General features: G+C 48.0%; 1 protein-coding gene across 1 annotated transcript; it reads left to right on the plus strand.

The window, feature by feature from the left end:
• Nucleotides 1-21,216: 21,216 nt before the first annotated feature.
• LOC119374400 (dehydrogenase/reductase SDR family member 7) lies at nucleotides 21,217-54,398 on the plus strand. The gene is made up of 7 exons (XM_037644485.2): nucleotides 21,217-21,415; nucleotides 28,370-28,519; nucleotides 32,564-32,736; nucleotides 41,067-41,193; nucleotides 44,824-44,870; nucleotides 49,117-49,409; nucleotides 54,315-54,398. Exons 1-7 carry the CDS (start codon nucleotides 21,283-21,285, stop codon nucleotides 54,370-54,372), a joined length of 981 nt encoding a protein of 326 aa, XP_037500413.1. The 5' UTR covers nucleotides 21,217-21,282; the 3' UTR covers nucleotides 54,373-54,398.
• Nucleotides 54,399-72,089: the final 17,691 nt, after the last annotated feature.

Raw genomic sequence — 72,089 nt, forward strand, 5'->3', positions numbered from 1 at the left:
CGGCAATTAGCCATCAGCTACGAGTCTTGTGTGCAACAAGCATTTCCGCGACGAAGACTTTCGTTATACTGCGTCGGGCCTGCGATGTTCGGTGAGTAGCAGACAGCGCGCACTGAGACGATGGCTCGCGCGCGCTTCTCGCCGGCAAATGATGCTTATCTGCCACAGAATGGAAAAGGCGCTACCTTTTACCACGTGCGATACCATCTCAGAACCCTCCCGTGCGACCTCTTGATCGTCGGCCCCGTGTTCAGCGTCCACAAAATCGGCTGCAGATGCGCAAGTAATTGTTTAGATACGTTGAATTAAAAAACGCGCAGGGTCCCTTCTGCATTCGCTAAAGATGACTAGAAGGCGAAAGCCATCTTTTTCTTCTTGTCAGTAGTTGTACTTATTCTCCCGCGCCCCCCTCCAAAAGCGTTCTGCACCTAACGCGGTTTTGCACGGCCTCCGTGACCGATCACGGAGGCAATGCAAAGCGACCATGACGTGTGAATACGTCATCATGACGTCATGTTATGTGACGTCATAATGACGCTACATATTTTGGCATCTGTGACGTAATGATGACGTCATATGGTGACACCATCACGTGACAATTATTTTTTGCATCACTCGTGTTGACGCCGCCGACGCAGGACGCCGACGGGCAATCTTCCCATTTGATGAGGCATCTAGGGCTTTCGCCTTCATAAGCTACATAAGTTTTGCATTGCTTCATAAGCTACATAGTTTTGCATTGCCTCCGTGATCAGTGGGCCGATCACGGAGGCAATGCAAACGGACCATGTCGTGTGAATACGTCATCATGTGACATCACGTTATGTCACGTCATGGTGATGTCATAATGAAGTTACAAATTTAGGAGATCTGTGACGTCATCACGTGACGATTATTTTTTGCGTCACTCGTCTTGACTAAATAAAGAAACAGAAGCAGCGGCATTTGCCCGCTGAGAAGACCGATCAATACGCAGTGCGAGACAACTTGTCAAATGACATTGAAACGCACACGAATTTAGACAAAAACACATCACATCAGCACATCACAAAGTTGCCATGCGCACCGAAGCCGTAGTTGTAACGAAATTGTTTTTGAACTGCTCTGATAGCGTCCGCGCAACAGTTGTTGTTTGTGTACCAGGGGCGTAGCCAGAAATTTTTTTCGGGGGGGGGGGGGTTCAACCATACTTTATGTATGTTCGTGCGTGTGTTTGTATAGGCCTCCAACGCTCAAGTTTGCGCAGCGCCGTCCGCCGCCCCAGCGGAGAGAGGGGAAAACTCCGGTAGCTGGGACGGGTCGCTCTTGCTTGGTTTTCCCATCGCGCGCGCGGAGAACGTGCTCCCCGGGGCTTTTATCTCGCATTTTTCACGCTATGGGTGCCGTTCCTTCGTCGTACTCGAAAGCAGGCACGCAGTCCTGCTGCATTGTGAACTGTCACAAAAGTTTAAAAATGTCGAAGACCCGAAAACTTCCTGTCATGTTCTACCGTTTCCAATGCAAGCAGTCCGAGGAGCAGAGGCGTCAAGAGTGGATTATGGCAGTTCGCCGCGATGCTTTCGCGGTCTTGTCACCTTGAAGCAGTTTTTGTCGTACACAGTATTACGAACTATTAACGGGGAGAAACGCGATGATCGTGCTCATTTGAAAGGGAAGTGCGTTTGTGAACCGAAGTTACAACAAATAGACAGCCGCTTACGTTTCGAGATTGCGCGCTGGCTTTCCGAGTCAACCATTTGTAATGTTACAGCAGCGGAGCATTTGGGCTTATTACACCACAGTTTAAATAACGTACCGTGAGTACTAAGTGTTTAATTCAGCTGATTGCGGTACATTTCCCGTCGCGGCTCCCTGTAAACAGAATTAAGCTGCATGTTTGCACTGAGCGTTTATATTGGTCTTGCATGCGACGCGCCGTGATTGCTTAGAAGGCTGAAGTGTTGCGCTGCTAAAATCGTGGTCATGGGTTCGATTCACGCATACAGCAGCTGCATTTCGATGGGAGCGAAATGCACTAACACCGGCGTACTTAGATTTACGTACACGTTAAAGAAACCCAGGTGGCCGAAATTAATCCGAATTAATCCACCACGGCATGCCTCGTATTAATGTCATGCGTTCGGCACGTAATAAAAAGTCTTGCATGCCGCTTTGGAAACGAGCTGAAAAAAGAACCAAGGTGGCAATTAAATTTTCGATGGCTTCGCGAATTCAGATGCGCTTATTATTGGGCACAAATCTCGGCATAATCATAAACATGCGCGATCCCTGTGGGTATTGTATAGTATCAGGGGCGTAGCCAAAAATTTTTTCGGGGGGGGGGGGGCGGGGGCGGGGGTCCAACCATACTTTATGTATGTTTGTGCGTGCGTTTGTATGTGTGCGTGTACATATACGCAAGCAAAATTGAAAATTTTCGGGGAGGGTTTGAACCCCCCCCCCCTTGGCTGCGCCCCTGTATAGTATGATGCTGACCAAGCGAGCTGTCGAAACAACCAAAGCGACATTCGAATAAGCGAACACGGCGCGTGATCAGGCGTCGATATTATTCGAAATGAAACACGCCTCTGCAAGAAACATGCATCGTCGAAGTGGGCATGAAATATTTATTTATTTTTTGTTTGCGTATATCATTATGCTGTCAAAACCAGCAGTGGCCGATGGCCGTACATTGGACACATCTTGGATTCCCATCGGCTTCCGTTTTCATTGGCCAATGCCCTGACAGCGTGATAGAAAAGGGCATGGCCTACATGCAAAATATGGATAAGATGGCAGCGAAAGTGGCCAATTTATTTTTTAAGTGCGTGTTTCCCGTAGTTGTTGGCTCTTACCACTTATTAGAATGAAACAAAAGGTTTGAAAGATATCTGCCACATTTAAGATGGAGGCCAAGGGCTTTTCTGTAACGTGCCATGGTTGCTGGCCAATGTTCTCGGAATGTGCTTGGCCATCAAGCATACTCACTTCTTTGTATTATTCTTCTCCATGGAAATTCGTGACGCACGAAGACGTACAAGCGGTTAAAAAAATGAGACGGAAGAGCGGTTGTGTCCGTTTCTCTAGCACAGTTTGTCGTGAAGTCTTACAAACAGCTACCGAATAGCCACGTGCTAATATTTTTTCCGGTCATTAATTCAGTTCGCTCTGATTGCTCTACGGAATACTTCATTTTTCATTTCTTTTTATCCAGAGGACCAGACCTGTACATGCGCTCGCGCGCAGTGCGACGTTTCAATTTCGCACCTTTTCCCGCGCGCGGCACGGTTCGGCCTGTGCACAACCTTAGTGCGCTAAACAAAATAGTTCACCAATGCATCCAAACACGCAATTTTCACGAATTTACAAACTGCAGCGGCCGTTATGCGCTTGTGTAATAGTGCACAAGTCATCAAAAATATTGCAGTTAATGTGGCTTTAAGCATGTATTCGCATGTACCGAATACACTCTCCAACCACGCGTGTATGACTGCGCGGCGCGGCCGGCGGCGGCGCCTTGTTCCTTGTTCGCATGGCGTTGGTTGAAGGTGGAGGTGTGCTGTGCAGGGTGGCGACGAGCTTCTAATTCAAGTTGAAATAGAAGGTGAGTAAATTTCAGCAGTCTCTCTATTTGCCCCTGTTCCCTCTATGCAATATGGGATTCGATGACGAGGTTCACTGAGGCGAAAATCGCGGATGCTGCGTACGTAGTGCATGTGTATAGTCCTAACTCTTTTCAATGTGTGTGATTGCACATGCCGTAGTTTTCCCATGTTACCAGCGAAAACCGGGCACATGTCAAACGTTCTTCTGTACGGTGTTCGAGCATCGCTTCAATTCGCCTTAATTTTTCATGAGCGATCCACGGTTTTCTGTGAAAACTATTCGCGATATGACAAACTGAACGGACTGCCACCTGAGGTGTTGCCCCCTGCATGGTCCGAAAGACAGTTGCCGAGCCGCTGACGCAGTCTGTAGCTGCTACATCTCGGTAAATGCAAGGTTCCACTTGGTATGCAGTATGACCGTACTTTGTATCAAGCAGCGTCGAGCTTCGTATACTATGCCCTTTAACACGTAGCAGCGAGTGGCGTGTGGTCGGCGTGCGCGGCTATTTCTCGTTCGCTTCTGGAGGAGCGCCTCGCGTTGCCACATTGCCATGCTGAATTCTTACTGGGTTTTATTACTTTTAATCACAATTTTACACCATGAAGGCATAGATTTTGTCAGTCCGCACAAGTACTGCGTAGAATGTATGAATATTTCAAGTGATGAAATAATGCTGTTTTATCACTGCAAGGTTATCTTTCTGTTGGCACCACAACCTCTGAATATAATATAGACTTCTTTCCAAGCTTTTAAACATGTGTAACATTTCTTTGATAAACTTAATAATTTATTTATTGCTTTTTTTTATTACAGATCAGCTATTTCTCCCTAGAAGATGGCAGCAGTGCTAAAGATGCCATGCACAGAGAGCTCCAGCACATTGTATCTAAAATGGTCGTACAGAAGTACAGCTGGGTTTCTGAGAACAAATTAGCATTTAAAAGCCTGGCAAATGTGCTGCTGTTTCTCCTTGGTAAGTGTCAATAAAAAACAAATTCTAGTTTTCTCTCCTGCTCTGCAGGACAACATCCTCATTATGAGGTTCAGTATTATGTAGACTTCTCCATGTTGTGATATTTCGGTCGTAGTTGTTTAGAAGATGCTTCACCACGACCAGTATATTTGCACATACTGCATTACTGATGTTTGTTTGGAAACTTGTCCAACTGATAAAAATTTTTCAGAGTTTATATATGCTGCCTTCATGAATACTGCCAACTTGTGCAATCAGGAGCAAGAATCAGCATTGAAACAAACAGTTTCACTACTACCAAGATGCTTCTCCAGTGCAGTGTTCGATCATCTTATTTTCTGTTTTATGGAGTTCCTATTCTTAGGAGCCGAGAACCAGAGCACATAACCAATTTCTTTGTTTAACAGTCAGCAGCACTGCTAAGCAGCAGGACTCAACAGAAGCTCCCCGGACTACAACATCTTGGTACATCGACTATCCCAGCAACGTTCATAAATCTCAAAGGACATACGTACAGGAAGAAAACAAGGACATAATAGAGCGCTCGTGCGCCAATGCTCCTTCCATAGTGCTATCAGCAAAAAAAGTATGATCTTTTATAATTTGAAAGAATATATGTTGTTCTGGAAGAGGGTGCCAGAATAGAAGATTAAGTGGGACATTTTTTGTTGTATTTCTTCATCTTTTGTTTCATATTGATGGGGTTCTCACAAAACTATGCAAGCTACTCCATTAATAAACTTGTAGTTGAAAGTGAAAAAAAATATGTATCATGCTGTCCAATCAACTCTTCCTGTCCGTGCATGTGTTATGATCTTCATAATCATGCATAACCGATTAGCCTTCCAACAAATGTTCCCGCTATGTGTTGAAAACTGTTGAAAGCCTGAGAAATGACTTTTTAAAGAGAAGCTCATGATTTTTTGTCTCCTTGTATTTCACAGGTGCCAGACGTACCCTGTTCAACACAACCGACGCAGCTGTTTCGGACATAACAAAAAAATTGGGGGACGCTTAAGATTCGCCTTTAAGAGTTGAACGCGCTAGCAATATCCTGCCCTTAGTGCGCACTTCGAACACTACGAGTGTTTAACAGAATTCGCGCAATAAGGTGTGTGCCTTATGTAATGGGTAGCATGCTTTAAACCAGGAGCAATTATGCGCGAGAACCTTTTTCGAAGCTGCGATGCACCCACTACGTGGTCTTAAGAGAACACGCGCAGTAATGTGTGTGCCTTTTGTAATGGGTGGCTTTCTTTAAACCACCAAGTCGTTATGATATTGACGTGGTGTGACGCCCGATGGCAATGTACGCTTGTACCACGCAATATTACTGCCATATTACATCTCGTACTGTGACACCTGTATACAGGACGCATATTTTTGGGAAGCATCAAAGTTACTTTCAATGCAGCTCCAAGCAGAGGCGTGGCTGTGTGGTAGAACACCTGCTTGCCACGCAGACGGCCTGGGTTCGATTCTCATTCGGACCCAACATTTTTATTATTTACTTTATTTGCAGCTTTTTCGATTTTTCGGTCACGGACAAGATGATGATTTTTCGCTCACAACCAACGGTGCCGACGCCGACGGCGGAATTTCTGCGATACGAGCTCTTTAACGCTATCGCGTTAAAAGGTGGCTCATGTTCGCTGTGGATCAAGAAGGTGCACTTATGCAAAGACGGCGTGCCACCTTGATGAAAGACTCCAACAGAAGCCCAAGCAACACTTTATAATCGCAAGAGTTCAGGAAGGAATATAAAAATGGCGTATTGCCTTGTATATATTCAGTGTAAAATAAACCTGAAGCACCAGAAATATTTGCCTTGTGACTTGTTTGGGGAGTAGGGGGGGGTACAGACAAAAATGTAGAAAAAAGTAGCCGGGCACCAAATTTTATCCAAGACAAAAAACTACAAAAAATGTGCCAGAAATTACATTGGCCAAAATGCTTGGCCTCCATATCTAGAACATGCTTGGTTATTGCAAGGTGTTCCACTACAGTGTCAACCATGGCAAGAGGTGTTTCCAATGATTTGCCAAGCACGGCCTTCCTTTGCTTGGCCAATGGTAGGCTTGTTACAAGTGCCAAGCTCATATTTTGCTTGGCCTCCAATAACTTTCCATTCATGGACAGCTTGGCCACTGATGATTTACCATGCTTGGGCCAAGCAAATTTTGCTGGTAGGGGGAGCTCTAAAAAAAATCCAAGGCGACATTAAACTTGCGATCCGACGTTGTTATCATTCGATGCAAACCTCGGCAAAAGTGAAACTCCCACGAAACTGAACACTGCGCATTGCGATGCAGCCAGTGACTCAACAGGGCAGATGTAAATTTATGCTCTTCACACTGAGCTCATAATAAATTTAAAGCCACACGACAAACTTGGCATCCAAGCAATTGAAAAGTTATCAATAGAAAACGCACGCGAAAGCGTGCTGGGTGGTTGCTGACAGCTCCGAGTATACACGACTGCCGCAACGAATGTGCGTTTTACCGGTAACATAATTACAGAACTCGCGCAGTCACCTCCCTACTCATGTCAAAGAAATGTGCCCGTTCAGCATCTGCACGCACGTAGCGCTCGCACAAACAGCATCGCCCTTGACGACCTGCTCGGTCCCGAAAAGGTGGTCGATCAACCGTCGTCCTCTGGTAAGATTCCCACCGTTAAAACGTTTTTTTCGATCTCTGGGATCTTTCTAAACCTTCAGAGCAAGCGACACGTGAAGCTGCACGTGCACGGCGACCAGAGAACAGCGCGTGCAGGGTGCCTGAACGTGCGGAGACAGCGCAGTCAAAAGGCTGGTGTGGGGACAGGAGCGACCGGTTTTCGCAAGAAAGGCGGCGAAACGCGTGCGACGCAGCGCCCCCTGGCCGAGCTTGGGAGGCCTATAGGCCTCCAACGCTCAAGTTTGCGCAGCGCCGTCCGCCGCCCCAGCGGAGAGAGGGGAAAACTCCGGTAGCTGGGACGGGTCGCTCTTGCTTGGTTTTCATATCGCGCGCGCGGAGAACGTGCTCCCCGGGGCTTTTATCTCGCATTTTTCACGCTATGGGTGCCGTTCCTTCGTCGTACTCGAAAGCAAGCACGCAGTCCTGCTGCATTGTGAACTGTCACAAAAGTTTAAAAATGTCGAAGAGCCGAAAACTTCCTGTCATGTTCTACCGTTTCCAATGCAAGCAGTCCGAGGAGCAGAGGCGTCAAGAGTGGATTATGGCAGTTCGCCGCGATGCTTTCGCGGTCTTGTCACCTTGAAGCAGTTTTTGTCGTACACAGTATTACGAACTATTAACGGGGAGAAACGCGATGATCGTGCTCATTTGAAAGGGAAGTGCGTTTGTGAACCGAAGTTACAACAAATAGACAGCCGCTGCACGTTTCGAGATTGCGCGCTGGCTTTCCGAGTCAACCATTTGTAATGTTGCAGCAGCGGAGCATTTGGGCTTATTACACCACAGTTTAAATAACGTACCGTGAGTACTAAGTGTTTAATTCAGCTGATTGCGGTACACTTCCCGTCGCGGTTCCCTGTAAACAGAATTAAGCTGCATGTTTGCACTGAGCGCTTATAATGGCCTTGCATGCGACACGCCGTGATTGCTTAGCAGGCTGAAGTGTTGCGCTGCTAAAATCGTGGTCATGGGTTCGATTCACGCATACAGCAGCTGCATTTCGATGGGAGCGAAATGCACTAACACCGGCGTACTTAGATTTACGTACACGTTAAAGAAACCCAGGTGGCCGAAATTAATCCGAATTAATCCACCACGGCGTGCCTCGTATTAATGTCATGCGTTCGGCACGTAATAAAAAGCCTTGCATGCCGCTTTGGAAACGAGCTGAAAAAAGAACCAAGGTGGCAATTAAATTTTCGATGGCTTCGCGAATTCAGATGCGCTTATTATTGGGCACAAATCTCGGCATAATCATAAACATGCGCGATCCCAGTGGGTATTGTACAGTATCAGGGGCGTAGCCAGAAATTTTTTCGGGGGGGGGGGGGGGAGGGGTCTAACCATACTTTATGTATGTTTGTGCGTGCGTTTGTATGTGTGCGTGTACATATACGCAAGCAAAATTGAAAATTTTCGGGGAAGGTTTGAACCCCCCCCCCCTGGCTACGCCCCTGTATAGTATGATGCTGACCAAGCGAGCTGTCGAAACAACCAAAGCGACATTCGAATAAGCGAACACGGTGCGTGATCAGGCGTCGATATTATTCGAAATGAAACACGCCTCTGCAAGAAACATGCATCGTCGAAGTGGGCATGAAATATTTATTTATTTTTTGTTTGCGTATATCATTATGCTGTCAAAGGGAGCTCTAAAAAAATCCAAGGCGACATTAAACTTGCGATCCGACGTTGTTATCATTCGATGCAAACCTCGGCAAAAGTGAAACTCCCACGAAACTGAACACTGCGCAGTGCGATGCAGCCAGTGACTCAACAGGGCAGATGTAAGTTTATGCTCTTCACACTGAGCTCATAATAAATTTAAAGTCGCACGACAAACTTGGCATCCAAGCAATTGAAGAGTTATCAATAGAAAACGCAAGCGAAAGCGTGCTGGATGGTTGCTGACAGCTCCGAGTATACACGACTGCCGCAACGAATGTGCGTTTTACCGGTAACATAATTAGAGAACTCGCGCAGTCACCTCCCTACTCACGTCAAAGAAATGTGCCCGTTCAGCATCTGCACGCACGTAGCGCTCGCACAAACAGCATCGCCCTTGACGACCTGCTCGGTCCCGAAAAGGTGGTCGATCAACCGTCCTCCTCTGGTAAGATTCCCACCGTTAAAACGTTTTTTTCCATCTCTGGGATCTTTCTAAACCTTCAGAGCAAGCGACACGTGAAGCTGCACGTGCACGGCGAGCAGAGAACAGCGCGTGCAGGGTGCCTGAACGTGCGGAGACAGCGCAGTCAAAAGGCTGGTGTGGGAACAGGAGCGACCGGTTTTCGCAAGAAAGGCGGCGAAACGCGTGCGACGCAGCGCCCCCTGGCCGAGCTTGGGAGGCCTATGTGTGCGTGTATATATACACATGCAAAACTGAAAAATTTCGGGGGGGTTTGAACCCCCCAACCCCCCCCCCCCCCCTTGGCTGCGCCCCTGTTGTGTACTCACAAATTCTCATATCTTGCGGCCTAAAGTTCACAGCGCGGTGCCAAAACGCACTCGTAGCAAAAGCGAAACCATCAGTACGAACATACATGCAGACGCTCATACATGCAGAGGCACCGTCAGTCGTCGCGAACCCGTGCGATCGCTGGCTTGAGGATTCTTTCTGTTATGCTCCGTTTGGTTATACAGGCAGTCTATTCTAACGAGATATTTCACATAGTTTGCACTCAGCGAGTGACTACCTTTCACGCAAGAGGCCGGTTCAGGGGTCTCCAACGCGGCGACCGCGTGAAGCGGGTGCTCGGTTTTCTGCAGAGAGACTGCGACTGTAGACTATTTTGTGCTTTCAGTTCGTCGAAAACGATCATTTCGGCAGTAAAGAACACAGTTCCTTTCGAAAGTACTTACAGAAATGCCCAGGAGGGCTTCCGCGAGGTGTTTTTGTAGAGCGCCGACAGCAAAACCTATGGAGAGCGCGCCGGCGGTATCCTCCTAGCACGCAATTGCGGCGCGTCCGATAGAAGGCGACTCCGTAACTCCTCGCGGCCAATAGTAGCTTAAAGTTGCCTTTAGAGTTACGTGTGATGGCTTCTGACTCTGACACATGGTGAAGCAATTTTTCTTAATGTGACATTATACAGAATATGAGATTCAATCATCAACGCTATTCGCAAAGAAAGCATCAATGAAATCGCAAGAAATTTACAATAATTCTGATGGTGTGCTTCTGCTAGCAAAATAGATGCGCGAATTTTGTAGTAGTAAAGAAATGCTTAAATGGGCTAGTCACGTAAAAAATATATATGCATAAATATTTTTTATTCACTTTAACCTGTATAATTACCGCAAAAATTGCGAGCGTTTATGTGAGGGTGTTCAAGATCAGCCTCACTCGTTCAGGAGTTCAATAACCAGAAACCTCGCTGCAGTTGCAGATAGAAAAAGCAAAATTTATTTTTAAAACAAAGTTGGTAAGCCTTATCAACTTTGTAGCTACTATAAAATGTCGCATATTTAGACATTTTTCAAAAACAGTTTCCTTAGCTCTACAAGTTTCAAATATTGTTACTTTACTCTGTTGCGCATACATTTCATACAAAAAATATCTTCTTTGTAACGATAATATTTGTGTTTTACAACGTCGTGAACTTTCGAGAACGACATGTAATGAAATTGGTCCCTCCGGATTGAATCTGTTTGATATTTTTTCCCTCGTAAATTATGCAGTTATTAACGAAGTAAAGTTCCTTTTCGGGCTACTGGCATGGGACATGCATAAAATATAAAATACTCAATCAAATCTAAAATATCTATTTTCGGATCCGTGTCGATCTCTCGTGGAATCACCCGTTTGCAATAACCACGATTAGTTCACTAACTGCGGTGTCTGCCGTGTAGCTACCTGTAACCGTGGTTAGCCGTAACCGTAGTTAGCTTAACCGCGGTTAAGGTAAAGTCCCTATACCTTCGGAAAAGTACAGCTTTCTCTTGATCTACGCCGCTTCCTCCTCTCCACGCCTCTGATAGGGCGACTGCGGTCACGTGGTAGCTCGCGCGCCCTCTTTCTCGGTATTTTGTCTCCTTCGCCTCTCGGCGCCATGTTGAACGCTCCGACGTGCCATGTGCTGTGTGTTCGCCCCATGTGAAGTGCACGAAGTTTGAAGCGTACGTGTGCGTCTCGCTCGTATTGTCGCGATGCCGGGTTGCTGTGCGTTTGGCTGGCATAACCGTGACACCCATGGGAAAAAGTCTTTTTGCATTCCGTGCGGAAAAGAAAATGCAGGTCGTCGCAAAATCTGGCTCCACAGAATCGGTCGAGCAAACTTCGAGCCGAGATCGGCGCGGCTTCGTGAGGTAAGTGCTCGTGCGTTTTTACTCTTGACAGGCGTCTTGCTTTGCCGTGTGAGATATGTGGTGTATTACTTACTCAATGTCACGCGAAATTTCGTGTTATTTGTCATGCACCAAGGCAATCACTTTCTCGAGCAAGTGACTGTCTTGAACACCAGATGGTCGAAATTTTCGGAGGCCTCCACTACGGCGCGCCTCCTGATCATATCACGGTTTTGGCACGTAAAACCCCACATATTAATAACTGTGAAAGAACGAATGTCGTGCACTAGAACACTAGGTTGTGTTCCACATATTCTACTAACCTTTCACTGATGTGCGGATGGAAGGGCGAAGACGGAGCGAGCGTCGGAATGAAAGTGCGATAGCAAAAAAAAAAAAAAAAGAACCTAGCGCGCAGGATTTATCGAAAGCAGTGCATTTGCGTGCAGCTCCTCCATCATATTGTCTAATTTGGCGAACCACTCCTGGGTGACAGTCAGAGCTTTTTGCAAATTCGGAACATGAGCGGGGCTTTACTTCAGCGGACCGCGGCTCATCGGCCGGCGTGTCATCATGAATTATCGCGTCACAGATTTAGCGCATAAGTTTCAACACGCTGCGGTAGTTGCAGCAGATGCCTGTCTGACGCGCAGTAGATCAAAGCAATAAATTTAAAATTTCAATTAAAGCGCAGCCATGCGCTTATTTTGATAAACGTTCATTCATGTTTAGAACGTTCTCCGACGCTTATGGTGTTTTGCTGCTGTGATAAGATTTCCACCTAACTTGAGTAAAGTGCGTTGGGGGGCTAGTTGGTATGACATAGAATGGTAAAAAACTGCGCGGTTGACGGAACACAAGAAGAAGTAGTACACAGGACGAGCGCAGACTAACAACTGAATTTATTGAAGCATAAATCTTCCACTTCACAAAACCATGATATTGCCACGCCCACTTCTTGTCTTGTTTTGATGTATTCGGGTTTGACCGGCAGGGACGGTTATCAACGCTCGACGCTATCCGCGAAGCATTGTTCGAGAAGCTTCACGTCTATAGTAGATCGTTCTGAACGCCGCCACCAGCGATATTGCTGGAAAGTTCGATACCGCCTGTATAAAAGCCGACGCGATTGACCGCTTGTCAGTTGATCGACGGACGACGCCCTGTTCGCCGCTATCATTGTACAGCGTGTATTGCTGTAGCTCTAGTTCTCATTTTCCGGCCACAAGTTCGGCCAAATAAACAGTTTCATCCTGCAAACGCCGACTGCTGTCTTCGTCGACGTCACGACCACGTGACATCTGGTGGAGGTGCTGCTTCTTCCATGATCCGGACGCCCCCACGAAGCGCTGACCCAAGTCCAAGCCGCGAGGAGGACGACAGCAAAGAATACCCGGATCGTCGAACAAGCCGCAGGCAGAAGGGACTGCAGCCAGAGCACGGGCTCCTTCCCGAACAAACCAGGCAGCCCAAGGTCCCAACACCCACCGCAGCGACGATGACCGACCCCGTGCAGCCTGCGCCGATCCTACTCCGGCAGCCAAAGGAGCCGCCAACCTTCCGCGGGTCGTCATTCGAAGACCCGGACACCTGGCTCGAGACTTTCGAAAGGGTCTCAACATTCAACAACTGGGACTCCGAGGACAAGCTGCGTCACGTTTACTTTTACCTCGAAGACGCAGCAAGGACCTGGTTCGAGAATCGGGAGTCCACTCTTCGAACTTGGGACGCCTTTCGCAGCGCTTTTCTGCAGACGTTTGCAAGCGTCGTCAGAAAAGAAAGGGCCGCAGCCTTGCTAGAGACGCGGGTCCAACTTCCAAATGAAAGTGTTGCCATCTTTGGAGAGGAAATGACCAGACTGTTCCGCCACGCTGACCCAGCCATGCCCGAGGACAAGAAAGTCAGGTTGCTCATGCGAGGGGTAAAGCAAGAGCTCTTCGCAGGGCTGATGCGGAACCCACCCTCGACAGTCCAAGAATTCATCTCAGAGGCGACGACGATTGAGAAGACCCTGGAAATGCGCAACCGCCAGTACAATCGCCGATCGATTCAAGACAGCCCAGCTGTTCATGCCGTCGGCTCTGACGACCTGCGTGAAACGATCCGAGCGATCGTGCGGGAAGAACTGCGCAAGCTTTTACCCTTACCACAGCCTGAAGTTGCCTCGATCGCTGATATCGTCCGAGAGGAAATACAGCAGTCTCTGGGCACCCCGAGTCAGCGCAGCCACAGCCGCAAGCAGTGAGCTATGCCGCTGCAGCTCGACGCAACGCCCCCCCCCCTCCTCGCCCACGTCAAGACGCCGCGCCACCCCAGCAGTTCCGCCAGTTCCGCCGCCAGGCACCACCGCCGCCGCCACCGACGTCATACCGCCCGCCATCCGGCCAGCTATACACGCCGAGAAAGACCGACGTTTGGCGCACCCCCGACCACCGCCCACTCTGCTACCATTGCGGGGAAGCTGGCCACACTTACCGCCGCTGCCAGTACCGACAGATGGGACTGCGTGGGTTCGCCATCGACGCGCCGCGTCCACAGCGAGGGGAAAGACCACACGACATCGCCGACTACCTCGCGGGAACGCAATGGACGCCCCGACAACCTTCCCGTTCGCCGTCGCCAGGCCGCTACGTCTCCCCCCAACGCCGACCATACACTGGCCCAACGCGAGGCCGGTCACCCAGCCCGTATCCGGAAAACTAAGGGCAGCAACCGATGGAGGTGCGGTTGCTGTACGACGAAATACCGAAGATCCTCCGCCACCGACGACAACGCCGCAACGACATCTAAAGAACACGTCGCAAGCCGAACGAAGCCCTGACGTCGAAACTTCACTGCCCGAAGAAGACCTGACGACACAACGACGAAGCAGCGGGACAAACCGACGTAGCCGTGATCCGACGCCGCGACCAAATCGAAACGGTAGGCGACGAACGAGTGACCTCGACGTTCTCATCGACGGCCACAACGTCACCGCTCTCGTCGATACTGGAGCCGACTATTTCGTCATCAGTGGACCGTTCGCGACGAAGCTGAAGAAAGTCAAGACCGCCTGGGAAGGCCCCGAAATCCGCACAGCGGGAGGTCACCTAGTAACGCCGGCAGGAATCTGCACAGCGAGGGCCTCCATCAACAACCGGATTTATCCCGCAAGCTTCGTAGTCCTTCAGCATTGCTCCCGAGATGTCATCCTTGGTATGGACTTCTTAGGCCTTCATGGTGCAGTCATCGACCTCAGATCGAAGTCGATAACACTATCTACAGAAAAAGCATTACCGCGGTACACGCCGCCAGGGAAGCATGCCTTGAATGTGCTGGAAGACCAAGTCACCATTCCCCCTCGCTCCAGCGTCATCATTTCCGTCTGCTCTCAGAAAGTAGCAGACCTGGAAGGCGTCATTGAAGGCGACCAGCACCAGTTGATTAACCGCGAGATTTGCGTCGCAAGAGGAATAGCAGAGCTGCGGGGAGGCAAAGCAACAGTGATGCTCACAAATTTTAGCAACGAGTATAAGCACGTAAACAAAGGCACGACAGTCGCCTACATCGAAGAAATCACGGCTACGTCGATGGCTTTCGCCATCGCCGGTTCTTCCGAGCCAACACCGACGAACCAAGCTTCTCAACCAGTTTTCGACGTTAATCCTAGCCTTCCGAAGCATAAACAAGAACAGCTCAAAACCCTGCTCTTGAAATACAGGGACTGCTTTTCGTCATCGTCAAGAATCCGCCAGACTCCAGTCGCAAAACATCGCATCATAACAGAGGAAAATGCCAGGCCACTCCGGCAGAGCCCGTACAGAGTTTCAACGCGAGAACGCGAATCCATAAAGAAACAAGTCGACGAAATGCTACGCGACGACATCATCCAGCCGTCGAAGAGTCCATGGGCGTCACCCGTGGTGTTAGTGAAGAAGAAAGACGGAACCCTACGCTTCTGCGTCGATTATCGCCGCCTGAACAAAATCACGAAGAAGGACGTCTACCCTCTCCCACGGATAGACGACACCCTGGATCGACTCTACAACGCGAGGTACTTTTCGTCGATGGACCTCAGGACCGGCTATTGGCAAATCGAAGTCGACGAGAGAGACCGAGAGAAGACTGCCTTTATAACACCAGACGGCCTCTTCGAGTTCAATGTTATGCCCTTTGGTCTTTGCTCGGCACCTGCGACGTTCCAGCGCGTTATGGACACCGTGCTGGCTGGACTGAAGTGGCAGACTTGCCTTGTGTACTTGGACGACGTCATTGTGTTTGCCTCAAGCTTTGACGAACACCTCCGGCGCCTTGACACTGTACTACAAGCAATCAAGACTTCTGGCCTCACCTTGAAGCCTGAAAAGTGCCGCTTTGCATACGAGGAGCTGCTGTTTTTGGGTCACGTGATCAGCAAGGGTGGTGTTCGCCCAGACCCGCGGAAAACAGCTGCCATCGCTGCCTTCCCGCCCCCCACCGACACGAAAGCCGTGCGCCGTTTTCTCGGCTTGTGCGCCTACTACAGGTGCTTTGTCAAGGAATTTTCACGAATCGCCGAACCGCTAACTCACCTCACGAAGACCGACGTGCCATTCAAGTGGGAAACGGGGCAAATCGGAGCATTTGAAGAACTGAAACGACGCCTTCAGATGCCTCCTATACTAGCACATTTCGACGAATATGCCGATACGGAAATCCACACCGACGCAAGCAGCGTAGGACTCGGCGCCGTCCTTGTGCAGAAGATTAACGGGCAGGAAAGGGTCATCAGTTATGCTAGCCAGTCGCTATCAAAGGCAGAAACGAACTATTCCACAACAGAAAAGGAGTGTCTAGCGATCATCTGGGCTGCATCCAAGTTTCGCCCCTACCTCTACGGCAGGCCCTTCAAAGTTGTGAGCGACCACCACGCATTGTGTTGGCTAGCTAACTTGAAGGACCCTTCAGGTCGCCTCGCACGGTGGAGCCTACGACTTCAAGAATTCGACATTACCGTCGTTTACAAGTCCGGAAGGAAACACTCCGACGCTGACTGCCTGTCTCGCGCCCCCGTCGACCCACCGCCGCAGGACGACAAGGAGGACGACTCCTTCTTGGGAATCATAAGTGCCGACGACTTCGCCGAACGACAGCGAACGGATCCAGAACTCAGGGGCCTTGTGGAATACCTCGAGGGCAGGACCACCGTTGTTCCGAAGGTATTCACGCGGGGACTGGCGTCATTTTTCTTGAGCAACGGTGTTCTCCTAAAGAAGAACTTCTCACCGCTTCGAGCCGATTGCCTTCTCGTGGTACCCTCGACATTGCGGCCAGAGGTCCTCCAGGCTCTGCACGACGACCCGACGGCTTGACACCTGGATGTTTCTCGCACGCTAGCAAGAATACAGGAGAAGTACTACTGGCCGCGCCTTTCCGCCGACGTCACTCGTTACGTGAAGACCTGCCGGGACTGTCAGCGACGCAAGACACCGCCCACTAGGCCAGCCGGACTTCTGCAGCCTATCGAGCCACCTCGACGGCCGTTCCAGCAAATCGGGATGGACTTACTGGGGCCGTTCCCGACGTCCAATACCGGAAACAAATGGATCGTCGTAGCTACAGACTACCTCACCCGCTACGCCGAGACGAGGGCCCTGCCTAGAGGCAGTGCCGCCGAGGTAGCGAAGTTCTTCGTTGAGAACATCGTCCTGCGTCATGGCGCCCCAGAAGTTCTCATCACCGACAGAGGTACGGCGTTTACTGCTGACCTAACTCAGGCAATACTGAGATACAGTCAAACAAGCCACCGCCGGACCACAGCGTACCACCCACAGACAAATGGCCTGACCGAGCGGCTAAACAAGACCATCGCCGACATGTTGGCCATGTATGTCGACGTCGAACACAAGACGTGGGATGCCATCCTTCCGTATGTGACCTTCGCATACAACACGGCCGTCCAAGAAACGACGCAGATGACGCCGTACAAGTTGGTCTACGGAAGGAGCCCGGCGACGACGCTCGACGCCATGCTACCCAACGTCACCGACGAAGAAAACCTCGATGCCGCCGCCTACTTACAACGTGCCGAAGAAGCTCGACAGCTCGCCCGCCTGCGCATCAAGACCCAGCAGCACACCGACAGCCGTCGCTACAATCTTCGACGACGCTTCGCGGAATACCAGCCCGGCGACCGTGTTTGGGTCTGGACGCCGATACGCCGACGTGGGCTTAGCGAAAAACTCCTTCGGCGATACTTCGGGCCATACAAGGTTCTTCGACGCCTCGGCACTCTTGACTACGAGGTGATCCCGGACGGCATTACGAACTCCCAGCGACGCCGCGCATGACCTGAAGTCGTCCATGTCGTGCGCCTTAAGCCGTTTTTTGCGCGTTAGCGAACCTGGGGACTCTATTTTTCTTCCTTTGTTATTGTAATTTATTTTTGTATGCACTTGTTTTTTTTTCTCTCTTCTATGTTCTTTCACAAGCATCGGGACGATGCTTTTTCAGAGGGGGGCAATGCCACGCCCACTTCTTGTCTTGTTTTGATGCATTCGGGTTTGACCGGCAGGGACGGTTATCAACGCTCGACGCTATCCGCGAAGCATTGTTCGAGAAGCTTCACGTCTATAGTAGATCGTTCTGTTAAGATTGCGCCCCGCACGCGAATGTTCCAGCTTTGTCTAGAGATAACGCCGCCACCAGCGATATTGCTGGAAAGTTCGATACCGCCTGTATAAAAGCCGACGCGATTGACCGCTTGTCAGTTGATCGACGGACGACGCCCTGTTCGCCGCTATCATTGTACAGCGTGTATTGCTGTAGCTCTAGTTCTCATTTTCCGGCCACAAGTTCGGCCAAATAAACAGTTTCATCCTGCAAACGCCGACTGCTGTCTTCGTCGACGTCACGACCACGTGACAATATGAGGCACACCGTAGTGTAGGGCTCCGGAAATGAAATTTTGACCATCTGGTGTTGTTTAACGTGCACTGACATCGCACAGTACGCGGGCCTCTAGCATTTCACCTCTATCGTTTGCGACCGCCGCGGCCGGGACCGAACACGCGACCTTCGGGTCCGCAGGCGAGCGCCGAAACCACTACATCACCGCGGCGGGCAGGCCGAGGAGAAGTAACATATGTGAAATGTCATGAAATTTTGATCGAGCACCTTTATGGGAATTGCAGGCATTGCTGCAGTTATATATGATAGTGATAGTTTAGTTTATACGCACGGGAACTATTCCTTCCCAAACGGCGTGGCTTGACGTCACAGCTGCCATGTAAATATTTCTTGCCGATGCAATAAATACACGGGGAAACGTTGCGCTCCGAAAAGAACCGTAAACGACATGCAATTTGCTACAAATTGTACATTGCTTGCAGTAGCTCTCCTGGCGCGCTGTAAGGGAATTAGATGGTGCGCACACCTACACCAACTGAGAAAATGAACGCAGAAATAACAGAGTCATTACACACAGCCGTATGCGAGACATGGCACGTGACCACGGCTGGACTAGAAAAGCTGTGGCTGAAGTGGCAGCGCCAGCGCGCAACCGGCCTGAAAGCTTCACGCGTCCGCGTGGCGCGTTCGAGGGGGCGCCGCCGTCGCGCGCGAGAGCGCGCAGAAGAGGAGGCGGCGGAGGGGAGAGCAGATGGCGGTACTTTTACGAAGTATAGGGGCTTTAGGTACTTTAGGTTAAGGCTGTTCGTGGGACAGCGGTGAGCAAAAAAAAAGATATTTTTTTTTGCGTTACAAGAAAAAATTCTACGTTTCGCGTCCCGCCCGCATTCTTTTTCAGGGTTTTCTTCAAGCCGGGGGTCACGCCTATTCTCCACAATAAGGCAGACTCTCGATCGGCAGCGCACCTGTAGACCGGTTGACGTTTCCGGCTGTCGCCTGGATGGGCCAGAATTCCACAGAAAGCCGCTTAACGCGGGGGTTGTCGAATTCGATGCGGTGGTCGTTTACCATGCTATGCTCAGCGAGTGCACTCCGTTGTCGCGCGAACTTGCGGACATTGTTTTTATGTTGTCGAAACTCTCGGGGGAGTTCTTCGTTTCCCCCACGTAAAAAATTTCACGATCAGCACGTGGTATGGAGTAAACCAGCCCTTGCGCTTTCTCTTCAGACGGCCTGTCTTTTGGGCACGAAAAGGCGCAGGTGCCAGCAATCTATCTGCTACATCCACTTCCACGAGAAGCATGTTCGTACAGTTTCTCATGGCGAATTATGCGGCTTTCATCAAGCTTTTTGTGTCGATGGCCCAGATCTCCACACAAGGAGTCGGCGCGTCTTAAGAAATTGGTCCACCCGCGCTTTCTTGGTGAATGCCTGGCAGGCCGACAGCAGTGCGATGCTGCGACAAAAGAATTTGTCGGGGCGAGCTCTGAGAAAACGGCACCCCCAGGATGAAAAAGTAACGAGTAACGTGACACCACACGTTACCGAAAAATGTTAACGTAAGTACGTTACCCGTTACAGTTTCTAAATTGTAACCAGTACGTTACTAAGTTACCGAAAAAAGTAACGCGTTACCGGTAACGCCGTTACTTGTAACGCGTTACCGCCAACACTGGTTCCTGGTTATGTTTTTATTGGTTTTTGTTAGATTTTTATTTTGTCATTGTTTCTTTTCGCTAAGTGCGCAAGCAAGCCTTTGGTTTTTTTTTTTACTGACGCCGAGATCCATTCTCTAGATTGTTTAGTCGTTTTACCTTCACTGCGCTTTTTCCGTGTTTTTGTTGGTCACACGTTCGTTTATTGATGTACCTTCACTTATCACCAGGACCAGTTAGGTAGATCACGCCCCGCACGTATTCATATTTGTTAATCTGAAGCGACGTTTTCGAAGTGTAATACAGTGTTGTCGGTCTTTTCACCGCTAATAAGTTTGATTTGTGTAATATTGGTGCGCATCGACGCATTTCCAGCTTGTAAACATGCGATTATTTCTGTCTACAATATCTTGTTTTCTTTCTTGTTATTTTGTCATTCTTGGGTGATACACCTGGATATGATGCATAAAAAGGCCCGTTAAAGTGCAAATAAACACAGTTGTAAGTAGGCGCTCGTCTGGTTTCTCCGTGTCTCCTGTCTTCGTCAGAATCGCGCTGCATCCGTCCAAAGTATGCACCAACTCGCCCAAGTCAAAGTATTATTGTCAAAATGACGTCGCATGATGACGCGACAACGAGACGTCATCGTTCCCTCTCCACGCACTTCTCGCTCGGAGGAGGTCACGTGGTTTTTGTACCACATCATTAGATCGCCTGCCACGTTACTTTCTCCTATGCGACGGATTGCGTAAATATTCAGGTTTTCCTCGGATCTCATGGCCCCGAAACTTTTATTTGTCTCCGCACTGATAACACGACCGATACGACAGCGACACCAGTAGTACGTTGCACCCAGACGAACCAGATAATATACGCAGGGGTGGGGGGGATAACAACCCGCTTTTGAATCAGCTGGGTTTGAAACAACAGCTGCAACCGTCCTCCCGCGATTGCTCGCCAGCGGAAAACAATAATTGAAAGAGCGCGCACCACTATACAGAGCGCCCGCACTCGGGACATAACAGGGGATAACTCTCACCGATAAGAAAGGGAAAAAAAGAAACTCGACTGGCCCGAGAGAGTGACTGCAAGGGTAGATAACGAATGAAAGAGCTGTGACCCTCGGCTAGGTCATTCCGGGGCTTTGATAACGCCTCGTCGGCTGTCTCTTTTTTCGCGTGCCAGTCCTCGAGCTGGTTTTGTTCGCCGGTTTTATAGCTGTGCTGCAGCCATCATGGTGTGCTGCGTGGCGCTCGCCATCGCCGCGGTGGGCGTCGCTGCCTTGGCGGCGGTCGCTTACTGGTTTCGGTACTACGCCGACGCCTGCTGGAGTCTCATCTTCGCCGAGCACTTCGGTACTTCACCCGGTGAGCCAGACTCATTGATGTCCGATTAAATATTTAATTAATTAACTTTACAGGTACACGACTATCTTCTGGCGGATCTCGTCCGCGGACAAAAGACGCGTACAACAACAATTTTCGGCGAACCGATTAACTCGGACTAATGCAGCGTTTTTGAGTCGAAAACATTCACGTGGCGTAAAAGTAAATGTAAATGTGTATGCCTTCGCAGACATGGCAAAATGGCATGAACAATCTTGGCCCAAAGACAAGGCCACTTGCATAAGAAACGAACATCATTCCATTTTTGAAATAATGTGTTTTTTTATATACTACAGTATTTCACAGTGAAACCGCCGTTAGCCGCCATTGATGAGATAATATTCGTCACGCGTGAGAGAAACACCGGAATCTTCGAACGCATGTCACTATACCGGACCCACCATAGTCACAGCTTCGCAGGCTTCCGTGGTCACAGTAGTCACAGGGTTCTGCATTTTTTTTTATGAGATGGGGGGGAGGGGTGAGGATTGCATGCAACATCAAGGCATGATTGTGGCGCATGCCTTAGTGGCGTACTTCGAACCAATTTCGATCACATCGGGTTCTTTAACGTGCGCCTATATATTTGAGTACATGGGTGCTTTCTACATTTCGTTTACATCGAAATGTGGCCGCCGTGTGCGGGCATCGAACTCGCGACAGTGTGCTTAGCACTCTTTTTTTTTCGGAAGGTTGCCGTTAGCTATAGCACCGTCACAAAACAGCACACAAAATGCGGCACACGTAAACTAACAAGCCATAAAGCCATGGTGAATAGGGAGGGCTGCTCAGTAATATTGATTGATTGATTAATTGGTCGAGCTATGAGATTGGCTGTCCCACACTAGGAGCAACGCCGTGTTCGAGAGTGAGAGAGAGAGATAGAAGGGTAGAATACTGGCGAGTGTGAGTAACCGTAATGCTATGTCACGCTGATAGCGCGCACACCGTTCGTGACCTGAAAATGTTGAGGGTGCGGGTTGGATTTCCCGTACCACGGAGGCAGCATTTCGATAGGTACGGAATGCTAGAACACTCGGGTACTCAGATTTATGTGCACGTTAAAGAACCCCAGGTGGCCCATTACAACGTACCTCATGGTCATGTCGGTGTTTCGGCACGTAAAACTCGTCACTGGAAAGCACCACGCGCTGCGTTAACTTAAGATACGCAAAATACATTATATACATTGTTGCTCACCAAAAAAGAGGCCCCAAAAGGTCGAAAAGCTTTTAGCTAGAGCGTAGAGATTGAAGTCATTTTGTTATTTGCAGCGCGACAGTGTTGCCTGCATCGCAGAAGACGTTCTTGAGACAATCGAGGTATGTTGGTTGGTTGGTTGGTTCCCAAAAGAATGGCTCCAACCAGCATGGGGGATCGGCCATGAATTGTGCGGCAGTAGAATTCGCGAAAAGAAGAAGAAAGAAAAAAGAGGGTATGTGAAAAAGATAATGCTGTTCACAGCCATTGCAGGAAATTTTGACGGAACTGGAGAAACTCTTATAAATTGTTTTGATTGCGTAATAATAATAATAATAATAATAATAATAATAATAATAATAATAATAATAATAATAATAATAATAATAATAATAATAATAATAATAGTGTACGTTAAGCAACCCTGGTTTGTAGTACGTGGCACATGCACATCTATGCAGTATGGGATTGCTATTAGGGGCGAAGCACCTTATTAGTCTCGGCTTGTAGGTGTGTCATGTCGCCGTCACGGTTCATCATAAACGGGTATGCGCCACAAAATTGAATAAATCCCACTACTCGCCACCGGTCCATACTATGCATATTGTGAGTTAAAGGTTCGTTGTTACTGCCTATAACATTATGTTTGGCTTAGCAGTGGTGTCAGAATCCCGACGAAATTCACCAAGGCGCTCAAGTTTATTATGTAAAACCAGCGACACAAACATGGATCTCTACCGTTAAAGTCACCTATTTGAAACCCCACTTCTTGAAAGATATCTGCAAAGTGATGGGGCTTTACTCGCCACCGGTCCACTAAAAATGAAGAAGGCAACAGTTAGCTCAACAAATAGCTGACGACGTTAGTGGAGCTGAAACTCTCTGCCTTACATGCCGTAGGGAACTGAAACCGGGCATGTAGGGAAGAAGAAGAAGCACCTTAGGGTAAGCTGCATTCCGACGCAGTTTTACGACGACGTTAGTGGAGCTGAAACACCATTCCCTACGTGCCCTCTTTCAGGCTTGGCACCACCAGTGCCTCATCAAAGAAATCTCTCTCAAAACAATGTGGTAAATTACCTCGGTCCGACCGTGCATCTTCTTCTTCTGTCTCTCATTGCCAATTAGCAGCTATTTCACTGTGGGAAACACCGGCGCACACTGCATGCTTCGCCCCTCCCCAGTTTATTTTTCTCACGACAACGGGCGTTTTATTATCTTTTATTTTATAAAACTCCCGTTGGTTTGGGAAAAAAAGTACGAACCCACATTACCTCCAGCGAAATTCTAAACGCCATGTACCTTTAAGTATAGCCTTTTTCCATACAAGTATACAGCGTTTTTTTTTTCTGTACTTGAAACTTCCTTGAAAATATGGAAGGTGTGGGATGTAATCGACACATTTAACTCACTCACTCACTCACTCACTCACTCACTCACTCACTCACTCACTCACTCACTCACTCACTCACTCACTCACTCACTCACTCACTCACTCACTCACTCACTCACTCACTCACTCACTCACTCACTCACTCACTCACTCACTCACTCACTCACTCACTCACTCACTCACTCACTCACTCACTCACTCACTCACTCACTCACTCACTCACTCACTCACTCACTCACTCACTCACACGAATGCATTGATACGTCACCAGGTCACCTCGCTTCCAGATATCAACAATATCACCAGCACACTGCACATGAACAATTTTCAACGTTCATGTTACGATACAACCAGTGTTGTAGGCGTTACTGAAAAAAAGTAACTAAATACGTTACTCGTTACATTATAAAAAAAGGAACGCGTTACCGCCCTACGTTACCTACAAAAAAATGTAACGCGTTACCGTTACCGTTACCGAAAAAAAGTAACGGACGTTACCTCTGCCGTTACTCCGCAATCATAAATTTTAATCAATGTGTCTTTGCTGCAGGAACCCGCAATAGGAATTTTTTTAAATCTCAAATTTACGTTTCACATTAAACTTAGAACCCAAACAACAATTATACCCAAAATGCTGTTTTAACGAGAATTATTTGCACAAATGTACCGGAGTTTAGCTACGTTATAGTGACTTAAAGTTGCCTGTAGAATTGCATGTGATGGCTTCTGACTGTGGCACATGGTGAAGCCATTTTTCTCAATGTGACGTTATACACACTACGAGATTCAATTATCAACGCTATCCGCAAAGAAAGCATCACTGAACTTTCAATAAGTTTGCAGTAATTCTGACGGCGTGCTTCTACTAGCAAAATAGATGCGCAAATTTTGTAGCAATAAAGGAATGATTTAATGGCCTAGTCACGGAAAAAAATATCTGTGAATTTTTTGTTCACTTTAACCTATATAACCTGTTAACCTGTATAGAGTGTTCAAGATCAGCCTCGTTCGCTCAGGAGTTCAATAACCAGAAACTTAACTGTAGTTTTAGATAGAAAGAAGCAATATTCATTTTCAAAAAAAGTTGATAAGCCTTATCAACGTTGTAGCAACTATTATGTAGCAACTATAAAAAATGTCGCATATTTAGACACTTTTCAAAAATAGTTTCCTTCGCTCTACAAGTTTCAAACAATGTTACTTTACTCTTTTTTGCGCATGCATGTCATACACAAAATGTCTTTGTAACGGTAATATTTGCGTTTTTCATTACTGTGAACGTTCGAGAACGACAGGTAGTAAAATCGGTCCCTCTGTATTGAATATGTTCGCTATTTTTTGCTCGTAAATTACGCAGCTAATAATAAAACTAGGCTCCTCTTCAGGATACTGGGTGGCATGTGCATAAAATACAAAATACTCAATTAAATCTAAAACATCCATTTTCGGATCCGTGACAATCTCTCCTGGAATCACCCGTTTGCGATAACCACCTGCCGTGTAGCTACCTGTAAGTGTGGTTAGCCGTAACCGTAGTTAGCTTAACCGCAATTAAAGCTGTTCGTCTGACAGCGGTATTCATGGGTTTTGGTTGAAACAGAGCGACGCCAACCAAGATAGTGAGTAAGTTTTTTTTTTTCGTTACAAGAAAAAGTAAGACGTTTCGCGTCCCACTCGTTTTCTCCTTTGAGGGTCTTCTTCCTGCCGTGGGGTCGCGCCTATTCTCCATGATGTGCAGAATTCCGTTGAGGCAGACTCTCGATCGGCAGCGCACCTGTAGACCGGTTGACGTTACCGGCTGTCGCCTGGATGGGTAAGGATTCCACAAAAAGCCGCTTATAGTAATTGGCTTCTAAGTCAACGACGCGGGACTTGTTAAATTCGATGCGGTGGTCTTTCACCACGCTGTGCCCAGCGAGTGCACTACTTTGTCACCCGGACTTGCGGACGTCCTCTTTATGTTGCCTCTTGGGGAAGTTCTTTGTTTCCGCCGCGGGGGTACGAAGCATCACGATCAGCACATGGTATGGAGTATAAACTAGCCCTTGCGCTTTTTTCTTCGGGCGGCCTGTCTCTTGGGCACGAAAAGGCGCAGGTGCCAGCAGTCCACCTGCTACAATCCACTTCGACGAAAAACATGTCTGTACAGTTTCTCATGGCGGATTCCGCGGCTTTTTTTAAGCTTCGTGTGGCGATGGCCCAACTTTTTCCAAAGGCAGTCGGCGCGTCTTAGGAATCGGTCCCCGCATTTTCCACAACCAAAAGTGATTCCGCCCGCACTTTCTTTGTTAATGCCTGGCAGGCCGACAGCATTCCGAGGCTGCGACAAAACAATTCGTCGGGGCGAGCTCTGGGAAAAAGGCACCTACAGGATGAAAAAGTAACGAGTAACGTGACACCTCACGTTACTGAAAAATGTTAACGTAAGTACGTTACCCGTTACAGTTGCGAAATAGTAACGAGGACGTTACTAAGTTACCGAAAAAAGTAACGCGTTACCGGTAACGCCGTTACTTGTAACGCGTTACCGACAACACTGGATACAACATGCATGTTTAATATTTTTGAGCCACAATTGTAGAAGTATAGCGTTCTAGAGTTCCGTGGAAGCCTACATTAGTCACGTAGGGGAGGTAAAACGTAGACGGACGGGCAGTACAGCGATATTAAGAGGGGCGGACGTGCAGAAACAGAGAGTAGTAGACAATATGTAACTTGAAAGCGCAGATAAGATATAGGAGTGTTTCTTTCCAGAACAATTAAATCGCGTACTTTCCAAGAGACGTACGCCTGCGTATGCCATTCTCTGTATTGTGCTTTATCGGTAGACATGTGCCGCCATCGGAAATAGGCGTGCATGTTATATCTACCAGAACTCTAATTTCATTTCAGGAAAATAGCACTTTTCGATATGTCTGCACTGAAGCCTATCGGACAGAGTGCGGTCACAAGGCAGTAATAACATAATAATTGTTGTGGTCTAATGTCCCAGAACCACGATATGATTACGAAGGACGGCGTAGGGGAGGGCTCCGGAAATTTCGACCCCCGGGGGTTCTTTAACGTGTACATAAATATAAGTACACGGGCCTCTACCATTTAAGTAAATATAAAATGTAGGGAAATGAGAGTAGACAAAAGAAAAATATTACCGCCGGTGGGATATGATTTTACCGATGTAACCGAAGTAATGTAGAGAATTCCACTGGCCCTTTTTTCGTGGAGTTAGTATAGGAGGCCAAAATAAACAAACACTGTAGTTTCGCTTCATGAGAAGGTAAGCGGAGATGCAGCTGTTTTAAAGGGAAACTAAAGAGCAAAACGATTTTTCTCATAATAGTAAAGTACTCTTTCACGATACCAAAAACACCACGCTTGCAGCGAGAAGGCGCTTAGAAAGCGAGAAAACGCGCAAAAACACAATGTGGGTGGCGACGCCACCTTGAAGTGTCCGCACCATTCGCCGTGAGGTCACATGTTTTGACGGCGCCTACTAGGGACTACGTAGTCCCTAATCGGTAAAAATGAAGTACATTGTCCTCTGAGGGGGCCATAGTCTTAACATACCAAGTTTGGGGGCATTTTGTTGAGCCAATGGCGCCAAAATACGAGAAAAACATTTTGAAATCCGTAACATCACGTGGGTAGATTTCAGTGCGAAATTTAAAAATGAAACTTTGAACTTTATTTTCTCCTCTGTTAATAAACATACGATGGCAAAATTAACGACATTAGAGTTCTTAGAGGACAATATATCGATCTAGGCCGGTTCACTGTTGCTCTTTAGTGTCCATTTAATGCCCCACGAACCATCGCTGAGGTGAGCGTCATGGTTATTTGCATAGGCGTGCGCACGAGGGGTGCAGGAAATCATCTAAAGGGGGGGGGGGGGCGCCAATTCTGTCCCATACATTAACTCAGCCGTACCTTTCACGTCATTTTTTAATGCGCAGGGTTACGGCTATGCATGTTTTTTGTTTTTGTTTTTTGACGATAATGACGACGAAGGACTCCTCGTGTTGCATTCAAAGAACTGTTAACTTCCCACACCGGAAAGCTGGGGACCAATGAATGGCCTTTGTGAGAAGCACGACATCGCTTAATTTGCATTTTTGCATCCATTGCGGAATTGCGGAGCTCGTTATCTTTCGTACTCGACCAACAGGGGGGAGGGGCTCCAGGGACACACTTGCCCCCCCCCCCCCCCTCTAAAGGAGGACCCTGCGCACGCCTATGGTTATTTGGCTAAGAATTGTACAATATGCGAGTGGCTCAGTGGCGTGAACTTAGTGCGTTATCATTCGCGCCAAGTACAACAGTGTCTCTATTGGCTTTTAATGCAGCCACCCTCAGGCGCCAAGTAGCATGGGTCACGGGCGCAGGGAGCGGCGTCGGCCGTGCCACGGCGCTCGAGCTCGCCTCTCACGGAGTCAAGGTAGTCCTCTCAGACGTGGACGAGCAGGCCATCGAAGACGTCAAGTACACTCTCGTCGGTAAGGCGACGCTGCAGCCTGTGTCTGTATGCGTCCTGTAGCATGATAAACATGACAGGTGTACCGGCCTTGCCCTGCGTATACCGCTTAATGCATAGTCTGACCGAATACTGCGCCACACGACCTCCGAGATCGGAGGAACGGCGGGCCACACAAGAACTATGAACTACAAAGAGTTTGTTATCAGCTACTGTCACAGCTAAGCAAACTAAATTTTACAGGCACTGAAGTCATAGACGTTACACTTTCTCAGTTCCGCGAATTGTCCCTGAACTCTTCACAAATTTAGAAGTGCTCGATAAAAGCTGCATCTTTCAATGTACGCCAAGTAATGTGTCTGTTCTTTTATCGAAACTATTTCGCAACAACTTTCGTTCAAGACATTTATTTCATGATTGTTATTTTCGGCTTTCGTAGTTTTTAAATTGTGTATATCCTGTAATATTGTCACGCATAATTACTGTATCTGGTATGTTTGGCCAGCGCTTTGTCTGGCTTATGTATGCTATCTAAATTTGTGTCTGCTATTGTATATTGCATCATGTGTTCTGTTCCCACCCCCACCTCTGCCTGATGCATATCATGGGGGTGATGACCTTTGGTCAAGCGGATAGTCGCTTTTATTCTCACACCTTGCATCAACGTTGTATTAATGGAAATAAAATTACTGTTATTTATTTTCGTATACATTGCTCGAAGGAGACACCGGATAACGAGGAGGGAACGGAGCTTAACCGTTCACTAGCCTTCGGCGGAGGCATGATTCCTTTCAAACAGTGTACAGCTGTCTGGGAGTCTGTACGAACAAGCTGAGCCATTGTTCCTCTGTAAGAGCCACTTTAGATTCTGCAACGCAGGTTGAACATAGATGTGAGACGGACAAGCGAAAACACAAGGTGCTTTTGTTTGCCACTGGAGCCCCTGCTGTTTTGTTATCCCTGCGGGCTACTCAATATAAAGACCACGTTTAAACACATTTTCTTTTTCACTCTCTGGCCTTCGTTATTTAGAGCCTTCAGTGAAAAGGAGTAGCCGGCGTCCATATTAATGGTTCCAAAATCCGCTGTAAAGATCACATATTAAAAAAGAAAGAAGAAATGCGAGAAGTTCGCACTAAGTCGCGCAAACCTTGGCGCAGCGAAGCTAGTCGATCTGGCTAACGCTGCTTACTTTCTTTCTCTCTCTCTCTCTCTCTTTAGTTCTTTCTCTCTTCCTTTGACTCTCTGCCTTTCTCTCCTTTCTTTCTCTTTTTGTTTTTCTTCCATTTCTTTCTGTCGATTTCTCTCTTTCTCTGTCTTTTCATGCTATATGTTTCTTTCTTTGACTCTCTGTCTTTCTTTCTCTTTCTTTCGATGTATGTCTTTATTTGCTTTCTTCATTTTTAGTGGACCCGTGGAGAATAGTGGGATTTGCCCAATTTTTGGGGCACATACCCGTTTATGATGATGATCGTTTCTTGTGGTCATACGTTTCACCTAGACCTTTAACGGCTTCACTGTTAAAAATTCGAATTGCAACAATATTTAAACCAACTCCATTCTCGGCCTTTTAACTGAAATGTAAAAGGCAAAGACTAACGAACTTAGTCAGTTTGGAAAGTGACGGACGGTGTAGTAAGGTGTATGCGAGAAGCCTTAAAAGATGGTGCTGAGAAAATCTTCAGCCGCGAGGACAGCACTCAAACTTGAAGGAAGGAATGAACCAGTCTGAAAGACGAAGGAGATAAATGGGACGCACGACGACTGGACTATCAACTGTCCTTGTTGTGGGCCACGTCTCTGTTTTGTACTTTTGACTCGTTCATCCCTTTAGCGTTATCTATCAACCGACCCAGACTTCAGCCTTACTTGAAGGAAGGAACTCGTTTGTTTTGAGAGTTATGCAAGAGCGCGACCAATACGATGTATTTACTGGTTGCACGAGTAGGACAATTTGGCTAATTTTATTATGAAGCATTTCAATGTATACACTCTAGGTTCTTTCACAAGGGATCGGTTAGGTACAGCGGACTCCGACCTGCTCCGCACTACGCATAGTTCATTTCTTATCTGTAAAATATGGCTGTAAATACGCATTGTATATCCTAAAATAGCCAATAGCGGAACGTAGAAAGTTTCGAAAATTTTACTGTAAGACATTTCATCGCTGTTACGACAGGGCCACAAAACCATGGTGAGTGTTTCGCGTTGGCAATAAATATATGGCTTGGGCCAGTGGTTCTCAGCCATGGATGTTTTGGGGACCCCTTGTGGACTGGTGGAAGTGATGAGGGGCCACTTGCAGTAAGAGAAAACGGGGGGGGGGGGGGAGTCGTAAGTTAACACATGAAGCGTGAGATAGGTGCCTTTTATTTCTCCCTCGCAAAGAATGCTCAAACTAAAGTGCCACGACAATTAGATCTGAACAGCGTGTCATTAAGTTGTACCGTCTGCAGCTGCATTCAACCTGCTTCTAGCTATGACTGCTTTTAAAATACGCAAGCCTGGAAAAAGCAAGCTCACATGCAACTAAAGCTTTACAGCCATCTCATGGAGAAGGGGAAACATAAGTAAGCTACGCCGCAAAGCAAGCTGTTATGCGGTGAATCATGTCAAAAATGAGAAGGGGCTGCTGTCACGGGACATAGTGTGCCCCTAAAGAACGTCTTTTATTACGATAGCAATTATATGGACAGTCTCCGCTGGTTTTTGCCGTCGCCAGCGTCATGCACCGTATATGTATAAGTATGTGTATATTGTCACGTGGTCGTGACGTCGACGAAGACAGCAGTGAGCAGTTATCGCTGGCTGTCGTGCAAATTCTAGAATAAGCTCGAGTGTGCGCGTCTTGCGCGCAATCTTAACAAAACGATCTACATTGATCGCGAAGGTTCTCGAACAACGAGGCGCGGTTCGCGCTGAGCGTTGCTGACAGTCTTTGTGGCCGAAAACCGAATACAGCAAAAGTGATAAAGAAACGCACGTGGCAATATATATATATGTATATATAAAAGTCCCAAAGAAAAATTCCGTTGGCGTTCATTGGGCATGCTACCGACCTCGCGTCGTGGAACGCGAAGAGGGACGCTACGCGCGTCGTATCTTCCAGCTAGCCTGGCCGTAAATTCTCACAGGGCGACCGGGGAACGCGGTCTACAGGCGGGCGAGAGGGGGGCAGTGTAGGAGAGGAGAGAGAAGGGGAGGGGACGCGCATGCGCTCGAGCTCATCGCGGCGTTGCGCAGGAGAGAATTTCGGCATGTCTAGCCCGCGTTTCAGAGGAAAAGTGGAAAGGGGGAGGGAGAGGGGAAGTGGAGAGGGGTATGGGAGAGAGGGAGGTGAGAGGGTATCTGGAGAGGGGGAGTGGAGAGGAGGTGTGTGGAGAGGGTATGCGCATGCGCAGTAAGGGCGGTCCCGCCGCACACTACCACCACCACCGGATTGAGCTCCGCCTTAAGATACTTCGCATCTAATAATCCAGCAAAATGCTTCCGAAGCGCGGAATCGAACCAGCGACTTCTCGCTCCGCAGCGCGTGGCGCTAACCACTACGCCACAAAACGCAGATTCTTCAGGTAGCTAACGGCGAGCGTTATATACACACCCTTTACCACTGGCAGTACTCCGAGAGGGCAGGTGCTTAAGCGTTTCTTCATTACCAGCGAGATGGCGCGAGGAGCGCGACGGGCACATTTAAAGTCGTCAACCAGCTCGTTCGCTTCTCCTAATATTTGCGCAGGGAGAACCTTGCCCTTCCGCTGTCTGCTCGAGCGGTAGTCGCTGCCGGGGGGGGGGGGGGGGGAGGGGGCACATGTTTCTGCAGCGTAGCAGCGCGTCCATCACGGGCCGCTTTTCTTGCTATCGCAGTCATTGCTTCGCGCTTGCGGCGAAACTGCGTCTTTTTTGTAGTTGTTTATCGTAGAACTACTGGCTTAGGCGATGAAACGCGAAATGGAACGTCGGAACAATGTATAATATGGGCTAAAACCGTTCGATAGCTGCTGTAAGCTGTAGGAATGAGCCGATACACATACATGATGAAAACTTAAAACTATCCGCACGCTTTCAGCGCAGGAACTATTGGCCGAAAAAGACGTGCTGGTCCTTCCAATGGACGTGACCAAGTTCGACGAGCACTCGAAGCTGTTTGAAAAAGTGCTCGAGAGGTTCGGCCGCCTCGACATCCTCGTCAACTGCGCGGGTCGCTCCCAGTCGGCCCGATTCCAGGACATCAGCATGGAGGTGAGTTGAACAATGATGCGACGACATTCTGCCTTCACACCTCCGTGATATAAGCTTAGCGTCTAAAGCGTTGCGCTGCTAAGCTGGTGGACGAAGGCTCGATGCCCGGCTATGGTGGCCGCAGCATTACGATGGGGCCGAAAGGCGAAAACTGCTTTGCAATTAGATTTCTGTGCACGTTAAAAAACTGCAGTGGCTTAGCTCGGCTATGCCAGGATATACGTAGCGTTAGCAAAGGTTCAGCTGATTATTCTTAGCTTTCCAGATTGTCTAGGATTAGCTTGATTGTCATGCTTACTGCTGCTCCAATGACACACACACATGGTATACGTATTATGTGGCACATGCATATTTATTTTTGCTCAACGTCAGGTTGCTTCTCTATTAAATGCGAAGCATTTCTTAGCGAACCTCTGGCACTTTGAGCGTTTCTATCTGCGTATCTATCTATCTATCTATCTATCTATCTAGCCGCCTGCGTCTGGGTGCTCTCATGATCGACTCCTTAACTTGGTGTTGACCAAAATTGGCGTGGGAGGGTAAGAGGATTTGACGAATATGATTATCGCGTCATGACATGAATAACATGAAAATCCTGCCGTGTGCGTCGTCAAACCCTTTCCTCCAGACACGTGTGGCACATACCCGTATACCATGGGCTACGGTAAGGGGGTATGCGCACACAGGTGATTGCAGTTTATATCTACCCAGGAACGGCGAGAACAAACATCGGTGTAACTTAAATGCTAGAGCGTTAAGGAAAACCAAAATTGGCAGAGTTGACTAGAAGAATAGAAAGAATGAAAATTAGGATCCCAGCAGGAATCGAACCCAAGCATTCTGCGTGGCAATCAAGTATTCTACCACTGAGCCACGCCAGGTCGTTTGGAAAAACACCCGACGCAGGCGTAATATTGGTGCAACGTCAATTGTGGTTGTGGTGATTGCTATCTAATTTTACAAGAAAGCAATAAACACTACATAATACTCCTACGATGTGTACTCCTACGATACAGGCGTCATATCGGATTAACGTCTGTGGTTCCAGTGTTGGCTGCGCTTTTATACAGTCTAATAAACATTACGTTTGTATTCCTATGATTCAGCAAGCTATATTGATGCATTGCTCGATCCCGGAGGAATACATGAACGAACGTTACATATGATATCCACATCACCGCACCGTAAAGCGCACTTCGTCCACGAGAACGACGCAGTGTCCTCTTCATTTCTTACGAGGCTGGGCGATGGCCTCATGCTGACCGAGGATGATGCCAGATTGATTGACAGCCGCTTTGTAGACTATAGGCTACGTAGGCCACATACGCCCAGGTAGTCTACGAATACGACAAGCACCTTCCAGTGATGTTGGTCTACGTAGCACACTCCAGGCCTACCAGCCTCAACGGCCTATACCTCACCAACGCGAAGGGCGGCTTCAGGTTCCGACATGTCGCCGGCTCTATCGACCGACAATTTGTCGACGAAATGACCGAGGCATCCACGAATTCCAACAGCCCTACTGTACCACATACTTCACTACACATGGACCCCTCGTCACCACGATCACGACCGGATCCTATAACAAGTGATGACCAGTTGCTGGTGCTCTCTGATCACGGTGGTGATGCCCTTGTTCAAGAACTGTCAAGAACTTCTTCCACACATGCACACGGGTTCGTGAAACATGCGTGCGTTCTCAGGACACGTATAAGCACTACATATCGGCTTACCGCTTCTGGTGTTGGTAATGCCCACGTTGCGCAACAGTTGCGCCACAGTCACCATTCCGCCACTTGCTTCGCATAATATCGACTCCCACAGTACGTGGGGTCTGCCCAGTTTTTGCCACAAAGACGTCTCGGTGGTCAGTGAAGTAACACGCTGCCGTCTCTATGGCCCCAACACAGTAATCGCTAATTGCCAGGCAACTACTTCGCGATCCGATGAAATAATCTTCTCGGCTCTTCTGCGCCGTCGAGCAGCATTTGCGCTCCCCTTCTCCATGGCGTTACCCACCTGCAAACGCCAGTCAGAGGCGCTATCAAACGGCCCCCGCAGTGTCAGACGGCGACTGCACAGCGAAGGCGAATAGCTGCGCGCGCGCTGGCGCCATTGTGTCCACGACATCACTCCTCTCGAATGCGGCGCAGACCAGCCGCGGCGGTGTCGGAGAGCGCGTGAGATGCCAGCTCCGGTGACCCAGCTGTGTGACATCACTGATCCTCGCGCATGCGCAGCACGGCTCATGACGCTCCACGCGAAATCGGCTCCGGCTAGGCAAGTGTAGCTAACGCTACAAAGACTCTTGTGTAGCGATTGGTGTCGTTCTAAATCCCGCGCTAAATACAGCTCGACTACTGTGAAACCCGAGGAAGTGCGCAGCATGGGCACCCGGCGATTCCCATTCGTAGAGTTCCCACTGCTCCGTTTATCAAACCGTCGATGACGTCAATGTTTGAGGTAAGCATGTACGATTTCCCCGGCACTAGTAGAGTCTTGTTAGGGAGATTCGCAAAGTCGGCGTGCTACATGCGCGCTACCTTTTGCTGCGCTTTATCGGCTTCCTGCTTGTTATGGCAGTGAGAGATCATGTCGTCTGCAGCAAGTTCCGTCAGGTTGTTTCCACGTTCAGATGTAGTGCCGAAGGCGCCGGAGAAGCGCCAATCAGAGGAGCAATCGATCGCTTGGCGAGGCGGCGGCGCCCTCTCTTGCGCGGCGCGGTTGTGAGCCGCATGTTCCCGAAGTGTTTTCAGCGATTTTAAGTTAATTATTGCGATTACGTCATGGTTATTTCTGTTAATGATGTTATTTTCACCTCGTTCGTTTATTTTTACCCGGTTTTGAGCATTGCTGGCCTTGGTTTAGGGCTGCATTGACAACATGATTTCACACGTCACACGACATCTGCGGATGGACGACAAGCCGGGCCCCTAGAATGCTACGCACTTAGAAACACCACGTGGTTAATGACAATCCAGAGTCCCCCATTGCAACGCCTCATAACCATATCGTGGGCTTGGCATGTAAAATCTCAGGAAATAATGGGGAGTTTTCGAATAGGGGCCGCAATCGTTTAGGGGCCCCAAAGAAATAGCGTCGAGGCCACTGCGCATGAGCGAGCCCCAAACGCTATTTCTCGAATTGAGCGGGAGCCCCAAAGCCTGCCCCAAAAACTTTGCGTCAAGCAAACAGGACGGCACTCACTGAAGCGACGGCTCTTGGCCAAGACTAGAGTGACCTAGAATAGGGGGAATGTCCAAAGCACCGCAGACCCTATTCGAAAGCTCCTAGCTCCTGCTTGACCCAAAGCGAGCACACTCATAGGACTTTGGGGCCCCTATTCGAAAACTCCCTATTGATGAGGACAGTGTTCAGGAGCTCTTGCATGGGCAGGGACCGACCAACAAGTATTTGAGGCAAATAACGCTAACATTTTGGATGTTAGGAGCACTGCGCTGTAAAACAGAAGCCGGACATTTCTTGAGGGAGCGGCATTGATTCCAACGTGTGAGATGAGGCATAGTGTCGCGCTCATTAATAACTCTACATATTAATACTCTACGTATGTTTCACTTTAAGCTTTGCAAGCCGTCGATTTCCGTACTAAAATAACTAAAACGGAATACAGCCTCTAGCCATTCGGCCCGTACGGGAACGACGAATGTATTACTCGACTGTCTTGTTTTCTTCGCTCTCTCTCTCTCTCTCTCTTTTGCGTGTTAGAATAACTTCGTTGCGATTTTACATATGTGGTGGTTCAGCTTTGTGGCGCGCTATCACATCGCCTCTCTCAGAGCAGCGAAGGGTTTTACATTGACAACGTTACTTAATTGTGTAATTTCCCGTGGACGCGCCTCGACAATCTCGATCATACGTGCCGCTCGGTCGGGTAACTCTTGTGCCATTCACCGTGACCGATTGATTTAACCACCCCGAGTTAAAAGACGAAAGAGTGGTTTCCTTCTCGCCTTCACTACCCTTCCTACATGCGATATCTGCTCCCCGCCACTTATTTCTTATAAGCATATAACTACAATGCCAGCGCTAAGCTTGGAGCCTGTCGGGATTTCGCGCTCGTCGGCTATACGCTGTTATCACCGAATGCGCAGTCGAAAATGCACAAAATGAGGTGAAATCAGTTGATCGCGCACGGTTGTCATGCGAGACAAGGAATAATAGATGGGCGGCTGCATGGCAAAGCAGTGCCATGAATACAATTCACAATTGATATTTCGCGTATATGGACCAATCGAGAATATGTATCGTAATGACGTCATGGGAATCCCGGTTCCTTCTTCACGAAGTACGCATATTTTCAGAGGCTGGTGAAGGGCCCTTTAAGTATCTTAAATAGGGTTTGACTTTCAACAACCCGAAGACAATGCGGTTGTATGAATTAGAGGTTAAATGACGTCTGTAGCTGGCCACACAACAAGTCTGATGCGAAGGTGCTATGTTTAAGAAAGAACCCGACTGTTGTTCGAAGCCAAATGGGCGAGGGTGAGCCAAAATAAGGGTGTCGGAACGAAACGTTTTTCGTTTCGGTTTTAGTTTCGTTCCACCGCAAAAAGTTCCGTTCCGTTTCTGCTCCGGAACGAAAAAAAAATCTTCCGTAACGGTTCGTAACGGTTTTTTTTTTGTATGCAAAAAGTTGAAGTTAAGGTAATCATAAAGAACATTGGATTTGTGATATAGTTACTTGCCCTCCTCTTAGGAAAGTGGGACAAGGGTAAAACACGTTCTTCAGAGAAGCACACGTAACTTTACCACGAATGCCTACCAGCTAGCAGAAACCAGTATTAATTTCAAAGTCATAGTATTTATTTTCTCAAAAGACAAATACGAATTCTTTTAGTGGGCTCAATGCTTTGTGTGAAGGGAGTGAGCACGATCTCAGAAGCAGCACGTAATTGAGTGTACTCTCTGATGTGCGAGACCGCTGTTCTGATAAAAAGATCGCCAGGCCTGCGCGGAACACGCCACACAGTCACAGCGAAAGCTGGAAGAGCGGACTTTGTAGAGCCCGTTGTAGAGTCTCTTGGGGCAACTAATACAAGTACACATGGAAGGTACCCACTACGTCATAAATCATCGCAATTTTTCTGAAGTAGCGAAGTTCCCACTATGCCATTTTTCGTCATTCCTCGGAGAATCGTGGTACCCGCTACACATGTGTAGGTCATTAGTCATTATGTGCAGATTGTGCTGTGGCTGATGATGATGAAGAATTATGGCTGAGCACTTTGCAGTGGGTGGGAAGCAGTGTTGCGGAATGGGCACCTCCATTCCATTCCAATTCCATTCCGGGGAATTAGAACTTACTGCTATTCCATTCCTTTCAATTACTCGGAATGAAAAAAACTTAGCCCATTGCCACTCTAGGAATGGACGGGCAGTTCAATTTCATTCCTGTAATTCTTCAACGTAGGGAAGGCATCTTGAGACTTTTATCGAGTTAAGAATGAACGCCGCATAAAACTGATGTCATCAGATGCATTAGGAACTGCAAAAGTACGTAAAACACGTTACCATGGTCGACGGATAGCAGCTTGGCGACATATCTCCTGCAGTACAACCACCTTACTAATTCCCATAGGGGCAGTTCTCCCGCTACCTATAGTATTTGCATGGTCAGCATGTTTGAACAAATGGTGGTGTTTTAATATTGTTTAAGCTTAAACGTGTTAGTGCTGAAATGACGACATAGCGTATTCTTATACAAAAGTAATATTCAAGAAGACTAAGCAGTTTTGCCACGCACCTGGAGCGGTCGTGAATATGGAGAAATCTCAGATTTGGGTAACGGGGAACAAAGCCCTCTAGATCTGCTGGTATTAGTTGGAACAGTGCGCCCCTTGGGCACCTTGTGCCTTTGCATCGAATACGGAACACTGGGCCGCACTGCTCTACAGCATTCACGCTTGTCAAGCGCACCTCGCAAGCATGGATGGGGTGAGAAGAGCTTTTTTGTGTTCGCCTGTGCGCAGGTATGCAGTGTCTTCCTTGTCGCAGAAGGTTATTCACATGTGTCAGGTACTAAACTGCTCGTGAGATGAAGATCAGGCTGTTCATAGAGTATTCGCCACTTTCGTGTGGGGGTATCAATGGGAACCAACGCGCAGGGGCAATTTGTTTCTCCCTTCGGTATCTGCTGGGATAATACGTTTGTTTGTACACTAACTGATGCCTCGGTTTGTAGTAGGCGTGTTGCTTATAAATGTACCGTGCTTGTAATCAGCCAAGCCATTTCAAAAATGCTGCTTTATTGTTAATTTCGAGGCTCTGGCTTCCTAATATTTGAAAACGTGCTCTATTTTCGGAAAAAGGCGTAATTCCTTTCCGATTCCATTGCGTGCAGAAGGTGCTTAATAATATTCCCATTCCACTCCTCCAAGCGTTGTCTTGATTCCATTCCGGGGTCGCGAAAGTGTGGAATGATTCAGGAGTCATTCCAATTCTGGTGGGGCAACTCCGCAACACTGGTGGGAAGCATTAAACCACACACTCTTTGCGCTATTAGCATTGTGTGATGACTGGTTGTTATTTTACTCTTCTGCCACGCTATATTACATAGGTTAACACGATTCCTTGCCTGAAATGACGCCTGTATACAGTATTTTTGCGAAGGAGTTACAAGCACCAGCGTGGCACTGGTGGAAGACCCGACTGCCACGCAGAGGGGCGGGTTAAAATCCCATCCGATCACAAAAATTTCTCATTTAATGTTTTCTTGTATCACGTGATAGCGGAAACGGACACCGGCAGCGGCGGGAAACTATGGCGGAAAAAGCAGCTGTTGTGATCTCATAACAGCTTTCGCTGTAACAAACTTCAGCGCCGACAATGCCCTCTCCACTTTGGCCTGCCTGACAGGCGACAGGCGCGCAAAAGTCCACTTGTGTTAATATAAACACCTCTGGTTGCCACTGTTTTTGCTTTTCGCACAATTTCAACATATCTTTGCTTTGGAATTCCTGCCTGAGATATGCTCACATTGCATGAGCTCAGTTGTTCCGGATTGCCAAGTTTTCTCGTGAACCGAAAAATGATTGAAAAAATTACGGTTTCGCTCCGGAACGAAATAATAGATAAAGTTTCGGTTACGTTTTCGTTCCGGTCAAAAATATCGTTTTTTTTTTCGTTTTTCGTTTCCGGTTTTTGTTCCGTTCCGACACCCTGGCCAAAATACACGTGCTGCGCTCCATTGCCCTCACCTGAATAAAGCGCTGTTATGGGCTAGCATATGCGTACAAACTAGGGACAAATTTTAAAGCCCTAACCGCACGTACGCGTCACAATGCGTCAGCGCGTGGCGTGCCCTCTCCCTACGCGCGCTCTCTCCCTATGGAGAGAGAGGGCGTGCAGCTTCGTGTAGCCGCACGCCCTCTCACTCCATAGGGGGAGGGCGCGGCGCTGAGTCTACACGCCACGCGCTGACGCGTTGTAATGCGTACGTGTGGTTAGGGATTAAGGCCTAGCCTCATGAAACGCGAAAATCGTCGATACGTCGATAGGAATCAATCCAAGAGTACTATCGCGTAATCACAGATGACGGCATGACGCGTCACCTGCGATGTCATCATTACGCTTCATATCGACAAATTTGTTCCATCGTCATGGCTTCTAAGAATGACGTCATATGATGACATCACTAAGAATGACGTCATATGATGACGTAATCACCTGGCATTGTCGCTTGGGCCAAGGTGGGCCAATCCCGGAGACAGTGCAACATCATGTCAGATGCAGAAAGCTTCATGGGGGGGGGGGGGGTCTACACGCACTCTGCCATGGGAATGTAGAGCTGTCCCAATTAATGGCTTAGATAACAGTACTGTGCACTCTACTACGGGAGAGTTATGGGCAGCTGTTGCTGAGAGAGCGCTATCGGAATAATCGGAATTAATCTCTTCTTGTGTTTAGAACAAATGGTAACGATTTAGAGTGGTACATACTCTATCATGGGAGGGCGTAGCCGTCCCGTGAAGATAGCTGTACTGCGGTCACTATTAACGCAACACGCTTGACGCATGTCGGCAATAAAACGTAGTGCACACAGCATTAACAACACGAAACCTCGGATGTACATCCGTTCAATTCGTCATCATTCGTTAAAGGAGGACACTTTTAAACACTGCATAGTGCGCGTACAGTGGGAATGAACACGTTACTTTGCGTTCACGCCTTTTATCGTTGCAGTTAGACGGAACTGAGGGGGAATGCTCCAGCGACGATAACAGTTGCGTGTATGCAGGGCCGAGAATGCGGCCTGCTGCCGTTGGTGATCCACGCTACATGTGCTGCATTGCATATTTATTTACTGACAGGTACACAAGGCCATGTTTGACCTGAACGTGTTCAGCCACGTGCACCTGACTCAGACGGTGGTTCCGCACTGGCTGGAGCGGAGGAGTGGTCACGTGGTCGTGATCAGCAGCGTTGCCTCCAAGATCGGTGAGTGGAAAACGACGATTGTGTACCGCGTCTGCACGTGGTTTTGCACGCACGCACGCACGCACACGCACACACATGGTTGGGCGTAATATTAGGAGTGCTACGTGACTATTTTGTGAATTTTCTTGCGATTTTTGTGGACGTGTTTTTTTGTCTGAATTTTGGTAGTTTATATTTTTTCGCATGCCCTTGCTCATGCGCACTGTAGTCAGCAGAGAAGTTCAGAGTACAATCAGGGGTCGCGTTATTCAAGTTGACATCGAGAGAATAGAAATGTGCTTAAGGCAGGCCATGTAGTGCATAAGACCGGTGGACAGCCACAGCAACAGAATGGATACCAAAAGATGGTAAACGCAGCCGAGGACCAGTGTTGCCGACCATAGAATAATTACTGTGCTTGTAGGGTACTTTTCGAATTTTTCGGGCAGCGTGGGGTAGTTGGGCGGTAATACAATTTTCTTATCAGACGTAGAGTAATTTCAACTTTTCGCTGCTCATCAATAGGCGAAAAATGTAGACGATCCGCGCAACATATCCATGGGTGACATTCCTAAAGAGATCCGCAAACTAAGTCTTTCTTCGAATAAAATTGGAGCTGTCTTAATTCACATGTCACCACCATAGGGCAGAGACGAAAGATAATACGTCACACATACCTGTGCTAGCATTGTTGTTTTTTCCCATGGATGGTTTCTTCCCTCTCCGTCGTTCATTGCGTGGAGGGGCTGTTAAGTTTTGCGACGGCACTCGGTTTCAGTGATTGAGGCGAAAGCGTTAGATGCCTCCGCAAACAAGAAAAGTGACCGTCGGCGGAAACGCGAGTGATGCAAAAAATCATCATAAACGACGCCACCTCATGACGTCATCGTGACGTCACAAATTGCCAGAATTTGGGACATCATCGTGAAGTCATACTGACGTCACTGTGACATCACAATGTGACGTAAAATGATGACGTCATCACATAACACGTCACTTGGTCATAGGTGGGCCGATCCCGGAGGCACGTGAGGTGCAGAAACCTTGCAATGCCTCCAATCCAGGAGGCAGTACAAAACCACGGTAGGTGCAGGAATCTTTCGAGGGCGAGGAGATCAATGCAATCGACTGAGAAAAAGTAGAAGATGGCTTTCGCCTACGAGTCATCTTAGGCGAATGCGTAAAGCCTGTTTCACATGCAGCGATTTTGCTCCAAGAGCGGAGCGGCTGCCGTCGCGGAAGCCCAAAAACAGGTTTTAAGGGCGACCAAAGGACGCTGCGATCTTGTTCGCTCCATTTGGAAAAATTCGCTCGCGGCAGCGCGTCTAGAGCGTCTGCCCAAGGTCAACCAATGGGGGAGCAGTGACGTGGCGGGCACGTGACTGTAGGGATGGAGACGAGTAGGGTGCCTTGATGCCCGGCGCGCGCATCGAGGCACTCTAGAGACGAGAGCAGCCGCGCGCGCCGGGAGGAACTCGCTCCGACTCGGTTTCCTAGCAGACGACATTTGCTGTAACGAGCTGGCAGTGTAGAAAACGCCGTTCTTTTCCTTTTGTTGTTCTTTACTGCGCTTCCATCAAAGCAGACAAATCGTTTGCACGTGCCATTTTGTTCTTTTGTATTTTTATCTAATCGTGACACCAACATAGGTCCGGACAGGGGGAACCTACGACACTCCGCACTTGTTCGCAGCAGATGTTTCAGTTTTTTTTTTTACTACTCTGGTGCAGCACGTTCGAATAGTTTACTGCTTTCTTTTTCTTTTTTTTTAGTGGTCACGTACCCCGAAGACGACAAATGCCGCCGCCTCTTTACTGCAGAATGTCAATAGGCAAAAAAAAAAAAAAAAGAGAGACGAGCTCCTTCACAAACCCACAATGTCGTTGACTGGGCCGCTTGCATCCGGTTGCCGGGCCCATACGGCGCACCAACGCCTTGCGGCATTCGAGAGTAAAAGCCACCGAAAGCCCTGTGAAAGCTTAAAACCCCAAAAACAAATTCTTTCTTTTGCTTTTCCATGGCCAAGTGTATGGGCGAGCAACATGACTTGCGTGGTAAAAAAAGAAAGCTGGAACAGAAATAAACGTGACTACTGAAGTTGTTTAATTGCACTCTGATACACTGCACATTTTCATCATTCAAGGCGCGTGAAAATCGATCACCGAAGTAGAAGGCTCGTGAAACTTGCAACCCAAGCGCACCAAAACAAGCGAGCCCGGAGAAAGGAAACCCGCGGATAACGGGCGCTTCCCACAACCATCACTGCGCTTCGCAGAGGCGCGCGCCGCGCAAAAGCGGTGCATGTGAAACGAAGCCGCGTCCGAGCGTCCTGCTGCCGCTCGATCGCTGCGGGCCCCGCCGCTCAGTCGCTCGCATGTGAAACAGGCTTAAGGGACAGTTTTTCTGATGACAGCGGATGGATAGATGAAAGAGCGTCCCCTTTAAATGGGGCGGTGACCTGCGCTCCACCAAGCTGAATATTTTGTAATGATAATTATTATTATTGCATTATGGCCTAATCTTGCCCAGCTGAATTAAGGCTCTCTTTCTATATATAAAAAAAAAACCTTATGAAATCTGATAGCCCAAGTTTCTGTGCCTTACTGCAGACTGACCACAATTTTCAGCTTTTTTCTGCTTTCTGCCTAGTTTTCTGCCACGAATCCTCCAGTCGTCTCTTACTTATTTCTATCGTCGACCCGTTTACCTTTCTGAAGTTGTGCCTAAAACGCAAGGCTTCATTTACGCTAGCGCCCTGACATATACCCGAGTGTATATCTCAACATTCAATTAGAACATGCTCTCCCGTTTCCTTACCTTACCCACGCATGTGCATTTCTCTTCTTTACTGAATCTCGTTTTATAACTATGCGTACTAAGGCAACCCGACCTCTCTTCAAACAGTAGAGCGCTTCCCCCTTGAATTATCGTAAAACCTATCCTTGCTCATTTCGTCTTTACCCTTTCGGTAGTTACTCAGAGCCGATTTTCTTTCCATCGCTGCTATCCACTACATCTTTTCCGCCTCTCTGACGTTTCGCCCAACGCTGGTTGTTACAATATTGCTTACACTGCCGGCAGTATACTTGCTGGTGAGTCTCCTAGTTCCTTTTCTCCACCTGAGTCAACGCTTTTCCCATGGGAATACCAGAACGCTTTCTCTTCCCATCTGCTGTCTTTATCAAACCGATTTTCGATGTCACTACCGACATCAGCGCCTTCACAGGTCTTCATTTCGTACATTGAAGTATAGTCTGTACCTTATTGTTGTTGCACTCTGCTATTTTTAAGTGTACGGTAAAATGTAGGGTAGTAAAAAAATTGTGTAAGGAAAAGTAGCGTAATTTTGACCGTGACGTAAGGCATTTTTCAAAAAATTGTTTGGCAACACTGCTTAGGACGACACAGAGTTAGGCGGTGTAATGAAATTAAGAAATTCGAAGGAGGAATATGAAAGCAGCTAGTTCTCGCAAGACGGTCACTTAGAGGTCACTGGAGGAACACTTCGTCCTGCAGTGAACTTAAACTAGACTGATGATGATGATGATGATGATGATGATGGCTCATCAGTTTTTAGTGCCGTTGTCGGTTGTGTAGTGACTTTTGATTGCAGCTACTGGTTCTCACTTACTTTCAATGCTTTCTCCTCAGCACTACCTGACTCGGCCACATACAACGCGACCAAGGCCGCTCTGCACGTGAGTTCTGCTTTCCCGTCTTCGCCTATGAAATGGTTCACCAGAAACTGTCGCAGAGCACCGTGAAAATGAGTCGCCTTATTTTGTGTCATTCTCGTGGACATCGAAATTCTTTAAATGCTTCCTGCGCACTGTTGGAGCAAACCGAAGAGTTCGCAATCGCGTTCAGTTCAGAGGACATTGGCACTCTGGTAAAGTTAACGAAGTGTCAGAATGCCCACCAATGTTACAAGCACGTATCCCCCGGAGTGGGTTGCGCCAAGATACTGAGGAACCAACCAACCAACCAACGTTGAAAGTATAGCCAAAGTTATGAACAGGCTGCAGATAAAAGACGGTAGGGGTGCAAACACGGACGCCAGAGAGCAGTCAGGACAACACATCTAATTTCAGTGCTTCTGTGTTGTCCTGACTTCTCTCTTATGTCCGTATTTGTGCACTACCCGCATTTTATCGTGAATCCCTACCAGCTAGCGCATCTTTCTGTCATTCTAAGGCTGCAGACACCTGCGAAGTAAAGAACTGCTGGCCACGACACTTCGTCTGTTTGTGAAGTGGCGTACAGCTCCGTGCTGTTTCCGTTGCAGTTATTGTCTTCCATATAGCTTTGAACAGTACAGTTTTCTAGGAAAACTATTCCGTTAATATAGCAAATCGCTTATACAGTACACCAAATACTGAGGATCGCAGACTATGGTGGCGAGAGAAAATTTGCATTGCATAATGCGCCACTGCCCGACATCTCTTGCATTCCTAAGTGGCAGGCACTTGAAGAACTTCTGAGTATTGCGCGTAAGAAATGCCAGGAAACAAACAAATACATGTGTGCAGATAGCCTTTCTCCCTCGCAAGTAGAAGCTACAAGTTTCTGCATCGGCACATGCGTTGAGAACTGCCCTCATGATCACTGTGGGAACCTTCCTCGCTTCCCGGTTACTCTCCGGCTCATGCAGCCAGTAAATACATAAGCTTCGAGATCTGTTTCTATCATTCAGAGGTAACGGTAGCAAGGACGTGGATTTGGGCACAGTACGTACCCTCTTTCTTGGCATTTCACTTTTTAACAGCGAAGCTGTTATAGCCCCAAAATTATGGCTGTTTCTGCGCAAGGAAATAACGAGGGAAAGGGTCAATGGGAGCGCCCAGCCCGACAAGCCCAGCAAGGTGTACCGTTATAGCCAGCCGTAAGTTGTCCATGGACACCAGAAAAATATCATCATCAATGGGTAAGTGCCTCAGAAATGGGCAGATCCCACCACTCACCAGCGGCCACTAAAAATGAAGAAGGCAACAGTTAGCCCAAGAAATGGCTGCGAAGCGACGGCGCGGTGAGCGATAAAAATATAAAGACACAGAAAAACATAGACAGAGAGAGAAAGAAAGCGTTAGAAAGAAAGAGAAAAATAAATGGAATAAAGATGTAAAGAGATAGAAAAAGAGAGAGATACATGGGAGCAGGTAGAAAGACACGGAAGAGAGAGAGAAATAAAGAGAAACAAAGAAAGAGAGATGAAGAAGCAGATAGACAGGGAGAGAAAGAAAGGAAAGAAAGAAAAAATAAAGATAGAAAGAGCGAGAAAGAGGAATAGATAAAGAGGGAAATAGAAAGGAACAGACACAGGAAATAACTGAAGCAGAGAGAAAGAGAAATAAAATTCAGCAGATCCCACGTACCGTGGGAGTCGATGTTATGCGAAGCATGCAGTGGGTAGGTGACCGTGGCGTAACTTTTTTTACTGGGCGACACGTTACAAAATGACGCTTCAGATTTGTATAAATTTTATACGCACACATATATATGTTGAAGAGCCACATAGGTATTATATAATCAGTTGTTTACGGTTGGGTAACGCTGCCAATGGCAACGTTGGTATCACCAACACCAGAAGCTGTAAGCTGATATGTAGTGCTTATACGTGTCCCGAGAACGCACGCACGTTTCACGAACCCGTGTGCATGTGTGCAAGAACTTCTTGACAGTTCTTGAACAAGGACATCATCACCATGATGAGTGAGCACCAGCAGCTGGTCATGACTTGTTATAGGATACGGTCGTGATCGTGGTGACGAGGGGTCCATGTATAGTATGTGGTATAGTAGAGCTGTTGGAATTCGTGGATGCCTCGGTCATTTCGTCGACAAATTGTCCGTCGACAGAGCAGGTGACAAGTCGGAACCTGAAGCCACCCTTCGCGTTGGTGAGGTATAGGCCGTCGAGGCTGGTAGTCCTGGATAGTGCTACGTAGACCGACATCAGTGCATGGTGTTTGTCGTATTCGTAGACTACCTGGGCGTATGTCGCCTACGTAGCCTAGTCTACAAAGCGGCTGTCAATCAATCTGGAATCATCCTCGGCCAGCATGAGGCCATCGCCCAGCCTCGTAAGAAATAAAGAGGACACTGCGTCGTTCTGGTAGACGAAGTGCACTTTACAGTGCGGTGATGTGGATATCACATGCAACTTTCGTTAATGTATTCCTCCGGGGTCGAGCAATGCTTCAATATAGCTTGCTGAATCATAGGAATACTAACGTAATGTTCATTAGACTGCTATAAAAGCAGAGCCAACGCTGGAACTACAGACGTTAAAGGGGTCATGAAGCACCCCTTGGGCTTGTTGAAGAAACACATCCTGCGGAAAGCTGACACGGCTATGAAATGCTCTGCCAAATACTACATTCGTGCGCGCCGCGTAAAGGCCACAAGCGGAGCGCGAAGTTGCCGTTTCCCCAGGCGCCCTCTTTTCAAACAGAGGCCGGTTCTCACTCTCGTCGGTGGGCGGGGCGTCTGGCAGTTTACGTCGCAAGAGACATAGCATGCTTATTGGCCGATAGCCGACGTAAATCGATAGCGGCGTTCGGATCAGATGCGCTTCTTGCCGCGGGGTGCCGCCACTTGCCGGCGCCGCACTCCTCAGTACACGGTAGCCGCACTCGCGCAAGCGAATCACAGCGGGAGAGCGATCGCGTTTCATGACGCGCACTGACGTAACTTCTTTCCCCCGTGTCATCCCTCCCTGTCTAGCTTCGAGTGCGCTCGTCGGCACGAGAACAGAGAAAGCGCTGGGAGCGTGCGCCAAACCCCCGTAACTCCGCTGATTCTTGACGGATTCGAGAAATTTTTGCGGCAATCGATTCGGGAGGCAGTAAACTCTGATACTAAGATCATTAGATCATTACTTGGAAAAGTGGTTCATGACCCCTTTAATCTGATATGACGCCTGTATCGTAGGAGTACACATAGTAGGAGCATCATGTAGTGTTTACTGCTTTCTTGTAAAATTTGATAGCCAGCACCACAACCACAATTGACGTTGCACTGATATTACGCTTGCGTAGGCTATTTTTCCAGACCAGTTTTTAGACCTGGCGTGGCTTAGTGATAGAATACCTGATTGCCACGCAGAATGCTTGGGTTCGATTCCTGCTGGGATCCTAATTTTCCTTCTTTCCATTCGTTGAGTCAACGCTGCCGATGTTGGTTTTCCTTAACGCTCTAGCATTTAAGTTACGAATGTCTGTTCTCGCCGTTCCTGGGTAGATATAAATTGACAATCACCGGTGGCGCATACCCGTACACCGCGGCTCGTGGTAAACGGGTATGTGCCACACGTGTCTAGTGGAAAGTGTTTGACGACGTACGCGACAGAATTTTAACGTTATTCATATCAGGACCCGGCAATCATATTCGTCGAATCCTCTTACCCTCCCATGCAAATTTTGGTCTACACCAAGTTAAGGAGGCGATTATGAGAGCACCCAGACGTAGGCGGCTAGATAGATAGATAGATAGATAGATAGATAGATAGATAGATAGATAGATAGATAGATAGATAGATAGATAGATACGTAGATAGAAACGCTTAAAGTGCCAGAGGTTCGCTAAGAAATGCTTCGCATTTAAAAAGGAGAAAGATAGAAATAAAGAGAAACAAGGAGAGCCATCCAGCTGTGCTCTTCCTCGAGTCTTGTGACAACTAGTGCGAAGCTGGCATGATTTTTTCAGAGCTCTACTCCTCCAGCCACAAACTCAGAAAGCGTTCTTGTTTGTACTTCTTTTGCTTCCTCCCGTTCGAAGAAGACGTGTGTTGTGCCCAATAACAAACCTTTACTGACATTTTGGTCCACCTTGCATGTCCTTATATAAACCTAATGATGATAACGGAGGCAGTCGTATAGTCCTTAGAGGTCATGCTGTTCTTTCTTTAACAACACCTCGTTCTCGTGCTTCGTCGGGGTTTGCGCAGGGCTACTTCGAAGGCCTCTGGTCCGAGGTGTTCGACAAGGGGATCAACGTTACCCTGGTCTGCCCGGGACCCGTGGCCACGCCGATCCGCCAGAAGTGCTTTAGCGACGTCCTGGGTAAGACCGAGAGCTTCAAGCCGGCGCCACCGGGCAAGAGCAACAAAATGGCGCCCACCCGCGCCGCTCAACTCATCGTGCTCGCGGTGGCCAACAAGCTCGAGGAGATCTGGTTCGGTCCGCAGCCATTCGTTGTGTACGCCTACCTGGCGCAGTACTTCCCCACGATCTTCAGGAGGTACGTTTGCTTGAGTAAGCTAGGTTGAAATATTAGCACCAGGACTGTCGAGTTAGATTTCACTGCATTTATAGTTACGGTGATTGCAATGACAGTGTCGAAGCTGATACTTAAGAAGAAAGTTTATGCACACTTGTCCATCTTATCTTACTGTACAAGATGGTGGTCCTGAGACGAACATGGCAATTAAGGTGCAACAGGTGGACTTCTTACATCCTCTCTGCTACCTTCCGTTCCTTGAACGTACAAGGTTGCAGAGAAAGAGAGGTAGAAAAATAAGGCAAACCAGAGAGAGGGAAGTTAAGCAGATGAGATCCTATGCTGGCTACCCAAGCTTGCACTAAACGTGTCTCAGCCTAGCGGTAGTGCCACTAGCAGTAACACGGCAATTTCGATATTGGCAAGTTTGAATATGGGGAAGCATAGTTGTAGAATTTCGAGGAGTTTAAATCAGACGGTCGTTCAGTATTTGGGAAGAAGACGACATGACAAAGCACTGGGTTAACCGGCTGTCCTGCTCCCAAACAAGGCTTGATGTTTGCGCCTTGAGCGAAATGGATACAATGTCCACGCCGGTATGTCTAGCTGGGTAAGGTTCAGTTGAGTAAACAGGGCCCCCTCCATTATGTTTGCTTCAGTCACACACAACTATCTGCAACTCTGAAAGTGAAGAAGGATATCGGAACTACCACGTGCCCTTTGATCTATTGGGCTCATATTTGCGGTATTAAATGCGAAGCAATGCTCAGCGAACCCAAGGAATTTTGAGCGTTTCTATCTATCTATCTATCTATCTATCTATCTATCTATCTATCTATCTATCTATCTATCTATCTATCTATCTATCTATCTATCTATCTATCTATCTATCTATCTATCTATCTATCTATCTATCTATCTATCTATCTATCTATCTATCTATCTATCTATCTATCTATCTATCTATCTATCTATCTATCTATCTATCTATCTATCTATCTATCTGTCTGTCTGTCTGTCTGTCTGTCTGTCTGTCTGTCTGTCTGTCTGTCTGTCTGTCTATCTGTCTATCTATCTATCTATCTATCTATCTATCTATCTATCTATCTATCTATCTATCTATCTATCTATCTATCTATCTATCTATCTATCTGTCTATCTGTCTGTCTGTCTGTCTGTCTGTCTGTCTGTCTGTCTGTCTGTCTGTCTGTCTGTCTGTCTGTCTGTCTATCTATCTATCTATCTATCTATCTATCTATCTATCTATCTATCTATCTATCTATCTATCTATCTATCTATCTGTCTGTCTGTCTGTCTGTCTGTCTGTCTGTCTGTCTGTCTGTCTGTCTGTCCGTCCGTCCATCTGCCTACGTTTGGGTGCTCTCGTGATTGCCTCCTTAATTGGTGTAGGCCAAAATTGGAATGGGAAGGTGAGAGTGTTTGAAGTATTAGATTGTCTGGTCATGACATGAATAACGTAAAAATATCCCGCGATCTCCCCGTAAAGGGAACCCTGAGCTATATACGAAGCAGCCATGAGTCGACTTAGATTTCTGTAAATATTTTAGTTTCTTCATCACTGTTCATGGTCCTTCCATTGGACGTTCCCCTTATGTTGTTACTCGTCATATATGACTTTAAGCTCAGGGGAACGTTTTCCCTTAAGTGTAACGGCCTTGTGGTCCGTAAAGTATAAATTTAATGCCTCTTGCTGCAAAGGTTGCAGCTTGAAGTTTCAGAATGCGATGTCAACGCGCCCGTTTCGCTTCGGCTTCGCGAGCCTGCCGCTCCGGATCGGCTGGGGCACTGGCTTCGTCAACGCGACGCCGGGGAGACAGGCCTCGTTCATAAGCTGCTTCGCATCTAAGGGTACCTTGCATGATTTATGGCGTAGTGTGTACCTTGCATAAATGACGATGATTTATGGCGTAGTGGGCACTGTTACGACTGGTGTAGGGCCCTTCGGGTGCGCGGCGTAGGATACGAGGTCGTGGCATCCCACCGCTGCCACCACTGTTGCGACTGGGGTAGCGTGGCCCATCGCTACCGCCACCTTTAGGTTCCGATGTCGTCCCTCAGGCTCGCTGCTGGGAATACGCGTCGTTGCATCCCTCCTCTGGAACCGCTGTTGGGACTCGGGTTGCGTGGCCGGTGCGAACACGGGTGTGTATCGTGCTCGGAGTAGTCAGTAAGGGCAAAGTGAAGAAGGAAAAGATTTTATATACAGACTATTTACATATTTTGGCTCTCAGGCAACATGACTGCCAGCCCGACCACGTCGGCTGGTTCGACTCCGTTCGAGTCGTTCTCCTTCTCCCCCCCTCGACGGACCGGCACGGCCTTAAATCGTCTAGCCGTCCATTGTCCTGTTGACCGTCCGCCGGTCGCAGGTGTTGGCTCCTAATCAAGTTCTCCCAGTTGCGGCGCGCTGCTAGAAGTCTCAGCTGCGACGCGCTGCCAGAAGTCTCAGTTGCGACGCACTGCCAGAAGCCGCACGCAGGTGTTGGCTCCTATTCAAGTTCTCCCAGTTGCGGCGCGCTGCTAGAAGTCTCAGTTGCGACGCGCTGCCAGAAGCTGCACGCAGGTGTTGGCTCCTTTTTGTATGTTGAGCAGCCTTTCCATAGCTGGGCAGCTTTGAAGAACGACTGGCGTCAGTTGACGGGGCCGGCTGGGTGAAGACGCCGTTTTCCCCGGATTGCAGACAAAGCATGCAGGGGTTGATCCCTGCTTCCACGTTTGGTCAGGAGCTCTGGCACAACAGCACCTTGCATGACTTATACTAGAGTACGCGCCGTAGTGGAGCGAGCCCTCTATCGCACGTCCATATGTGAGGCAAACATTCCTTTCTGCACATCATGCGCGAGCTCTCCGCTCGTGCGAAAAGTTCGTTCTCTTCTTTCTTCCATATATCTAGTGGCACCGTTTTCTCTGGCAAACATTCCTTTCTGCGCATCATGCGCGAGCTCTCCTCTCGTGCCAGCACTTCGTTCTCTTCTTTCTTCCATACATCTAGGGGGACAGGCCTCGTTCATAAGCTGCTTCGCATCTAAAACCTTCTCGCGTACGTCGTCAAACCCTTTCCTCCAGACACGTGTGGCACATACCTGTTTACCACTTGCCGCGGTATACGGGTATGCGCCACAGGTGATTGACAGAGAACAGACATCGGTAATTTAAATGCGAGAGCTTTAAGAAAAAACCGACATCGGTAGCGTTGACCCGACGAATCCAAAGAATAAAAATTAGGATTCCAGCAGGAATCGGATCCAAGCATTCCGCGTGGCAATCAGGTATTCCACCACAGAGCATGCCAGGTCCAGAAATTGCTTTGAAAAAACACCATATGCAGGCGTTATGTCGGTGCGACGTCAATTGTAGTTGTAGTGCTGGCTATCCAATTTTATAACAAAGCAATAAACACTTCATATGTAGCACTACGGTACCGGCGTCATGTCAGGTTAACGTCAATTGAGGTTCCAGTGTTGGCTCCGCTTTTATGGCAGTCTGATAAACATTACATTTGTATTAAGTGCGGAGCACTTTAGGGGTCCGGGCTGTCGTATGCTGTCGTCGTCTCAAGTAGCTTGGCGTAACGCTGGCAAAACCGCGTATGGCATAGCCATACGTGGTTTTGTCATACGTGCCATACGCCTGCGCGCTTCATTGGCGCATATTAAGCGCACGCTCGCGCCAAAGAGAAGCCTTCTTCCTCTTGTCCTTCGAGCGCCTTGATGACGATATCAAGTGCGGAGCACTTTAGCGCCCCGGGCTGTCGCATGCTGTCATCGCTTGGCATAACGCTGGCAAAACGCCTATAAGAATAGAAAAAAAAGAGGTAGCAAGCGAGAGATAGAAAGATAGAGAAAGAGAAAGAAATGGGAAGGAAAATGAAAATAAATAGAAATAGAGAGAGAGAGAGAAAACAATAAAAAAACTGGAAAAGAGAAAAAGAAAAAAAGAGAGGAGAAAAGAAAGAGAAAGCCGAAACAATAATAGTAATATCTGGGGTTTAACGTCCCAAAACCACGATATGATTATGAGAGACACCGTAGTGGAGGGCTCCGGAAATTTCGACCACCTGAGGTTCTTCAACGTGCACCTAAATCTAGGTACACGGGCCTCAAACATTTTCGCCTCCATCGAAAATGCAGCCGCCGCGGCCGGGATTCGATCCCGCGACCTTCGGGTCAGCGCCATAACTACTACACCACCGTGGCGGAACCCGAAACGAAACAAAGAAGGCTGCCCAGCTCCGCAATTCCTTCAGGCTTGACACCACCAGTGAGAAGCTGCCTTTTTCTATGATTCAGAAAGCTATTTTCAAGCGTCGCTCGATCTCGGAGATACGGTGACGAAAGTTACGTATGATATTCACATCATCGCACCGTAAAATGTACTTGGTTTCGATAATACTGAAGTATGTGCTCTAACGTTAGTGCTGCCGTTTCGTCAGACCATAAGTTACTCTTTAAACGCCAGTGTTGTCGGCGTTCCTGGTAAGCACACGATCTGCTCACAACTACTACACTTACAAAAACAAGAAGGTCTGCCTCGTAACGCTTGGCTCAAAGCCTAGAAATGCAGCATAGAACGACTCGTTGACTGCTTTGCATGAAGCCGATTCCCACAAGGCGTGTGATCTGCCGAATTTTTTTTCACAACGCAATGTAATAGCAGGAAGTTGAGGCTTGCCGGAGTATATGTAAGGAAGAGGACCATGAAAAATATCGCATCTTGAGAGGCTTGCACGTCGGACTGTTCTCGCATGCAGATATGGTTACATTAATGACCCCTTCTTTAGATGCCTACGCACTAATCGTTGAATAGTCCAAGTGTTGAAGGTATATACCCATATAAATGAATGTGTTTGAATCATATGCCGTCATTGGATTACCATTGATACCCCTCTCTTTTACCTCCTCGCAGGCACGTCGTCCCTTCGATCTTCCAGAAGGACCACATCGCAAAGCTGCGCGACGGCTAAGTCGTGAAACATGTTAGTGTTTCAAACAGTTTAAGTCCTTTCGTTCAAGGCCGAGATAGGGGATGATTTTATTACCCGCCTCCAGAGCACCTTGACAAGAGTTCACTGCGTGCAAGTGTATAACGTTGTGTAAATAAAAAAAATAGTTTTGTAAGATACTAATAACGATTACTTGTCCCTCTTGTCGAGAGGCCCTGGCGGACACTTACTCCGAGTCGAGGAGTAACTGGCGGGTGCCATCGAGGACGCGTTCAGAGCACCCGCGAGCCAGCTACGCTCGGTCTGGACGGAGGTCTTACTAATCCTATTTAAAACTTCATATCAACAATTGTTGGCCAATTCCTCAGTGTGGGTATGAGCCATGTGTAGGGGCACAACAACAACAACAACAACAACAACAACAACAACGACAACGACAACAACAACAACAACAACAACAACAACAACAACGACATCTAGCTCTGGACGCGCAAGGTGGCCGACGTTCGGGGCTCCGCGACTGCGACCGATACTTGGACACCCGGGTGCCCCCTGAAGACGACTGCAGTGCCAGGCACAAATGCACTCAGGGCTCTTGTCGACGTGTGGCAGATGCGCAGCACTCTTCAGCACCATTAATCGACGCCGTCTGCAATGAAATCCAGCAGCGGAAGCCATGGATTACGAGTCGCGGGTTTAGGCCTACCATGCACTCGACCTGGACAACCGCGAGGGCAAGCTCGTAATCATCGCCCTGCTGGACGTCTCCACCCTGGCATGCGCCGTCTTTCTGGCCTGCTTGCCCGGCAACTACGGCACGCTGGCGAGGAACGCCGCCGAAGAAGTACGCAACTACATCATGCGCCGCGGCAGCGAGGCCGGTTCGTACGAGATCAACGGTGTCTCGCAAAGCTCTACCGGCGGTGGGACAAGAGACGCCCGCTCAGTCGCGGTCGCGATTCCTTCGTCAACGGCGTCGATGAACGGGTCGCGGGTTGATGACACAGAGCCATCACTGAGAGCAAGACGCAACGCCGGCGACTCTGCTTCGGTAGCGCGGAGTGTTAGCGACGCGATCATGGTTGTCGTCATGGCGGAGTACAGCGTGGCCATGGCTGTATTTCCTGCAAGGCCGGAACCCTACGACGGCGAGGCACGGCAGCGGCGGCGACGACAGCTCTCCGTTTGAGACATCCTCAACCGCACAAAATAATTCCCGCTTCGTGGATATAATAACGTCAGCTGGAACACCACACGTCACTGAATCACTGCGAACGATCGAACCTCTTGTGACCACCCCTTCGATAAAGAAGTGGACTCTGCGGAAGGTTTCCTTTAGAATCGACGACGAAGGGAATCTGTGAACAAAAGTGTATTGTTACCTGTACTAAAAAACATGGTATTATAGTTTCCTTCATTGACTCAACACTGTTATACTTTGCGCTTTTCTTCCTTCGTAACAAAAGTAGGAGATTTAAAATTCCAAAAGAGTGATTCTAAACATTTCCTTCAAACTCTGGGTTTATGCCTTTTCGTTATAGTCACTGGATAGTTTCAAGCTTTCATCTTTTAAACGTTTGCTCCGCTGAATTGGATCGATTGCTTTATGTAAGTTGGAGCTGTTTATCCTAAAAACCTCCGAAAACCACATTTTTTTCTCCTGTACTTCCTTGAGTACGTTTGTGTCGTTTTACGAAACAGCTGCCGCTTATCGCGAGGAAGTCAAAGTGATGTATCGGTCACCGGAACCGGCTACGCTGACCTCTGATTCTTTTGCAGTATAAGAAGTGGCGATCAGCATTTACTCTTTCATATGTTGTGATGCCTTTTTAAGCCTGCCCTAAAAACTGTGGTGTCCGTAGAAAACAACAGTTGGGTATGCGCCACAGGAATTGGGCGAGCCCCACTACCGAGTACAGCAGGTTCGAGCTTTAAACGAAAACTCTGCTTCGCGAAGTGCATGGAGCACTTAAAGCACATCAAAGCGAGAGAAAGAGAGAAAGAAAGAGAAAAAACAAAGAAAAAACAGAGATAGAGAAAGGAAGAGAGAAAGAAAGTGATAGAAAGCAAGAGAAATGAAGAAGAGGACAAAGGCATAAAAAGATAGAAAGACAGAGAAAAAGACATAGAAAGAGAGAAAGAGGCGCGAAAAGGAGAGAGAAAAAAAGAGAGCAAGACCTAACGAGAAAGAAATAGATAATTAAAGAGAAACAATGAAATAGAGAGAAAGAAGCAGAGAGAGAGAGAAAGAGATAGAAAGAAAGATAGAAAGACAGAGAAATACATAGAAAGAGAGAGGAAGAGATAGAAAAATAGAGAGCAAGACACAAAGAGGAAAAAAAAAGAGAAATAAACAGAAACAAATAAAGAGGGAGAAAGAAGCAGAGATAGAAAGAAAGAAAGGGAAGAAAGAGAGATAGAAAGAGCGACAAAGAGAAAGAAATATATGGAGAGAGAAAGAAAAAAGAGGAAGAAAGAAATAGAAAGCAACGGATACAAAAAAACAGATACAAGAAACAGAGAGAAAGAGGAAGAAAGAGAAGAAATAAAGAATAAAAAACACAGAAACAAGGCCTTCAGGCTTGGCGCCACCAGTGCGAAGCTGCCATAATTTTTTGAATGACGGTTCCTAGCCGTACAGCCTTCGGTGAACAATACTGCCAATTTTCTTTTGCAGTGTTGTTCACTGAAGTTGGACTGCCACTCGTTACGTCATTGCCGCGGCATCATCTTTTTAGCCACATGCTTAAGGTGGCAGCCACCTTCAAAAGTCGAATTTTTTTCACGAGGTCGATTTTTAATTTTTGTTTTTTGTGCACGCCCAAACATTCAAAAATATGTTGTAACAAAAATTATCCTCGTATAATCATTAGTTTGGAAGTTACAGCAAGTTTTCCATACCCCATGCTCGCATAGGGAAACCGAAACCACTCGTGCTTTCTTCGAAGTGTTGTTTCGTCCATATTAATGATATTAAAAATATAAATTTTACTGCGTCTGTTACATAAGAGGATGTCATTAAATATAACTTTGTGTTTCTAATTCTTTTTAAATCTCTAAAAACGGCCACAGGGGAGACGCACGCCTCTTGCAAGCTCTGAAATCTTTGTTGAAGTTTTTCTCAAAATAAGAATTTGCTCCAAGTCATGTGACGCCAACTTTCATAACTTTTTTCTCATTGTGTACTTCGAACTGAAATTTTGTATAATAGTTTACAATGTACATGTCTGTGCAGTGAACGAGAATAAAAGAAATTGATGGAATATTTTTAAATTCACAGCTAATTTTGCATACAGGTTCAGTCTAAATAGGCTTAGAGAAGCGAGTTGGGCTAATTGGTGCGTATTAACTGTGGACATATCTACAAGCGCGAAAAACACAAAGGGCTAGGTGAAGACGGCAGACAGGACGTAGCGCTGCGTCCTGTCTGCTGTCTTGACCTAGTCCTTTGTGTTTTTCGCGCTAGTAGATATGTCTAAATAGGCTCTTTTCTCCGTCTTTTTGGTATTTTTAACATTACTTCCTTGATATTTGCTGCATAATATTTAGCCTAGTTCATTGCATGGCTCCAACTTTTAGTTACACAAATTCGAACGCTGTACTGAATTAAGCCACCCATTAGTCACCTATCACGGCTGGCGTGACTACCACTTTTAAGGGAATTTTTGACAAAGATCACCTGCCAAAAAATAAATAATCAATATTTTGCACTATGATTGGCTGGGTAAGTTAAATAAAACATGCTTGTTTTGAAGAAAAAGTTATTTCAACGCTGGCTGCTCCTAAAAAATTTTTTTTTTGAGTGGCCCACCACCTCAACTTTTTCTAGCCCAATCTGCCCACCGTCTTTCAACAGATCTGATGTTACTCGATCTTCACCAGCGACTTTGCCTCTTTGCATTCTCTCCAGGGCTTTCTTTGGTTACCGTGTCGTTACTCGAGGGATGTCTGATTCTTCTGGGGTACTGCTTACAATACTGTCCTAATTGTCCCGACTACCGTACAGATCTCTGCAGAACTCCTCAGCTACTTTAACTATCTTATCCACACTGGTAGTGACGCTGCCTTCCTTGTCACTTTGTGCATACGTCTAGCTTTTACCATTGCCTAGTTTTCCTTTGACCGCTCTTAGGCTTCGTCCGTTCTTTAGAGTACGAGCAGTCAGGCTGATTATCTTGAAGTTAATATCGCAGTTTTAGAGCGCAGCTCTTAGGCGCCCGTTCCTGCGGCGTTCCAGCGGTGGCGTTCCAGCACCCGTTCCAGCGGCGTCGCCGTCGGCGTAACCGATAGAGCGAACGAGGACGAAAGAGATCGAACTCGGAGTCTGTCGATATCACGAGCCACTGGCGTCTCACCTCGCTTTCTTCCTCCGCCACGCGCTGGCCCCTCGGCCGGAACTCGTGCGCATGCAGGGCTGGCACATGCACTGTGGCTAGCTTCACTTGTCGTAACGGGGCTGTCGGCGTTTCGATTGGTTCGCGACGCCTGCAATGCACAGAGTGCTGTGCGTAGCACTGGAGCGCTGGCAGTTTTTGCGGCAATATGTAACGAATGTTACATTGCTACAACTCCGGATAGCCAAAACTTCAAACACAGTTGGCGTTGAACCAACATGAAGCTGCGCTCAGACTTCGAATTAGGAAGTATTGTAATCGTCGGTGAATTTTTCTTGAAGTTCTGCACTAATTACTCTCTTCTCCTTTTTATTTACGTATTTTTAGAACTTCAACATTCGTTTTTAAGTAGGATACTAATACGGACGAGTTGGTAGCTCCTCATATCTGTAGGCGTCCGCCGCACAAGTAGGATGACGAAAAACCATTTACTTCCTCGTTGAGAGGACGGTGGTAAAACCAGAGTGCAAACACAAGAGCACAATATTGGGCTCGCGTTTTTCTTCTCCCTGATATTTGTGAGGCTCTTCTTGTGCGCGAGACGTCTACAGTAAAGAAATTCGTTTACGGTCATTCTATTTCCTGACGTGTTTTCCGTTCTTTTCGCGGTTACGTGCCAAGCGTTAGAACTAGCGTGGTCCCGTGTTTCTTCTTCTCGTCCCCGTCTCCTATTTCTCTAGTACAATAACCTAGTATACGCGTAAGGAAACTGCTACAGGAATAAAAAAATAAATAAATAAAAAACGGGAGCCCTTTCCCTACAGGGAAAATGGGGGCAAGCGAAGCTTGACGTGTGCGTGCCCAAAGCTGCGTGCCTGATCTACTAGTTTGCTTTTCTTTTTTTACTTTCTTTCTTTCTTTCTTTCCTTCTTTCTTTCTTTCTTTCTTTCTTTCGGTCGCATTACGCAATGCTCACCCTTAACTTTTTCCTTCCTCCATGCCTGAAATTGGACCTTCATGCACGTACTTAGCGGCGCAACCTTTCAGTTGCTACATGCAACAACGAATGTCATGCGTTCATATCCAGGCTGCAATGAAATATGGTAACGTGAAATGACAAGTGACCTGGATCACACTGCCATATCAGAAGTGGCTGATCACCGACAACCCCGTGATTGTGAGAGCATCAGTTATTGGAAAACGGCGCATACAGTTATGCATTTGACCAGCGCACCTTCGAAGGCCGCATTCCTGTACATTCGCCTGCGCCGGGTTTCGCGCGTAAAACGCCGTCCCGCCACCGAAATCTGTAACTCATCACAAGCTCCGCTTGAAAAACCATATTTAAGACCATATGATCCACCAGACTCTTGGCCCTGAGTGTTTGGCTCTATACCAAGAGTGGGTGGGTGCCAATAATCCCAGTATTATAATTATCATGATGATGATCGTCATCATCATCATCATCACCATCAAAACAAGGAAAACTTGTGCCGATGCCAACGCTCGAGGTTCCGTTGCGGCGACCAGTATTTTGAACTTTCGTGTCGTGCTGAACACACCGCCTCATCCATAAGACTCAAGTGACCATCGGGCGAGCTGTGGCAGCGCTCCGCGGCTCTCCGACGTCCTTTTTCAGCCGATCGTTGCCAGCAGGCAGCCATAGCTAGCACCATGAAAGGCGAGTTGGGGCCACGGGTGAGCCCTTTCAATTCTCAGCTCACCTGCATGCGCCCGTACTTCATCATCAGCGTGCTCCTCTTCTGTGTCTTCGCTTGCGTCCTGGTATTCGTTATCGGCCTCCGCAGCGACACAGAGTTGAACGCCGCTCATTTGTTTAAGAACATCGCACATCGACGGGGCAAGGCTGCTTTCCACGAACCGCACCACGGTGGCAAGAAGGCCGCCGTCGCCGCTGCTCGGAATACCAGATCGGTCGCCGTCAGTACCAGGACGGTAGCGACGCCGTCGACGGCTGTGTCGAGGGTGGGCGTAGGAGCATCGATGTCAGCTAAAGGCGGGGCCAGCGTCTACGATGCTCCTACGGTGCAGACTGACGCGCCCGTCGACGCTGAAAAGCAGGAGGAGGATGGCATGGCCGGGTCTGACCATGTAGAGAATGGGAGCGCGACGACTAGGAACGGTGGTGGCGGTGGGGACCAGAGTCGGCCGACTGGAGCAGCTGCGGCCGCCGAGCGCCAGAAGGCCTCCGCCACGAATGCAAACGCCAGCGGGAACGGCACGAACGACAGAGGTGTATTAGTTACGGACGACCACTGAGAGTTTGATCATCCGCTGCCCTCCGAACTGCGTCCTTCTACGCTAGCGGGGACAAAATGTTCAACGGAAGAGTGAATACGTGTGTACCACAGAATACACCTGTAGACTTATGGTTTTTGTTTGTTTTGTTTCTAATTGATAATGTTAGAGCCAGGTGGGAAGTTATACTGCAGGAGTGGAAATGCAATGAAATATAACTATCATGAATAGACCCGGATAAAAAAATTTGCGGTAGAAATTCTCTACAGGGGACTTGTCACATGGTCCGCAAGCATTACTGGCAATTGCATAACTGAACCAACACATGGTAACAGCAGCCAACACCAGCAAACATTAACTAGTACCGGCCGCCATTCGCTATAACACTAACCGACGGTCGGTTAACATAGCGCTTCTGGTACGGTTAACTTCGTTAACCAATAACACCTTTCAGTGCTACCTCCTTATACGAGGGAAAAGTGCCGTAGTCGTCTTCCTCCAATCCGGTGGTTCCAGGTGTCAGAGATCCCACACTCTTTTGTGAGAGAGTGACAACGTTTATTTTAAGTCCTTGCTGGAGCGAAGGGAGGCGCGTTGACCAGAAGACTAGCCATACCGGAGCCCCCCCCCCCCCGTCTTCAGTTGGCGCCCAGACCTCGTGTCTTGGCGACGTCTTCAACCAGCCGCACTGCCCAGAGTTGGTCCTCCGGGCCAACTCTGGCCCCTCCAGGGTTGCCGTCTAAATTGCTCCAAATTGGCTACTCTTCGACCCCGTCTGGCGACGAAAATTTCAGGTTGGCTCTATGGCTAGTTTCTGGCTACTTTTGAACTTCTGTTCTGGCACATTAAGTAGCCATTTTTATTATTTTCAGGTAAAATGCACTGTTTGCAAGCTTTTCTGTCGGGTCAGCCGATGGGCTCTCGCGTCCTCCCCCCGCAAGCTGGCTGGTGCGCATGGAACCACACCAACGCAGCACACGTCACACCGGAAGAGACGGAGTGGCGAAGCTTCGTGCATGTTGGCAAACGCGTATCTAGCACGCTGCTCACGCTTCCCGCCAGCTGTGCTGATGCTCCACCCGAGTTCCTAATTCGGGTGCGAAGCGCGTGCTCGACAAAAACGGACATCAGCACCGAAATGAACATGGGATGTTCACCTTCAACCAGGCTTCACTACCTGAAGATCGACTGGTACTACGCAAATTCTTGTAATGGGATTTCGTTTGCGGTTTAAGGGAAAAGCTGCTTTAACGTTTAATGTTCCTACTCGCTTGTTGGCTCGAATGTTCCATAATTACTGAGTATTTCGTAAGAACTCTTTCTATTATACGTAAACTGTATGCACGGGCGCTGAATTTATTATAATTAATTTGTTTATTTGCAGCTTATCTGTGGCTTGAAGACCGTGCAAAAGAAAGAAAACATTGTTATCTTAATTGTTTCTATTGTGTATTGTTAAATACAAAGAACTCTACTCATAACACCGATTCTGTTTTCTTTGGCAAAAATCTGGCTACAAAATCAAATCGCATGGCTACTTTGGCTACCTTTAGCGTGAGTTCTGGCTCTTTTTCAAGTCCAACCAACGGCAACCCTGCTGGGCCCGTACATACGTGCACACCTTTGTTCGCTGCGCCTCAGTGCGAAAGGGACGCACCCGAGACACCTAAAGGTTCTGTAGCCCTTATATCTGAGTTAAGTTTTCTCCGGCGCCGACGTTTGTCAAAAGAATATGTCCTTCCCCAAGGTGACACATCACGGGTGGACAATTAACGCCCTTGAGAGACGGTTGCCGCTATCTTCGCTGGATTTTCCTTGTTTAGATAATCACGTCCCTTATGGTATGCGACGAAGATCGTCAGTGACCACCGCTTGACGGCAACGCGGGCTTTTTTGACCCCTTCAATAACCCGCGCTCGGGGGTACTGTGGCGGTTGTCACGTAAGCTAACCGTCCTGTGTAAATCACCTGAACTCGTATGCCGTGGGCTGCCGTGTTACCTGTATAGGGCTCCCATGCAACGCCTCTGTGGGCGATAAGATGCATTTCTCAAGTGTTTATAAGGGTACTTTCTTGAGCCAGGTGGTGTTGCAGTGCCTAAAGCGTTGTTGCAGTGCCATGGTGGCAGTTACGGGCGCCTTGAAGGCCCGATAAACCAGGGTTCTCTGGCGAGGGAATCGGGCATCTGGTCGTGCGCATATCTGGGGAGGCGCCTATGCCGCCGCACCGTCTCTTCTCCAATGACAACCTCAATATATCTGTGCTCTGCGTAGGTAACGTCCTCGAGCACCCGCCAATAGTATCCGGCAACGATCGCGGAAGGCGTAACGAGGGTGACGTCAAGCCAGCTCATGGAATATTTAGTCTCATAGGTTGGAATTGAACATGGGTCATTTAGGAGAAGGAGGCCGTGCGCGGCCATAAGCTCCACCATACGGGACCCTCGAGGATCGGACGTCTGCGCACCCCAGGCGGTGTGCTTGGCATTGAAGTCACCCGCAACCACCATGCTGCGAGTAGATTACTCTGGAGTGGCTGCGATTGAGGTGCGTCGACTTATGCGCACGCGGTTGTAGTAATCGGCGCTTACGCGACAGGCACGTGGGCCTGCCACTTCCCGAGCACATCTTGAGTGAAAGCCATACCCCGTCCGACCTTTTGGTGGACAAACAGTTGCATAATTATCGGCAGGCCTTTTTTTTGTAACGGGTGATCGTTTAATGCGATCGTCTCTTATAGCATCTTGCAAGGCTTGGCTCGATTCACCGCGTAAGACTTGGCTCAAAGCCAGAAAATGCAGCATAAGCAGCTACTCGCTGAGTGCTTCGCATAAAATAGATTCCCACAATGTGTGGAATGTGCCGTATATTTTTTTTTACGTTCGTTCAGTTCAATTTCTTTCAGTGCCAATTTTTCGTTCTCACTCCTATTGGTTATAACTAATGTTACTTCATGTAATTTTTCTTTGCTTGGTCATTTTGGCGTTTACTTCAAGTATTTCTACTGGTCGATGTTTGTTCAGCTCGCTTAGATAGTATATACGTTGTATTAGGAAAGCTGCATCGTCGTCAAGGACGCAGAAAAGAAGAGGGAGAAGAAGAACAAGAACAAGCTCGCGAAACAGACGCCAACGTTCGAGGTTCCCCGAGCGTGGACCGACACTTGCGATTCCCGTTGGAGAAGGCTGTCATCGAAAGCTTCATCCCTGCGCCGCAGTTCGCCCACATCTCAATCAGCACCGCCAGCAGCGAGCCGCGCCAACATGGAACCCGAGGTACAGGCGCGGGCCAACCTTCCGGTGGTGCTGGTGAACCGCGAGGGACTGTACGTGATCATCGGCGTGATGAGCGCCTCCATCTTGGGATGCGCCTGCGTCCTGGCCTACTCGCTCAGCAACTACGACAAGCTGAGGAAGAACGCCGAAGAAGTGCGAAACTACATCGCGCACCACGGTAGCCGGGCGCCTGTGCGTGAGCACAGCGGCGGCGAATACAGTGCTGCTGCTGGTGGCGTCGGGACGAGCGATGCCCGCTCGGTAACCATCGATACCCCAAACGCGATGGCGTCGGCGAATGAGTCCAGGATTGGAGCCGATCCGTCGCTGGGAGCGGGACGCAATACCAGCGACTTCGCTTCTGTGGTGAGGAGCGTTAGCGACACGTTCGCCGTTGCTGCCAAGCAGGTGTCCGGCGCGGATGCATCAGAGGCGCAGCTCTCGAACGCAGCAAGTTCGGACGGTGGGGGTGGTGCCGCTTCGAGCTCGTCCGCCGGTGGAGCCGCATCCACGCACGACACTGCGCTCCCCGGCTTTGCAAACGTAAGCTGGAATAGGGAGGGTCGCAACGTCAACGAGGCTGATTAAACACGTTGTCGATTTGCACTGTCCTTACTGCTGTCTATGGGCGTGATTATTATCGCGTAGAAACCACGTCCGTAGAGCAAAGACTGCCATGCCTTGGGAACAGGGATGTCGGAAGCTTTTACTAGTCCTTCATGGACTATTGAAATGGACCCTGCACTGGTATGATAATGGAGATGCTGGCAGATGCGCGTGGTGACGATTTGTGCTTAAGTCAATGAAAGCGAAGGTCTTCTGAAGTTTCACTTGCCCCTTGTGATATCGGGCGTCGAACGCGACGCCCGGAGAACAAAGGGCATGGCGCCGAAGCGCCGGCCGGGAGGGAGTACAGCAGCAGCCGGTAGCCAAGCAGGAACTGATTTATTTGATACAGTGCCGCGCATATATATACAAGGTGGCGCCCCCTAAGGGCGAAAATACTTGACATGAAACCGAAACTGAAACTCTATTAAATCGGAACTAGCTAACACACCACATCACCCCCCCCCCCCCTAGAATGAAAAGGACATGTGGGCTCTAAAACCTTATACAGTGATTAATAGAGACGCCAATTGATAGACAGTAACTTGTGCAACCTTATACAACTTTAGAGAAGCAATCGTGACAAATATACCGTGTACAACCTTAAACTACACAACCTTAACATCCCCCCCCCCCTCTTTTTGGTGTAACGTCCAATTGGTGAAGAAGGAACCGGCACGAGAAGGGAACAAAAGCAAAGTACACAGCGCACTCTAGCTGAAGGCACTGATACAAACAAAATACAACAAAGAATTGACAGCATACCAGTGTACCAAGCGGTAGAACTTATAACCATTATACAATAAATAGATGCACAGCATACACACAAGAATGCACAAGTATGGCACACTGACTTCAACAAGTGAGTGAAAAAAGAAGAATTGAGGACACAAAGTCCTTAAACCTGGAGGGTTTTTTACGCAACCGTTTCGAACGCCGAGGTGCATTTCGTTCTGAAGTGCTCCCTTGCGGAGCACTACCGTTACGATGTATCGCCTGTATCGCGATACTATGCAGGACACGGGTATCTCGTTACATTGTTTTTTTGTGTCGGAAATAAGTTGAGGCGTGTTTCCAATGGGAGAATGGCGCTTTTTTTTTTCTTTTTTGTGCCAAGACAAGCTAAGGCGCGCCGCCGGTCGCCGACAGATAGAGCGGCGATGGTTTCTCCTCAAGCACAGAATGGTCCATGTGGTAAAGCGCGCGACGCCACAGATGTCAGAATCGCGGGGGCAGTATTGTCGGCCTCTGCCGACGAAAGTCGCTGTCTCTCAAGGTCAGTGCAGCACGCCTCATTTTTTTCGGGAGGCAAGCCATTACTTCGCAACCCCCCGCGCGGATGCCGCCTTGGAACAGGCTTTGCAATGCTTCGCGTGCGTTCAGTCCTCAAAGCGGCGGCACTTCCAAAAGCAGTTCCCGTAGTCGCGGCGGAAGTGACTAGAAGATGGCTATCTTTGACGCGCTTTCAACCACCTCTCCAATGTCAGGGTGCGTTCCTAATTGATTACATGCGTGAAACGGTCTTTTGTGGTAGCAGGCTCCCCCACCACCGGAGCCGACTTCGCCTGTTGCGGCTTTCTGAAATGGGTGCTGGTAGCGTCGGTGGTGGTGACAGCTTCATTGAAGCCGACAGGGTCAGACGGCTTAGGATTCCGAAGATGGGGACAGGCTTCGGATTCTGAGCAGTCAGAACAACCCAAGTGAGGGCGGAAGCGTTTCGGTATCTAGATGACCGGCGAAGAGATGTCGCCACGCTGCAGGGCAATACGGCTATGAAGGCGAAATTTATTCACTATAACACGAATTTTTGCTCGCCTTCAGCGGTAGACAGACTTTTTTTCTTTCGTGAGTCTTGTGCTGAGGCTGAACCGACGCTGTTAGAAGACAGCCTATTTGAGATGCTCACACAGCAACGTTCTCAGCAAAGCAGATCTTCAAAATAAATGCGTGCTTTTTCTCAATTCACTGGTGTTCGTTAGTGATTCGAGTGATTTGCTTAAAGTGTGCTATGTCTAGCATAGCTTAGTTTGTTCGCCAAGTATGTCGATTTCGGTGTCCAATTCTTGTTACTGTTGCTGTGAAATAGTGTATTTTTATTGCAATTGATACTTGTAATTATGTCATTACTAATTATGTACTTTGTCCGTTCCTCCCCTCCCCTGCAATGTCTTAATGACGCTGAGGGTACTGTAATAAATAAATAAATGAACTGAACGTTTCTATGCGCTGTAACTTTAATTAGAACATTATGCTGCACTAATAAGTGTCTTTGCGTAGTATGAGCATCCTTGAAATAAAAAAAAGTATTCCAGTATCTGTATCGCTGTAACTGTATTCCGGAATACTTTTTTCGTCTTATTGCAAAAGTATCTCCGAAATATCCGGTTACGTTAAAGGCGAATGTATCTCAGTATCTGTATTTCAGGCTTCCAGTTCATATATTTTGATATCTGTATTCCGGAATACTCTTCTGAGTATCTCTGCCCAGCCCTGCTTGCAATGCGGTTGTAGTTAGAGAGGATGAATCTAGCAGAGTGATCTTGCTCTAGTTCAAGAGAGGTGATAAGGTTAGCATGACTGGGATCCCATATGGCAGATGCATACTCAAGTTTGGAGCGTATGAAGACTTAGCCGAGCATGCGATTAGCATTGTTAATGACGTACTCTACGTGAGTTGTCCAACTTGAGTTATTTGTGATGTGCACACCAAGATATTTATAGGAGATGTATGATCTCTACATCATCGCACCGTAAAGTGCACTTTGTTTCGATAAAGCTGAGGTCCGTGCTGTAAAGTTAGTGCTGACGTGACATCAGACCATAAGATACCCCTTAAACGTCAATGTGGTCGACGTGCCTGGTAAGGCACGTCGCACAACTACTACGCTTACACAACTACTGTGCACACAACTACTACGACCCTGACTACTACGCTTACAAAAACACGCCGATCCAGCTCGTTAACGCTCAGCTCAAAGCCAAAAAAATGCAGCATAGACAGATACTTGCCGACTGCTTCGCATGGCATGGGATCTGACTAATTTTTAATCTTTAAAGTCATCGTCACAGTTCATTCGTCGTGCCGTCGTGTTCCGGTGCCGAACCCATGCTACCGCTTCACGCGTATTCGTATCAAAACGAGCCAACTTAAATGCGAAGCATTTCTCAGCACAAAGACATTTTGACCAGTTCTATCATTCCGCCTGTCTAGCCGCCTACATCTGGGCGTTCTCGTGGTCGTTTCCTTAACTTAGTTCATTTCTGATAACTGCGAATAACCCGCCCATTTGCTAGTCATATTTTATAACTGGCATGAGCTACATGCGCGATGAAGAAAAACAATGAGTCAAGATCTGAATTATTTAGTTAGGATGTGCTTCATATCTAAAACAGCTGCCACGCACGCTTCTCTTGCTATGTTTGTGTTAATGGTCCGTTGCACGTGTGACCGCTGTCTTGCGCTAGCCGCGCCAGAATGTCTGGGAACATTCTCACAATATCTAAAACAGTCACAATATCTAAAATCTGACAATATCTAAAACAGAAACGCGTGACAATATCTAAAACAGCACATGATTTCACAACTTCACTAACTTGCTTCCTTTTTAAATGCGGAGCATTTCTTAGTCGTACCTGCGGCGTCGGCGGCGCCGTCCACACCCCCACTGCGCATGCTCGGCTCATCTCGTGCCGGCAGCAAGCCCCTCAAGAGTAGCGTCAACGTAGCAATGGCGGGAACGCGTTCGTCGCGCCCAACGCGCCTTTCGGCGGGAGTTTCTCGAGAGGCACTTTGGTTCCGTCGGTATTAACCCGCTGCTAAACACTGGGGCCGCAAGTTTCAGTTAGATCTGTACGGAGTGCTTGGGCGGGGATTTTTTAAAAATTTTGCCCCTTGTAGCGCCGGATTCACGGTCGATCCCTCATAGTGGGTCGCACCATTTTTCCAATGAAAGACGAAGCAAGCAACATCAATCATGAAACAAAACGAATGCGTTTTTAAATTCGTAATTGCAAACGTGTCCCGATAGTAGCAATGAATCAACAAGAAAAAAAATCAATAAAAAGAATAAGACGTTCGGTACCACAATAATTTCAATATTCTAATTTCTAGGAAGGATGAGAAGTCTGGGCTGAATGTACAAATAATTATTGCACTCGTTCTTTTTTATGTTTGCTTGCCTTTTGTGTGTAATCATTAGTTGTAATTTTAAAAATTCATATCAACAATTCTTGGCCAATCCCCCAGAGTGGGTATGAGCCATGTGTAGAGGCACATCATCATCAGCATCATCATCATCATCAAGAAGGATTTATGCACCCCAAGGCTTTGACGGAGCTTTCGACGTCCCCGCTGCAGCATCCGCCTTTACCGTTTCTCAAATAAGTAGGCGAGAAAACAAGAAGAGTCGGCCTCGGTGAGCCTTTTCGGGGCCAGACCAAGGGATCAACGCTTGCGCAGTCGGCTTAGCCAAGACAAGCTCTTCACATGGAGTCCCAACCGTTGGCTCAAGTCCAAGTGCCTCCGACCAATCGGGAGGGCACGTACGTGGTCATCGTCTTGCTGGGCGTCTCCATTGTAATAGGCACTTGCCTACTCACGTACTCGTTGAACGGCAACGGCATGCTGAAGATGAATACCGATATCCCGCAAAGCCAAGTCGCCACATCCCTTCGTCCTAACGCAGCCACTGACTTGCAGCGTGTCCAAGACAAAGACACTAAGACCGTCGACGCTGTCTCGGCCACCGCAAACAGTTCGTCGATGTCGGTGGCATTGTTGAATGAGTCTAGCGTTGACAAGGAAGCGCAGCGTGACGCAGCAAGTTGGACCGACGCATTCTCCGGCCTCCAGGACGGTGCCATTAACGCCACATCCACCCTCACTGCCCCGCAAGAAGTGTACGGTAACGATGCGCAAGATGTGCAGCAGGTGAGCGTGTTGCATGTTAGCGACGGCAACGTCTCATTAGCTGCAGCGGCCTCCGCCGCGCCTGAATCTGCGACGGACATGGTTTACTACCCGCATTCTGTGGGGAACGCGACGGATTCGAACATGACAGTCAACGCTTTTGTCGAAGCCATTTGAAGAGGTCGATGTTTTCGTTCATCGGAAGGCGTTGCGTTGGTCACGTTTTCGAGAGGAAACATATTTCGAGAGGAAACAATTCGTAAGGAGGAAATACTTGCAACTGACTGGTTCGGACCGGCAGGCTATTGAACTTATCGAAACTTTTTGCTCGCGCATTTTGTTTGGCGAGTCTTCTATTGCGCTCTGTATCGCTTGCTTGAGCATTTTGGTTATTGTGCGTACGAGTGCTAATAAATAAAATGTGCGTCACTCGAAATGCCCTGCCTCAGAGAACACTGGCAACCGACTAGAAGAAACGCGCCCTAGAAGTTTGCACGTTGCAGGCCAGGCAGCATGGCATGGTTATTATATATCCAGACTAACTCATAGAAAAAGTACGTACAAGCGAAATACATTGATGAACTACGCAGGGATGTATTTGCTAGAGCGGATCACATTTAGGGGATCGGTTAACTCATGCATTTCAGGAGAAAACAGGCTAACGTTGTCGTAAGCGACGACGCAGTACACAGGCGAAGCCGGAGAGCCGCAGGGTGTGTGTGCAACATCAGCGTTGTCCGACTCAATGGCCGCTCGCGTGTTTATTAAAATGTGCAATCATCAATTAAGTGCTCGACCAAATGCGCTAAACGTTCGCCAGCTTGTTTATGAACGCACTAGGATTAAACCACATAACACAGATTATGATCGAAGACTGGGTGTCGTGGCCCCTTTAAAAAATTGCGGGAACTTCGCATTAAGGCACGGGACGGGCCCGTCGACCGACACGTCTAGCTTCGAGGTGCGCGGCTTTCTCCTCGGGAGTACGCAGCCGGCTATGCACATTAGAGCGGAGGTTGCGCGCGATGTCTCCGTCGGTGGGCGTGGCTTGGCTACTGCGCATGCGTGGCTGGGCCAGATGGTGCGGTATCTGGTCGCTAGACGACGCGATGCTTGCTTCCTGTTTCTTTCTATATTTTTTCTCTCTGTCTATTTCTTTGTCTCTCTCTCGTTGATGCTCTCTCTGTCTCTCGTTATTTTTCTTTCTACATTTTTTTCTCTCTATTTCTTATTCTTTCTGTGCTACGCTTTACTCTCTGGCCTCCGCCTTCCCCTCCTCCTCACCATCACATCTCTCCTCCTTACGATCACTTCCCTTTCCCACCCTCTTGCTACACTATACTATACAAGGCTATGCTATGCACTGTTAGCGTGCCTGGAGAGTCGAGTGGTTCAACGAACTTCAAAGTTACTCCCTATGGTTACTCCCTACTCCCTACGGTTACTCCCTATGGTAGTCGCTTCCTTCCCGCAGATACAACAGGTTTCTCCTATGACATGGTTATGCTGGTATGCATGCACAGCATATGGAAAACGAGAATGGCGGTGCAAAATGCTGCTCTAGAAGCTCGTTCCGCCAGAGGGTATTTCATGGAATATGCAATATATTTATGAGAAACGTATCGAGTTCAGGAAGAACCACCAATATGGTTGTCTGTGTTAGATGACTTGGTTTCATTGAAGCGGTGTTGAATTTTCGACAGATTGATCTTTGTAAATAGCACCATCATTGTTGTGCGTGTTATTTGTATTTTGTGCATTGAATATATGTGTTTGTGACAAGAAATTGAGAACTATCCGAAAAAAAGAAAAAAAATTGTCGAATGGTTAGGACACTCGCCTTCGGATCGAGGTTACGCGGGTTCGAGTCCCTCCTCGTGAAGAGTTTTTTTTTTTTCGGCAATATTATTCCTCTTTCTCTTTCTTTATAGGCGATGCGCAAAGCGCCGACGACGCCATCTGCTGCCACGGCTCGGAAGCGCTGATGGGTCCGGGCGAGCAGTGTTCCCGCGAGCGTCTACGCCAGTGCGCGGATGGATGTGTTTTCATCGTGATTTAACGACTCTGTCGGGCCTCAGCGATGTCGAAAAAACATGGCTGATCCCTCTGTCATAGCAATCGGTATAACACGAAAGTGAAACGTGTCTTCACTGACGTAGCTGAGCGTTTGTTGTGCATTCTTTCGCCCCAAGGGCGAAGGAATGAATGCTATAGCAACAAATTGTGTTGTCACGCGAAGAACGGCAAGCAGCTCGAAACTTCCAACGCGCTGCTCAAGCAGAAAGGACTTAAATGTAAACATTTCGACAGAAGTCTGTCTGGCTGGGTGGAAGAATTAAGAAGTTGAAATACCTCC

The sequence above is a fragment of the Rhipicephalus sanguineus genome, chromosome 11, assembly GCF_013339695.2.
Source record: "Rhipicephalus sanguineus isolate Rsan-2018 chromosome 11, BIME_Rsan_1.4, whole genome shotgun sequence".
In the NCBI taxonomy this organism is placed as follows: domain Eukaryota; kingdom Metazoa; phylum Arthropoda; class Arachnida; order Ixodida; family Ixodidae; genus Rhipicephalus; species Rhipicephalus sanguineus.

Bases quoted from the DNA above. Each gene is read 5' to 3' on its own strand.
- LOC119374400 (XM_037644485.2), top strand. From the start codon at position 21,283: ATGGTGTGCTGCGTGGCGCTCGCCATCGCCGCGGTGGGCGTCGCTGCC. The intron at 32,737-41,066 runs GTGAGTTGAACA...ATTTACTGACAG, and splicing joins TCCAGGACATCAGCATGGAG to GTACACAAGGCCATGTTTGA. The intron at 44,871-49,116 runs GTGAGTTCTGCT...GGGTTTGCGCAG, and splicing joins CGACCAAGGCCGCTCTGCAC to GGCTACTTCGAAGGCCTCTG.